Source organism: Solea senegalensis, linkage group LG2 (genome assembly GCF_019176455.1).
Source record: "Solea senegalensis isolate Sse05_10M linkage group LG2, IFAPA_SoseM_1, whole genome shotgun sequence".
Classification (NCBI taxonomy): Eukaryota; Metazoa; Chordata; class Actinopteri; order Pleuronectiformes; family Soleidae; genus Solea; species Solea senegalensis.
The window spans coordinates 17385178-17454720 of record NC_058022.1 but is presented as its reverse complement, the minus strand read 5'-3'; the positions used below and the strand labels follow the sequence as shown (position 1 = coordinate 17454720).

Genomic DNA, 69543 nt, shown 5'->3' with positions numbered 1-69543 from the left:
ATGTCATGTTTGGGCTGTTTATTTCTTCTTCTTGGGGAGAACAATATTTGTTACATAGTTGGAGAATTATGTCTTTTGTTCATAACTGGTCCAAAATTACTGTATTGGACTAATATCAAGGGGTTTTTTTTATATCGGTATCGGACACAAAAAAGTGGTGTCGTCCCATCCCTAGTTTGTTGATATTTCTTGACAAATAATAATATGCTTGATTTGCTCATAACAGCTCCCTTTCTATTATGTTGCTATTTTATTTTTCTATGTTTCTGGAGCAAATGGATTTATATGTGTCATATCAACATTTATAAAAGAGATATGGTTCTTAAGTATTTTTATCTTAATTCAATCGGGAGGTGGAGAGGTTGGTGAAGGTGCAACACCTGATACATCTGGACAACAGTTGGAGGTCGAGACCTAACATTGTTGTGTCATCCTGGAGTCTTTCAAAGCTGTGACACAGGTTTTCTTTTGTTTATTTGTTTTTTTATATATTTATTATGAGGACATCCCCATGTGTTTGATGTTTTTCCTATCTTTACCATTAAATGGTTATCATCAGCCTCATTCCAGCCAAAAACTATAGTGGGTAGAACTCTATCACATTGGTATGCTTGTCTTTAGAAATGTAAATAACTAGTGATATTTTTTCACAAAGCTCACAGTGGTTTGCAGAAACATAAGATTGAAAACATACTGTACGTTTCTTGCTTCTGGACAAATACGGAGGGAAACTTTAAAACTGGATTAGGATGTCACACAGAGATCAAATGTTGTGAATGACTCAAAACCTCACATCTTTCAGTCCATGACATCCCCTCATCTCTCCTGGGGATGTGTGCCTCACTGTTTGAAAATACTACACCGACTAAACTGTAAATTTAAAAATCATCAATTTAACAGTAAGTGGAATGAATGAGCTGAATATTCACTTAAGTAAAGACAAAAAAAAAACAAGACCATGTTTCTACAGTCAACTTTCAAGGGATTTCAAAAGGAGGGAGAGACGTCTGCAGAGGTCAGTGCTTCCCACTCACACAAAGACACTGAAAAGAGGGAACTCTGCCTGGTCCGGCTGCAGGAGGTCAACAAGGAAGCAAACCGTCCCAGATAAGCCTTCAAACAGACTGAAGACACTGCTCACTGAGTGGGAACCGGTCTTAAACTCTTCAGTGAAGAGGAACTCGGCAAACCTTTGGAGAGGAAAGAAAAGAGAGAAATAATGGTTTTAAGAATCCATAAAAAAAGATACATTCAACAAATGCACACATACCAGACATGAAGGTGTATTTAGGTCTGATTAATGTTCTTTTTGGCTCAATAATATCTCTGTTTGCCATGCTAACAGCCCTGTGTGGTCATTGTTTTACAGGTATTAGGTCATAAACCAAAGTTAATGAAATTTGAACTTTATCATGATCATGATCAGAGTAAAATACATTTTACTCTGAATAAAATTATTTTAATAATAAAGTTTATTTTGAAAGCTTCAGTAAGTAGATTAGCTTTTGAGAGAGTTTTTGTTTACTTAATATAAATAATGATTGTAGTAGTGTTTGGGCAAATAAATTAAAATTAATCTTTATTCACATTTCTTTTCTCCTGTTTTAAGTTAGGACCTTAGGTAAGTTTTTTGTCATTTATTTTATGTTTTCTTTTTGTCTGTAAGATTAGGTTTAAAAAGAAAAGTTTTGGTATTGTTATTTTGGCATTGTTCCTCTCCAAAATTAATACAATTGCTACACTTGGTTGAACAGACATTTGATTTATTTGGAAGGAGGAGCTCTGAGGTACGCTGCTGGTGTGAGTAAAATGTGATTTTATATTTGTAGTTTCAAATGAGGTTCAGTCCAAAACGTAGCTGTTGGAACTTGAACTCATGACTCAAAATATTTGAGACAAAGTGACTTTGTGGGAAGAACAGTGGGGGGGAAATTTCTTGCCTCTGAGCGCGGTAGATGTATTTTGAGTTTCCTGTGAGCCGATAGAGCAGGAGGAAAACGTAAGCACTGCCGGCAACTCCGTGACAAATCCCAGGCCCTTTCTTCAGCAAACCTTTCTGCCACACGAGCTCCCCACTGCGGATACACGTGTCCAGATACTGGGGCCTTTTATTGATCAGATAGGCCTTTGCAAACAGGTACGCCACCCCTGCACAGCAAGATGGAGATGTGAATTTAAGAGAGTCATGCACCAGGTAACGACTACTGGAAAGAATCTGTGACTGGAAAATGGAGACATGCATAAATACCAGGAGCTCCATGGCACCAGTGCACCAGTTCGTTCTCTCTCTCAATGATGGCGCCCAGCTCTGCAGGCCAATTACAGTTCTGCTCCTGGTTCATGAGAAAATCGATGCTTTGCCACACGAGGTCTTTCTCTGCACTACTGAGCATGTCCTGATAGCTCAGCAGCATCTGCAGCACTGACGAGAGGCCGTGGGCTGCACCTGACAGGAGGCGGGGGGGGGGGGGGATCACACATGGACACACCAAACCAGGCATGCAGTGACGCATCATGCCAGGCACACAAAGAGACACAACCCGATGCAAATAGGCACAAACATTTACAAAGGACTGCTGGAGGACCAGTCTCCATTAACTGTTTTAACTGAAGCTCACTATATATATTTGACAGGTTTATTTGGAATTTTGTGAGTTTTGTTTTTAAATCTAAATTATTTGGGGTGTTTTCAACCTAAACTTGATGAGTGTCTGATCAGCTGTGCTCCTGTCAAGTACATAAGCAGCTACACAACTACAATCCCACTAAAAACGCCCTGCAAGTCCAAAAACCTCCACTGGAAAACAACTATTACTATCAACTTCATAGGTGCTATAACTTACAGTTTTCTGTGTTTAGGCTTAGAGGTACTGATCAAAAGCCACACATATGTCCCAATCTCTTAATAAATGTTTTAGCCAGTTTAAAGTCTGAATGCTTTCTACAGTATACTTGCATGGGAACTATAGGTAAAACAATTTATACTTTATTTTGTATTTCTAGATCCCATTGAGAATTTAAAAAATCTCTTCTTCCAAAGAGTCCTAAAGATTACATAAAAAAAAAAAACCAGTATTTCTTGTCGCTAACTTGATGAGAAGATACTAAACTCCTGAGCTCAGTCAGCCCATCTTATGACCGCTTCGCTACTTAGCTTAACATTAACACTGGATAATATGGGAAACCAAATTTATATTTTATGAGAGAGTAAAAAAAAGTGAATGCGGTTTCATGGAAACTTGGAAAAAAAGGAAAAAAAAAAATTATATTTGTTTTTGTGACAGACAAGACACATAAGATCACGCAACTTATAAGGTGAACTTTGGAGGCTTGAGAGAGCAGCATCAGCCATCTAAAAGAAAAACAGTTCCAACTTCTTTAAGGCATAAGCAAGTAAAATGCTTAAGTAAAGTCAGTGAAGTGACAAATGTATTTCAAACCCATCCACCAGCTGGACCCTAACAATCCACCACACTACCTGAACTTTGACAATTGACGGAAATCTTGAGACACAGAATCATCAAATACAGACATAAATCTTAGGGACACTGGTGTTGCTACGTAAAGCTGAACACATGCAGGAAAAACACACTGAACACTGACTCTAGTGTCTGTGAACTGCCCTCAGATCTGAAGTTTGCTGATTTCATATCTAATAAGAAGCTCCTTGGTAGGAAAAGTCTTTCATGACAGACAAACCGTAACACATGCAGCAGATTTGACCACACATTTGTCAGTAAAGTGCCTCCGATTGGCACTTTGGTTCAGTTCCTCATCATCCTTGTGTCCATGCAGAAGTGACTGGTGAGGCTATGCTTACTATGAACTGTGTGTTGGTCTGAAAGTTACTGAGGATCTCCACACCTGATGGCTGTCTTCATCTGATGCAGTCAAGGAAAGGAAAGTAAGCTTTACACAGGTCAGCACACAAATCCTACATCAACCAACACTGTTTTCACTCTCCCTCTGTTTGCTCAACTCCACTGTACAATAAAAGAAGACACTCATACAGTATACTCTTAATATAATAGCACAAACGACTCCAAAAGTGAGATTTAGAATTAAAGGTGCAATATGCAACATTCTGCATTACATGATATCAGTAAATAAATCATACCTAATTAGCAGTAGCAGTAGTAGTAGAATACTGGTTGGTACCACAGGAGATGCCTGTATATAAATATGTTTTGTTCAAATTAGAGGTAGACTATTACTAATATCAGGTGATTATTATTTAAATAAATGATTTGTTTGTTCTCAAAAACTTTTAATACTGCAAAGACACGAAAAAAAATTCATGTTAAAGATAGGTTTTTACTGTATTGCTCTCTATTCCTCTTCACACACTGATTGTAACCATTACAAAAATGCATGGTCACAGAAATAAAAAAGAATTCAATCACCCGTGGGGCAGACAGGCCTGTAAAAACATCATCCAATCAAAATGATGTGATGCATCTATCGTCACTATCGTCACAGCCTCTTAACTCCTGTTAACCTGCTGCATTTCTGAAGCTCTGAGTTAAGGATGTCATTGTGCAGATGAGTTTTTATATGCAGCAAATGACACAGCAGAATGAGTCACTATGTTGTGGCAGAAAGTAGGTGAAGTTGTCCAACTTTGACTGACTCTATGACCTCTATGACCTCTGACCCACTCATCAGTAACTTCATGCATACGTTATGTTACGTGCCTGTTTCCATTGGTGTCCAGCATAGACTGTATATAAAAATGGACGTCATATTTAGGTTTGAAAAGTGAGGCAGAGGAAGTATGACATAAGTAGAAGTTAGCCACAAGGGGGCGACAAACAAACCTGTTATAAGGAAGTCTGTAGGAAAACGAGCTGAGGAGTTAATGGTCTCAGTTGTTAGTTTCACATCTTCTTCGACGGAACATGATGTGCATTTTATAAATTATGTTCCTATTTGGAAGAAAACACACACTAAAGCAAATGAATGACTACATTCATTTTTATATGCAGTCTGTAGTGACTAGTCTAGAATAAGCACAATAACTATGCTTGTTTTTGGTTTGGTCTAACATGTGGGCTCAACTAGTGGAGCTCAAGTTAGTATTGCATATTGGACCTTTAAATCTTATAGTAATTTATACACAAAATGTGTAAAAGTATATCAAGATAAAAGAACGAGAGAGAAGGTCTTAAAGAGTCATACAACAATTTGTCAGTGAATTAATCTGGTGTCCTTACCAAGATACTCGGTGCCATAGTATGAGTACATGAGAGGGAAAGGCTTTCTCTTCCTCCTGGAGTACTGTTTACCTGACTCGATGATGGCCTGGCAAATAGATTTGATTTGATCCTTGCTGAGAATCTATAGGATAAAGGACACATAATGCTGTAGTTAATTGAGAACCAATGGTAATGTAGCAAAAACAAATAAATTATATATCTTTATTTAAATGTTTATATAAAAGTTAGAGGTGAGTAGCTCTGCATGTCCACATAGATTTCACCACTTTAGGTTCCTTAGATTACTTCATACAGTATATGTTTGCTTGCAGTCATATTTTAACACATATCAGTAAAATTATCACATGTTATATATGATATATTTCCTCTGGTTTACCATGCTGTCAGACAGCCCTTGTACAATAATAATAACAAAAACAGCCAATCTTCTGTATCATAATATAACTTTTATGCTGATGTGATGTGTGTAGTCATTTTAGTGTGATAATCTTGTCTGTCGATATTCATTTGCATATTAAGATTTCCCTTCAAAATGCAAGATATTAAAGTAATATTTAATATAAAAGTAGTATTTATTAAAATAAATAATAAATAAATATACGTACATATGTTAATAAATAAATAAATAAATAAATAATAAATAAATAAACATACTTACTGTATGTTTACAGGCACCAACACATGACATTAAAATGGGATATTTTTTTACTTTGTTTGATCCGAAATAGCTATTTTGGGGCAGTGGGATGTTAGTCCATTGTAAGTTGTAAGTTGTCCCATTAATGGGGAATATTACTCTGGCAGCATGTTTTATAGTTGTTTCACTGCAACTGTAGCTACGTTCTGGGAACCTTTAGAGAATGTTCTCTAAATGTTGAATGAAGGTTGTGACAAAGTAAAGTTCTGGGAACTTTCTGGGAACCAAATGTGCCACCAAAAACTAACTTTAGGGGAACGTTAGGAAAACTTTCATATCAACCATGGGAGAACCAGGGGGGAACCTTCTGGGAACCAAAAATTGTTAGCTGGGTAGTTGCTTCTCTATCATTTTCCTGACTGATTGGAAAATGAACTCTATACTGCCCCCACAATTTCCAGGTTTGAGTATAAATGGGCCTCAAAGCTGTGAAAATGAAAGTGATTATAAAGTTAAAGTGATGAATACTGTACAAACATGGGTAGTATGTTCAATTTCTGCCATTAAACCCTCCAAAATGTTACACACTGGACCTTTAATTCAGTTCTAAACTGAAGGACCTCACCTCTATGCCCAGCTTCTGTCTGAGAACCAGGGCGGCGCACAGGTAACCAGCCCGGCCTACGAACAGCTCATCCGAACCGCATTCCAGAAAATTGATAGGCGCACAAACTTCCCACAGGTTGCGGAATTTCGTGAGCGGCTTAACGAAATCAGCCAAGCCCATGGACTTGTATATCATAGCGGCCACCGCGTAGATGCCCGCCCCGCCGAGCAGGAAGGCGGCGCGCATATTTATATCCGGCTCCGCGTCCACATATCTGACCGACAGGTCAATCATCTGCTTGGCCGTCTTCAAGTAGACCTCCCGGTGCTGAAAGAAGAGCGGACACTCGCTGACGTGGTACAGCATGTACGCCACCCCGGCTGGTCCATCGTACAGTCCTCCGTCACAGTCGCTGAAGTCGATGGGGACATTCTTCAGGATTTTGTCCACGGTGGCCACCACGGTGGGCGCGATGACCTTGACGCTCTGGCCCGGCAGCAGCGCACCTCTGTAGTCGGAGAAGCGGTTCGCAAAGCAGCGTGTGTTTTCCATCACCGATGGGAAGTAAACACAATCAGCTGGACGTGCAGACTCACACGCAGATGGCGCAGCTCTGTTTGACTGCTTAATGTGTCCAGGGGCGAGAGACTGAGGACAACACAGCCAATCATTTCAGCTCTCAGCTGATTGGATGTCAACAGTGATGATTGAGCGTCACGTTGGCTGCGGAGACTGTTACGAAGGCCACTTTGTTACTGGTGGTGATTTGTGCATTTTGCTTGATTTGGTTTGGGTTTTATTGCATTTCTTAAAGGAGCTGCATGTAAGAAATGTATTATATTAAAGCGAGAGTGTGTAAAAGTTATGTGTGTGTGTGAGTTATGTGTAAATTAATCAAAGATATATTGTGTAATGGATCTGTTATGATCTTGGTAAACTACGAAAAAAGTCACATACTTTTGATCTCCAGATTTCAGTTCTTCATCTTTACCAGCAGGTGGCTTAAGTGGCTGCTGTCCATGGTGCTGAAGAGCCACGAGGGACGGCCAGCTCTTTGAACAAAAGGAAAACATTTAGACACTTGACTCATAGATGTTTCTTGAGCAGCTGTGAGTTATTTAAATGTATAATCAAACTTATTTATTGGTTTATTTACACCAGTGGTAGATACAAGATGTAAACATAGTGCTAATGTATAGTCCCTGTAGCGACGAGACAAGACTAAAATGGCCACTAACTAATCTCACTACCCATTGTTATATCAGACATTATTTTGTTGTATTAGATAATGATGGATATTATTTTTTTTCAAGTGGAGTGACCACAGAGCCTGTGAGATTATTCTTCATTTCTGATTTTATGACAGGGTGACCTCATTCAGCATGTCTGCATTGTTGAACTGTCATCAGCCCGCTCAGTCCAAAAAGAAAAATGGAACCAGGCCATCACAGCTGCCACAGTTTGTCCTGCATGTGTTCTGTCTGTGTTATACTGTGTCTTATGCTGTGGCGCTACTGGCTGCTGATTGTTCGTGTCTTTATGTGCACTCAGGTATAAATCACAACCAGGTTCTTCCTTAGTGTCTGAAATGATATCAGCAATTTATTTTCTTCCAATGTCTGCTTATTTTCCATTTCCATTAAATGTGCATGTGAAAGAGTGTTTGCCTTTCAATCAGCAAAGACTGAGTAAAGTGACAGGTGACTCAAATAACCCAGTGTGACCTTAGGGCCAAATGCAACCCCTTAGTGGTTGGGGGGAAACTCACAAATAAACATGGCTCCTAGAATCCCTGTTGGGAAATAAATAAAGAAAATACTGTGCCAGTGTGCCATTTCCAAAATAATTTAAGTGGTTATCTAAGTCAATATTGTGTGTGAGCAGCTTAGGATCATATTTTAATTTTAAATGAGTTGAAATGAAAGCTGAGTGTGAGGACAAATATCATGTAGATATGAATCTGGGAACAAAGGTCATCTCATTAAAGTAGAAATGAAAGAAATGTAGAAATGGCAGCGTTTCCTCAGAGGAGCAGACATGTGTTGAGGTGAGGATAATGGATAGCAATAGATGGAGAGGAGGTCGACACTCACATCAAAGAAGAATATAGGGGGATGTAGTTGCACCCACACTGATGAAAAACACATTTTTAAATAGCAGGCGGTGGGATCACAATCTGCTTCTAAAGACTGTTTCTCTCTGCAGTTCAATTGTCAGTTTATTTTTGATGGTCATTTCCTCATCAAACAAATTACTGCACATGTGGTGGGGGAAAATATACTGGTGAGAATCATAAACTCTGCAGCCATTGTGTTTCTGTAAGTTTTTTTTTAAGTCAATCTTCAGTGAAGTTCTCAGACGTGGGGAAATTAGAATGGTTCCGAGAAGCTTATTTTCCGCTGTCTTATCTACAGCCTTGATACAAGAAAACTCAATTTGCATTTATATTAGAAAATGATTCGGGGCCCAGTTAGAGATGCACCAGAATATAACACGTCTTTGTTTGCAGTGTGCGATCCAGACCCTGTTAGATCAGTCACTATATGTGCATATATTGTGGCTGCATTTCGTTGCTCCTAGTTTTCCAGCTTGTTCACTTTCATGACCTCTGTTCATCCAGACCGTCCTTCAACCGAGGTCATTTCACATAAAGTTGGTGTCAGTTAAGACTCCTGTTCTGTGTTTACACCATGGCCCCTCTAGCAAACTGTTGTGTTGAAAGAACTACAAAGAACACATTTTGAAGATGAAACACTAAGCTTTGCCATTTAACTCCACACTGAACAAGAAGACTAATCACTCAAGTTAATCTCAATTTAATTAACCACTGAAGGTCAGTGGTGGCATCAGAGCCGGGCCAAGGCGTAAGCGAACGTGGCTGCACGGGGCCCCCAAATAGTGTGTGGAAACAAAAACATTTGAACATCTTAAAGAAATCTATATATATTTAGAAAGCAATATTGAGGTTACTTGTATCGCTAAAGCAAAAATGTCGCAGGGCCCCTGGGAAATTTCTTCCTCCAAAGGGGGACCCCAACAAATAAAGTTTGGGAACCACTGTGTTAATGTGTTAAAGCAGTCAAAATGTATATATACATACTATATGTATACATTTATATATGTATATGTATATATACAGTATATATACATATAGTATGTATATATACATATACATAATATATGTTTACATTCCTTACATGCATGTAGGAGTTCATAGGAGTTGGAATTATTCTTATTCTGTTATTCTGTAATAATCTTCTCTAAAACCACACTTTTTCAAAAAATAGAAAATAGGTTTTAAACTTAGAAGAAACCCACAAAGATTTCCTATGACAGGCATTTTTCTGAATGAAGAGCCTTTGGGTGCATGTATTACGCGCAATAAATGACGCAGACACCAAGACACCATGAGGGCATATAAAGCCAGTCGGAGCCATCAGTCTGTGCTGGAGCTGTTGCCATGTCTCTGGAGAATTAATCTGGCTCTAAACCCGGAGATGGACAGCAGCGGGGCGCTGGTGGTTCTGAACGGGTCCAGATCCTTTTGGGACTCCACAGCAGAGCACCAGCACCAGTACATCATCTGGCTCCCTGGCACGGGCATCGCTGCAGTCTATGGGACAATCATCATCATCGGTCTGGTCGGAAACGTCACTTTGATGAAGACGTGTTTGTTGGTGAAGTCTATGCGCACGGTGCCGAACTTGCTGCTGTCCAGTCTGGCTGTGGGTGACCTGCTGCTGCTGGTGACCTGCGCCCCGGTGGACGCCAGCCGCTACCTGGTGGACCAGTGGCTGTTTGGCCGCGTTGGATGCAAAATTATCCCGTTCATCCAGCTCACTTCAGTGGGAGTCTCCGTGTTCACACTCACTGTTCTCTCCGCTGACCGGTACTGACCACACAATGTATAGTATCGTATAGTATAGAGTCTGGGCATGTTTTAAAAACTTCTTTATTCTCTGTATTATTGCTACTGGGAGGAAATTAATTACTTGTTTTCAAGTAGGATGGAAATTATTCTTCAGAAGTATTTATATAATAAATAAAATATATATACATATAGTATTTATAATGCTATAATCCAGTTATATTTAATTACGTTAAACTTGACTGAATGTATATGCGTTTGATATGTTCCCTGTTTGTTTGTTTGTTATGTGTTATTTGGATTAAATATTGTAGAATACGGAATTATAGTATATCTTTGGAAGTGTGTAAATTGTGTTTAAATCAACAACGTTTATACACCCTTTTTTGTTGTAAAACAAATGATTACCAATAGTTATTATTTATGTGTAATTTATATTTCTTTAAAACCTTATTTTTCACTAATGTCCATTAACTACACTGCTATTATAATACAAGCACTATTATAAATTTCACATAATAAGAATATGTGAAATGGCACATAGATAAACTATTGGTGTTGTATTGGAAAATACAATACAGTATATATGTTTACCTTCAGATTGTCAAAGTTTGAACAACACATACACAGCGATTACAGAAATTAAAAGATGAAGAAGAAAAATCCATGTCACCGTAATAGAAATATCTCATCTTTGCTTTAGGTACAAAGCCATTGTCAACCCTCTGGACATCCGTAGGTCCAGTATCGGTTTACGAGTGGGGACAATCTGGCTGCTGTCTGTGTCTCTGGCCATTCCTGAAGCTGTCTTCTCTGACCTGCACACGTTCACCATCATCCACACCAATGAGACATTCGTGACCTGTGCCCCTTACCCCCACTCGGGAGACCTGCACCCGAAAATCCACTCCACAGCCTTCTTCCTCATCTTCTACATCATCCCGCTCTTCATCATATCCGTCTACTACTGCTTCATCGCTCGCAGTCTGATCAGGAGCTCAGTGGACCTCCCAGCTGAAGGACACGTGCACCTCCAGAAGCAGGTCTCTGTGATGCATCATCTGTTACCTTTTACAATGCTCCTGTCGTTATATAAAGTCATCCTTCTCCATCCATTCATTATCTATTCTCCACGGCCCCTTCCTCCCTCCATCCAAAGACATGAACACTTGGGTTAAGTTGATTGGAAATCCTGAGTTCTCTTTAGGTTTTTGGGAATAAGGGATGATGGATGATGGATGAACAGACACTTGGACTTGTTTATCTACAAAACCATTCTGGGCAAAAATGACCGATCTTCTCTTTTAAAATGGAAACATGAAAGTCATTATTGTTTTTTTGATTATCTGGTGAGATGACCAATGATGGAACCTCTGGAGTCAGTGATGAGTTAAATTGAAAGATTTTATTGAAGACAGGAGAACTGAGACAACTCTAGGTTGAGTTTTGGGTTTCAGAACAGATGATCAGCATTAGTTCAATCAACTTTCAGTATGTTCACTCTGAGTTAAGCGTGTGCGTTGGGAATGAAATCCATCATCAATGGAGCTCTGATACTACGTTTTGCCATGGCAACGGGTAAACAAAGAGCATAGCCTCCATTTTAATCCAGTTGAGCCGAAATATTAATACATGCCAGTGACCATGACATGTATTTTCAAAAACAGGATTGAAGAGAGGAGTCAATAAATGAACACTATTACATTGTATACAGTGTAATCCACTCATTCATCATTTAACAGACTTCATTAATGGATGATAAATGCTGCAGTTCTACCATATGTTACATTTGATTTGATATTTATTCAGCAGTACGCTGACGGGCACAAGTCTCATGTCTCATTAAGGGGGGGGGGATTATTGGAATAATTTAAAGTATGATCCTCAACTTTAAAACCCCGAATGGGTTTGAAGATCTGGTGAAGATTTTAGACTCCAGGTTGTCTGTGCAAGTGTTTTATATAAAATAGTTTCTCCCTGTTTTCTCTCATTCAAGTAAGTGAATATTTCAATGCATCCACATCAGGGGCAACTGTCCACAGAAATAACGGGATGTATCAGTGGAACCATTCACCCATTTTCTGCTGTATCATATACTTGTACATGAGTTCATTCACAGCTTTGTTTGTGATGATTTCTTTTGTCTGTTCTATCAGATCAAGTCCAGGAAGCGTTTGGCCAAAACCGTGCTGGTGTTTGTTGGCTTGTTTGCGGTCTGCTGGCTGCCCAGTCATATGATCTACCTGTACCGCTCCTACAACTACGACCAGGCGGACACGTCACTGGCCCATTTCGTCGCCAGCGTGTGCGCTCGCATCTTGGCCTTCACCAACTCATGCGTGAATCCGTTTGCTCTTTACCTGATGAGCAAAAGCTTCAGCAAACACTTTAACAAGCAGCTCTGCTGCACTTCTCCCAGACGGATGAACAGCCAGAATAGTGTGAACACAAACAACACAACCGTGTGAAAGCATAAGGCTCTGAATCACTCAAGTCACATTCATTTTCATCATGTTCAACTCTAAATCGACAATTATAAGAATGTTTCATTGTTGTGAAGTCATACCACGCACATGAATTGTGTCTATTTCTAACTTCAATGACAATTTCTCATTTACTTTCCCTCCACCAAATACCAATTATGAGAGGAAAATATAAAGGCTACATTTCCTGTCAGAAACATAGTGTTGAAAGAAATTATTTAGGTAATAGACAAATGCACTAATGGCAGAGGAAAGTTACTTTCTCTGGAAATCAGATTTGGTGAAGTTTAACCGAGTATAATCATAAAAAACATTTTTTTTAAGTTATTTGCAGTTGCAACTGTGAATGAAAAAGTTTCAGTCCAATTATGCAAATACTTTATCTGCAAAGTTAGTTTAATTAAAAAAGATCAGTGGGTATTTGAGGGTTTAATTTGTAAAATATTCAGAAGGAAAATAATCTGCTAATCAACGTATGGGAAATATTACTACAAACGTGACTGGTTATTTATTTGTCTAATGTTAAATTACATAATAGTGTACGTAGTGTTGTTGTTAAATATTACGAGTAATGCTCGTGTTCAGCGTCTGGCTGTTCTTCTGTGTATTATCTTTTCATCCTTTACACTGTGCTCCAGCAGCTTCATACAACGTCGGAGTGTAATCAAAGAGGGGGATTTCAGCCTGTAATGATGTGTATAATACTGACTAAGCTGTTGGTCATTTTCACACTTAATCGGTTACATGTGCCGTCTAGAAAAATACAGTTATTCAGTGTATTGCAGTAAATCTACCATTTTAAAGCAGTAAATATTTAGCATTACATTCTCCGATACACTTTACTCAATACTGGAAAAACATCTTTGTACAAATACTTGTTTATTGTATTTTCATGGTGTTTGTAGCAGATGCTTATTTGCAACACTTGTCCCTAGAAGGGCTTTTATGGCAGGAATTGACAGGTGGTGACTATGTGAACGTAAACTAGTACAAAACATGCGATAAAAGTATAAAACATACATAATAAAATTGTGAAGTTTGCATCCACTTTCAAAATGATCAGGTGGCAAGTTCCAAGATTTAGCTCCTTTTACAGAAAAAGAATGTCTGAGCAAAAGAGGTTTTACAGACGCGATGCTGCTCTGGTGGATCTGCTGCAGCTCTGTCGTGACTGGATATGTTTAATCGTGCAAATGTTAATGTGTCATTTTAGTATATATTTCATCACATTATAGTCTTATTATAATTTCCTTTGTGACTATTATGGCACCTGTTAAAACTCACTCAATAAAAATACAGGTTTTAGCTGAGAGGGGAGACATTTTTCTCTCATGCAAAACAAGTTATCATTCTTGGACTTAAACTATGCATTGAGACATTCACTTTCTTTCTGTCGCTGTATGTCCTGGACCCTCATTGTTAATCCGCTGTGAACTGTGGCTTCACAGAAAATGTCAAATGCTGTAATCTATGTACACCGCATGACTTTCAAAACTTCTTACAAGCGACCGCTTTTGTTGCTCATTAGATGAAGAAATGTCAAGGTAAATCAGCTCCAACTCATTTTTATAGGTCACTGCACATGGGCCTTTGATGATGGCATTTGAAATAGGAAACTATTTTCCCTCGACTAACACCAGTTACAAACTCATTACTAGTTTGCTCAGTGTAATAAAAAAAAGTTCCTGCAGTGTCTGGGTTCTGAAACAAAACACTATCATTATTATTATTATTAGTGGTGGTAGTGGTGGTTTTCACTAAATAGATTTTATTCAAAAAGTTAAAAAAAAACAACAACAATGCAACATGAGAAGGTTTTCATTTAGACAATAAGTCAAAGACAAAACCTAGTATCTCATCGCTGCATATATCTAAACAAATAATGAAAAATCTATCTGCAAATCAATCTCTGAAAACAATGCTTTGCTCAAGATTTGAAACATTTAACACACAATCTTTTTAGGGATAAAGTTAACAGTGTTAAGCTGTTTATTTTATTCTTTCAGATAAGCGTTGCCACTCACCCCTCTGTGTGTTTCGGTAACGGCAACAAGACTGTTTAGCTTAATTTGGGGGGGAAAACACAACGTTTAATATCTGTTAGATGAGCTAAATCATGTCACAGCACGTCTACAGAGGAAACTATAAGCAAATATATGTATGTATATATATATATATATATATATATATATATATATATATATATATATATATATATATATATATATATATAAATATACATATATATGTATATGTACACAGTGATTAACACATTTAGTAGACCACCTCATAACATAGTCATAGTCATAACATAGTCATAACATAGTCCTCATAGTCATAACATAAATATTTTAGAAATCTTAAAGAAAAAAAGAAAAAAAACTTGTTTAAAGCTAAAAATGTTATTGTTATTTATCTGGCCAATAAAAAAAAACTGAATTCACCTTTTTATATATATATGTATATGTATGTATATATATATATATATATATATACATATGTAATGTAGAGCAGGTTGAAAAAATAAAAGCAGAAGCAGGTTGTCTCATTGGTAGAGGAGGAAATTTTGGATTCTGTGAGGAAGGAAAAGGCTGGACACTCTGTGAAGACGAGTTCTTCCCAGACTTCTCCGAATACAGAAACGACTCAGCTGGGACAGAGAGCAGGGACCTGTGAAGGGGGCGACGGGTCACGCAAGAGTAAATCAGTGTTACCTTTATTTGTATGACATGGATTTGAGAGTCACAGTGACAACGCACCTCTTTTCAGCAGTGCCGCTCTTACTGCAGTGTTTGGCATCGACAGATCCAGAGGAGTTTTTCCATCTGCGTTCCTACAACACCTGTCGGCCCCAAATTCCAGCAGAATGTCCACAATGTTCGCCCCCCCACCTTGAACCGCAGCATGTAAGGGACTGTCCTGACCACAGCCGACCTCAACGTCTGCTCCTACACGTGCATACACACACACACACAGAAATGGTTAATTACCTGACTAACTATAGCACAATAGAGCAAAAGACTGTGATTAAGTCTCTTGCGTCCTCCCCCGCTTCACCACCACTCTCTATAATATAAGAAATGAAAAACAAAACATTGTTAATTAAGGAAATATTAAAAGGTGTGATTTGCAGCCCCACCTGGCAGCATTTCAAGTCCACAAGAGTCAGAACAAAAAGGTATTTGAAAGTGGGGAGTTGCCATAGAAACTGAGGTTGTAATGATATCGTAAAATTGAGCCTCTGATTGGAGGAGTCATTTATAAAACAATTGTCCTTGAAGGACGAGAGATACATAGGTTCTCTTTTGAAAACACGAAGGTATTACAAGAAATACATGAGACTGAACATGACTTTATCTTTAGCTCCCAATACAATGTTCACAAATGCAAGGATGGGTGTTGTGGTACATGGATGACATCATCATTTGGACATGAAGTCATATTACTATGGTTTTTTTTTAGAGAGGATGTTACGTAAGCTGTGAAAGAAGGGAAAACAACCTTCGGTATCACACAGTGTTAACTTGGACTACTACTTGATCAATCTTCGATAAAGGCTGCTGCTGAAGACATCGCAGTTTCCCGATACTTCTTCCATCACACAACATTTGTCTGACCAACAATATAAAACAACCCACAGCCATTTCATTTAAAATCAATAGAGCATAGAGTAGAGCTAGGTGATGGAAGGTTGTGGGTGTGATTCCCAGCTCTGCTAGTCTACATGTTGTTGTGTCCTTGGACAAGACACAAGACAATCCCAGCATTGCTCCTGTACAGGCAGCACACAGAAAATGTGGTGCACATAGGTGCACTATATGATTGCACTATATAAATACAAACCATTTAATGATCCAATTTATTTTACTACCCAGGTTAATTAAGTTACAGGCTATAAACCTAATAAAAGCAATACGCTATATACTGTAACGTATTATATATATTATAGATGATGGTACTTGTACACTATTTAACACATGAGGAATGTTTGCCAGGGGCAAAATATTATTGTCACTGGTTTCAATCAGTGGTGTCGCATGGTGGAGAGATTTCAACGCTATAATAGCACTATAGTTTTCTGATTTTAATTTTAATTTCTGAACTCACTATGACACGCAATTGTGACTTGGGGTATCAAAACATGAAACAGCAAGAGGCAGCAAAGAATCAATGCCGTGTACAGTAGGGGAATGTGTCAAAAGAAACAGTCAAACTGCCCCCAATATCCAACATAAACTCACCAGGTTCTCTCCAGTATTATCTGTTGTTTCTTTCCTGTATTATGACTTGTTCTTATGTGTACTGTATCATAACGGCATCATGTGTTTATCCATTTGGTGAAAAGGACTCATGACCTCATGTGAACTGTCCGTGTGCATATACAGTATATATATATATATATATATATATGTATATACACACGTATACTATATATATATATATTATGTATGCTAATTTGCACAAATTATCATTAATGCACTTGAGACAACATTGTTTCGTATTATTCTGCACTTTAATCTTACTGCTATTCTTGTAATGTGTTGTGTTATGTTCTGTGAGATAGATACTGAGAACAGATGATTGTTGCTTTTTGACCTGGAATTAATTAAACACTTTTACACCCTGTAGCATTTCATATTTTTTAAAGAACGTTTAGTTTAGAAAGATATTTCAGTTTTGAAAAGTAGCATGTATATATTTTACAATATTATATATTCAAAATCAATTAAATGTATTAACATCCATTCATTTTCTACTGCTTTATCCTCAATGAGGGTCACCCACGGTCAATTTAGAGTGTCCCCATATTTCATGTTTTTTGGACTATGAGAGGAAACCCGGAGAAAACCCATGCACACAGGGTGAGAACATGCAAACTCATGTATGAACATATCGACATGATTTAAATAGAACACTGAAAAAACATCAAATGACTTGTTTCCACACTGCAGAGATAAGGGAGGGCATTACCTGCGCGCAGCAGGACGTCTACACAGGCTGCAGCCCGGGCCATGCAGGCAGAATACAGCGGTGTCCCCACCACTGGCAGCTCTATGTCAATATGAGCTCCGTAGGTCAGCAGCAGCTCCAGACACTCTCTGTGATCTGACAAAGAAACAACACCACGTCAGCAAATCTGCCACACACAGGACACGTCTTTGCAGTCGCACGTACACACACCTTTACGCGCGGCCTCGTGAATGGGTGATGCCAGCTGGTAGGCGGTGCCAATGAAGGTGCTGTGCTTCAAGATGAGCCTGACACAAGCAGCACTTCCACTCCGGCAAGAGTTGTAGAGAGGTGTGGCACCATCTGTTGATACTGTCTCCACCTGTGGAGGGAAACCAGAAGAAACTTGATACCACAGCTTAAAGAGCTGCACTGTATAGTCATTGATTTAATAAAAACACTCACTGGCCACTTTATTAGGTATACCTGTTCAAATATATATTCGGCCAATCATAAAGCAGCAACTCAATGCATTTATGCATATAGATGAGACGTTCAAACTGAGCATCAGAATGACTAAGTTGACTTAACATCATTTAACATTACACTAAAATATTACTGTTCACACGATGAGCGATTTTAAGCACGGATCTGAACTTGTGCAGATGTATCATGTATCATTTTCCTTTCCATCCATTTTTCCCCCCCCAAGTTAAAATTACACACAATGTAATAACAGTCAAGCTCTGTTCAGTTATTTGGATGTTTCCTGTTCCAGGGGAACAGAGGTGTGGTCCACTACAGTGTGCTCCCACTTCTCTGATGCCACACCCAGAGAGTTGTGCCGTTTCAAACTTGTAGCCTTCAGCTCTTGTTTTTCAGGATTCTCAGAGCTTTAGCATATAGCATGTAAACAAATAAACAGACTGACGGTAAATGAACTTAAGATGCAGTTAGACTCAAGACCATTGACTCTAAGTCTCGAGCAAAACCTGCTTGAGTGTTAAGTATGTAGAGTGTTCTCACATTTGCCCCATTGTCCAGCAGGACCTTGGCACAAGCGTAATGACCACCGAGACAAGCCTCATGCAGGGGGGAGACCATGTCCATGGTGAGTGTGTCCACATAGAAGCCCTGTAAGGAAGACGGGAGGGTGATCAGGTTTTCATTACGTCATATGACGATGACTGTAATGATAGAGAAAGACCCGTGTTGGGCTGACCTGAGCGATGAGGTTTCTGAGCTGGAGCAGTCTTCCCTGGTAGGCAGCTTCGTGGAGAGGAGTTCTGTCCGAGCTGGTGTCTGGAGACACACAAACAACAAAATCAGCAAAGTCCATGTTTACAGGTGGGCCCAACTGATCATGCTCTTTTTTTTAATGTTGAGGTGACTCCGTCTGTAAACATGTTTACCTTGTTTTTCAGAGTTGTCCCAACTTTACTTTGCAGTAGCCAACAAAACACTGAACAATACCTGCTCAGTTTTGTTGACCACTGCAAAGAAAGATTTCAGGATTTCAGCTTTATAAATGTAATTGTCAAAACCCACAGAAAAAAATTACAAAGACTTTATTACTTAAGCCACATCACAACATGATTCAGTTTTGTGACAAGTTCCATCAAAACACAAAAGAACTGAAAGACTAAGAAAAAAACTTACCAGCCATCAGTGAGTTGCACGCCAGACCCCCATATATGTGGAAGGGCCTTTGCCAAGTTCTTGAGCACAGTGAGACCTCAGTTTGAACAGTAGCCATGATCAAAATGAAACAACAACAGACTTCCCAGTGACTGACCAGCTCACCAAGTCGGATACACAACCCTGTATTCGGACTACCTCCCCCCTCTTATCTGCGTCCTTGGTCACCTCCCCCACATTACCACCTCCTGCCCACCTTCATCCCAGCCCATGGACAGTCCACACTACATGTGTAACAATGGCAGTGGGAATGGGCCTGTACTTGAAAAGCTTGAATTCAGCACTTACAGACTTGCATAGAGCCACAAGCAGAGGGACAAACAAAGGATTTTTCAAGTTTCACACTCTTAACACTTAGATACGAGATACAAGTGCTGTGTACAGTGTTTCATCTCACAAAGTCTGTGATGTGTAGTTTCGCACAAATTGTTCTGTTTTGACAGTATATTTTCAGCCGGAGGCACAAACAAACACATTTTCACACAAGGAACTTCTCAATGTATTGTGATGAGACACAAAACACTGCCATTTACATCTCTCTATGTTTGCTCTACATTCAACACTCATCTGCTGATCTTGTTGAATTTAATTGCACATTAAGTATACAACAGAGTTTAGTTTTTTTGCAGGCATGATATTAATGTTCAATCTGCAATCACAATACTATGCAAATCCCCATTGTTGGCCTTGAATAGCAGTGCTGACCCACCTTCACCCCCTCCCATTTCTCAGCTTCTCTGAGTTGTGTCTGGCACCTCCTTCCCAAGAGCCATGACTTTAGTGAAACTAGTTCTAAGAAAGTGGTTGTGTTTCTGGTCAAGCTGTTTCATTCAAATGTCTCCACCACACAGATGAAGACGATCTAAATACAAACACACTGGGACGAAAGATAAAGCATTTGAAAATACAATTTATTTCCTGGCCTGGACAGTCTTGGAGGTTACACAATCATCTTAATAAAAAATGTTTTTTTGTGCAATGTAACAATAAGTATATAGTTATTAAGCCCTTTTACTCCCTCTGGTCAGTGCTATTAATAATTAGAGCTGCACAATATGGTAAAAAAAAATAATCATAAGGGGATTTTGACAGATAACCTAACCCTAACCCTCATAATTGGTACGTATAATTTATTGCGTCATACTTGTCATTTTCATTGAAGAATACACAAAAATCTGATTTTTTTTGAGTCTATCAATAAATCAAAGACATTTTCTCATCTGTCAGACAAGATTTTTGCTCCTAAATTCCTACAACACTGCAGAATTTCATTATAATGCAGATTTGACACACATTTTATCTTCATCAAATAATTACAGTGTCTTTCGATTTGGATGTTAGACTTTGTGTTAATGCGTTTTGATTATTTTACGGTTAATTGTGCAGCCCTATCTATTAAATGTCTCAATGAAAAAAAAGGTGCTCATTAAAAACGACACAGCTTTCAAATATGAAAATATCTCCAGGCCCCTTTGATGAGCAAAATGTAAACAAGGTTTGGGATTACCATGAGTGCATTTATCATGTAGTGGCAATGTTTAGAGGTTTACCCTCATGTGTGCAGTTAGAGGTCAGACTTAGGTAAGGAGTGATCACTGTGGTGAAGTTCCGCTGCTCGCTTTATGTGCTTCTTAGAATGAGTTTTGTTTTTACTGCTCGGTTTCTGCCCCCACAGTCCAAGAGGGCCGGTGGCGTCCACGGCGACATCAATTATTCGATCTGGCACAAACCACTGCAGGAGCAGCAGGAAGAGGAAGTCCAAAACTGCAACGAATGCAAAGATGGGGCCGGCGACAGGGCCACAGTGAGCCCTCAGCCTCCGTAACCGCCTGTCCAGAGGAAGCACCTCCTCTCCAGCCACTCTGTCGTACACCTGAGAGCGCAAACACAGCGATGAAACACACTTGATGAAAGTCAACAAACGACTCCCCAACTACCATCACTACACTACATTCACACATGAAAAAAAAAAGGTTAATCAGGACAAAAATTAAGCATTCTTCCATAAATTATGTCAGTGTATACATTCATATAATCAGTAATCAGATGTCTACCCTACCACTCTTTTGTTATTTGCTATTCAAAGAGTATGTGTGCGTGTCTGCATGTGTCTGTGTATTCTGTGGTAAGGGACTTGATTAAACTTGTAGACGCAACTCAGTCAGAGAGTAAGAAAGTGTTGACACCATATGAGCCAGCTCGCAGCCTTTACTGTAGATCTGGGTTCTCAAACTCAAATGACCTTGGAGCCACCAAGAGGGTCAGAAGGGGCCAGTCAAGTGGAAAAAAAGAGACAAACATTTCTGGAGAAAAGCAATTATTCAGTCAGGATGGGCAAGATATTTGTGAAAATTTCAAAATATGTGTCTGTGATGATATGGAATGATATAGTTATCAATAAAAAGGTAATACAATAAAAGGTATTTAAAATGTCAAATTAATCTATTACTTAGAAAACATACAGTGTCTCTGATTATCCTGTTTTTGCTTTGTCAATTAAAAAAAAAATGCAATAGTGTCATTAATATTGTTAATGTTGCAGCCAGAGACAACTAATGCTAATGGTGGTCCATAACTGCTGTGAAAATAAGTGTTTGTAAGTTTGGAAAATCAGTGTAAAGAGAGGGCATTGTTGTGTCTACACTGCCCCCAAGTGGCCCAAAAAATATTGGTTTGTTTAAGAGGAACAAACTTGTTTCACATTAATCCTGTTTACCAAATAATCTCAGTGCCCATTTAACCCTAACCCCTCAGAAACAACACATTTAGGTTAATAAAAAGACAACATAATTATTACTTTTTTATACTACATTATTATAGCTACTGTGTTTTTCACCAATTATATTATTTATAAGCAAACAATCACCTAATTGTACGAATGGTTACTTTTCATTAACCCAGAGTGAGCCTTTTATATTTATATCAGGAGCCAGGTCAGCTCTATGGAGACCATGTCTTTACAACAGCCCACAATGGACAAACTTTGGAATTTTGATGCTGACTGGAGGCTACATAGGTTCTCCAAAACACTTAGAAGGGAAGAGTGAGGTGAGGGATATTCAGGTGCCACATACAACTTCCCCAATAAATGCTACAAAATGTTACACACAAAAATTAAACAACAAGCTCACAACTAAATGCGCACATATGTGTTAGTACACATACTGTTACTGAAAAAGTGAACCTACTTTTTCTGTCCTCTCTGCAACGTTTTTCCAAGTGTAGAGGTTTTTCACACAAGCGTGGATGGAGGCAGGGGAGCGGACTGAGCCTGACCGCTGCCGGGCGATGACTGTTTCTAGACCAATGCACAAGGACCGTATATTTGGCTCACACAAGGTAATCAGATCCTCGGGTAACACCTCAGGAATGCCCCCGACACGCGTGCTAACCACCTTAGAAATGAAACAAAAACATACACACACATATATATACACAAGTATGAAGGACTTGGTGTAAGAATAAAAAAGCATCATAACTATCAAGATTGAAAGATATTAAAATGAATTATCAGGTTGTGTAGATTCAGGTTGTTAAGACACACTCCAAATATACAACCACATCTGACTCTCATAACTGTGTTTGTTCTGAACATGTGGGTCAAGATACGCTTGTATCCAGTCCACTATTTCAGATCTGGGAAGAGCAGAATCTGGCAAAACTCCCTGACTTTGTAACAAACTTCCAGATGGAAATGAGCTTATCATTTCTTCCAACTGTGTCATATAAACAGATATTACTTTTGAATTTAAAGGAAAATGACCACATTTACGACTAAAGGCCCTGCTTATGTTACATCATCTTGTAATTAACATATTTCACATAAATAAGCCATGTTATCACATGTGACTGGCTCCTATTCGGTCAATTATCTTCCCTATTCCATTTCTAGCTGCTATTATGAACATATATGTGCTCATTTTTATAATTCTCGACAAATTAAGTCGAGCCCTTTTTCCTTTTGTGCAGAACACATTTTCTCCACAAGTAACAGGATTGACATTTTTCTTGATTTTAAACAGTGCACATAAACAAATAATGGTCAACCCCCCCACTCGAATCCCTTTGTTTAACCACAACAGAAGACACACCAAAAATGGCAAATCAAGGGGCAAGGGGAAATGGACAGAGTGATATACTACCATGTGGCCCTACTTAAAACCATTGTGGGATAAATGAAAGGGCAGAGCTCCTGGAGGGACTGATATAGCTGACTGACTAACAGGAAAACAAAGACCACACAAGAAATCTGAGACAAATACATTTCAACATCTTTAAGTCATCTGGATTGTATTATGTGAAATGGAGCCCAGAGCCAGATTTCAGCTTTATTTGGAAGGGAATGAAAACCTTTGATTTTATCAATGGAATTTGGTGCAGGAGACAGAAAACTCATTCGAACAAAGTCACATAAATTTTCACAAAGAGCAAGCATCTCTGCCTTATGCTAGTGCTCAGTGTAAGGAAATAGCTCAGGCATTGCTAAATGTGTGTCAAGACCATATACAACCACACTTTAAAACCCCAGAACTATCAATTTAAGCTAGTAAGAATAGCACCAGACCTGAAGTCCACAGCTGGCTCCTTCTACGATGGCCATGCAGAAGGCCTCAGTCAGAGACGTGTTGAGGAAGATGTGACCCTGAACCAAAACACTGCGGACATCTTTATGCTCTAAAGCACCCAGCAGACGCACCCTGCAAAGTTACAAATGAAAGAAGTTGGGCACATCATCATTTTCACACACAACCTGATGTGTGTAATTATGCCAGACTGCTGTCATGAGTTGATTTCTGGGCACTGGGCCCCGGCAGCAGCTCCAAGGCTGTGGAAGGCCCTGCTTGAACACCTAAGGGCACCACAGACATTGGAGTCCTTTAAAGAAAATGTATTCTCAAAACCATAGCTTTGACCATTGACTTTTATGTGCTTCTATAGCTCTAACTATGTACTACAACCCCTGGCAAAAATTATGGAATCACCAGTCTTGGAGGATGTTCATTCAGTTGTTTCATTTTGTAGAAAAAAGCAGATGACAGACACGACACAAAACTAAAGTAATTTCAAATGGCAACTTTCTGGCTTTAAGAAACACTAAAAGAAATCAAGAAAAAAAATTGTGGTAGTCAGTAACAGTTACTTTTTTAGACCAAGTAGAGGGAAAAAAATATGGAATCATTCAATTCTGAGGAAAGAATTATGGAATCATGAAAAACAAACAAACAAACAAAAGAACACTTCAACACACCACTAGTACTTTGTTGCACCACCTGTGGCTTTCATAACAGCTTGCAGTCTCTGAGGCATTGACTTAATGAGTGACAAACAATACTTTTCATTAATCTGGCTCCAACTTTCTCTGATTGCTGTTGCCAGATCAGCTTTGCAGATTGGAGCCTTGTCATGGACCATTTTCTTCAAATTCTACCACAGATTTTCAATTGGATTGAGATCCAGACTATTTGCAGGCCATGACATTGACCTTACGTGTCTTTCTTCAAGGAATGTTTTCACAGTTTTTGCTCTATGGCAAGATGCATTGTCATCTTGAAAAATGATTTCATCATCCCCAAACATCCTTTCAATTGATGGGATAAGAAAAGTGTCCAAAATGTCAACGTAAACTTGTGCATTTATTGAAGATGTAATGACAGCCATCTCCCCAGTGCCTTTACCTGACATGCAGCCCCATATCCTCAATGACTGTGGAAATGTGAATGTTTTCTTCAGGCAGTCGTCTTCATAAATCTCATTGGAACGGCACCAAACAAAAGTTCCAGCATCATCACCTTGCCCAATGCAGATTTGCGATTCATCACTGAATATGACTTTCATCCAGTCATCCACAGTCCACGATTGGTTTTCTTTAGCCCATTGTAACCTTGTTTTTTTCTGTTAAGGTGTTAATGACAGCTTTCGTTTAGCTTTTTAGATTTCTTACAGTTCGGTCACTGAAGTTGACTCCAGCGTCCTCCCATTTGTTCCTCATTTGTTTTGCTGTGCATTTTCTGTTTTCATTTTGCATGTTGACATATTGCCTTAAGTTTTCTGTCTTGACGCTTTGGTGTCTTCCTTGGTCTCCCAGTATGCTTGCCTTTAACAACCTTCCCATGTTGTTTGTACTTGGTCCAGATTTTAGACACAGCTGACCGTGAACAACCAACATCTTTTGCAACATTGCGTGATGATTTACCCTCTTTTTGGGTTTGATAATCCTCTCCTTAACGAGCAGATCTAATATGATGCAAGTGTTAGTTTTGGGAAAGAAACTTTACAGGGTGATTCTATAATTTTTTCCCTCTGCTTGGTCTAAAAAAGTAACTGACTACCACAATTTTTTTTAGTGTTTATTAAAGCCAGAAAGTTGCAATTTGAAATTACTTTAGTTTGTCTCATGTCATGTGATCTGCTTTTTTTATACAAAATTAAACAACTGAATGAACATCCTCCAAGACTGGTGATTACATAATTTTTGCCAGGGGTTGTATATGTTACATGTTTTATTTGTGTTTTAGTGTTCCTAACATGTAGCACTTTGTGATTTTTTTTCTTTTCCAAATGTAAAGTGCAATATAAATAACATGTATTATCATTATTTTTATTATTATTATTACAATTATTACTGGGCAGTCAGGACACATAATGCAACTTGATGCATTTTCATTCAAAGCAAGGCTTAATGAAAATTATAGAATAGATACTAAGTAAATGGTGCTGGTAGAGTGGTCTTAAAGAAAGTCTGTTTATCACTTTGGTCATTATGAAATGTTTCTTCCAGAGATCACACCTTGAAAGACGTAACATGTGTATGAGCATCACCTGTCATGGAGTTGGTATTTCTCTCTGACCTCCTCCAATACAATTCTCTTTGGTCCTTCTCCACCAATTATGAAGTGCAGGTCAGGATGCTTGAGGCAGAGCTCTGGAATTATCCCACCAAGAAGATCAATTCCTGACAAGGAGAGAAAGTGAAATGTTGCTTTCTTAGAGAATATGTGAACAATGAAAATGCAACACACACAACTTTATACAAGCACACTTGATTTAAGAGGCTGATCTGAACATGGACAGTTATAAGAAAAAATTGACCACTTGTCAAAACATAGCTTACATAAAATGTCTACAGTATATCTAAGTACCTTTGCGGTAGACGAGACGACTGATGACCACAATAGTGATCTTGTCATCTTGGCGCTGGGAAGGGTCAGGAGTGAAATCGGTAGATTCAACAGCATTGGGAATAACAGACACGATCTCTGGATTGAGTGCTGCTCGGAGCACGGTGTTCTCCTTACTGGTGTATGACACACACACAGTGTGGTTGGTATCACACAGCGACACAGTCAGAAGCTTGTTGGTCAGCACAGAGCTGACGTCAGCAAAGCCAAAGAGTGAGTGGTCAGTGAACACCTGTGGATGATGAAACTCCTTTTATCATGTGTAGCACAAAAATGGGAATACACGCCAAGATCTGGATCACAATTAGTCACATACCGTGTTAAGGCCCATGGTCTTCGCGTGGAACAGTGCATCATGGGCCAGTGCGGAAAATGAACTGTGTGCATGTACCACAGTGATACGCTCTCTGACAAACACACAGCGCAGCAGTGGTAGACTGTGGAAACAGGTGGTGGCTGTAGACTGGTTGTACATCACCTGCAGAGGGAGGTAGTAGACCTTGAGTCCATTTGTCAGGTACCTGATACCATTCCTCTTGCCATAGGAATGGGTTACAATCACCACTTTGTGTCCCTTTTCAATCAAACACTGGGAGAGCTGGTAAATGTGACTCTCTACTCCTCCCATATTTGGATAGAAGAAGTCAGACACCATGCAGATGCTGTGCATCCCGCTGGAGACCCTGCCAGACTCTGCAGGAACTCCGGACACTCCCTGAGACGAAGGAGTATTCATAGCTTCCCCTCCCCTTCTTTGGCCCATTGCAGACTCCCTGTGTGCCTGTGCACGGCACCTGTGCAGAAATAGGTTAATTTATCACTTAATGTGCCAACATAAATAACAACAGTATTCTGATAATCAGGTATACCCATGTTTTTTTTTACATTATGTACTGTGCAAAAGTCTTAGGGCACCACAAGTTTTGTAGTTTCTTTGTCTGTCATCTGTGTTGTCTGTGGTCTTTGGCATTTGGATTGAAAAGATGCCACTGAAACGGTGTTATATATTAGCAAGTTGTCAATGAGTTTAATCCCTACAGCATGTGTATGCAAAGCTCAAGCATGTCTTGAATAAAACTGGTGTAAAAGAACTTTTCACAGCAGATCTTGCTTGACAAGTTGTTTTAAACTGCAAACATGTTATTTCCCTTGATGTGTTCCAATAATATAAGAAATAATTGTATGTAACTGTATGTTCACTATAGCATTGCTATAATTAACACGATTGCACAATGCTGTATATATAAAACATCCTCCACCACTAACTACCCAGTTGTCAATAAATGTCAAAATCCGAAAATATTACGTTTACAGTAATGTGCAAGCGTGTATGATAACATACACTCCATGAACCCTCACTATTTCACAGCACCGACAGCCATTTCAAACCAACCGACATATTACTTACTTACTAAAAACCTTTAAATGTGACAATGAATTTAACAGATTCCTTTACAATGAATATTTACTTTTTACGTAGCTCACTGACACCTGTCATGTCATGTACGACAAACAAGTAGTAGAGTTGTATTTATCTACACATTTTCCGGTAACGGTCGCTTGTATGTAATACATTTTGTTCAACACATTTGTGAATTGTTCCATTTGTGAACTAGGATTAATTATCCGTCTACCAGATTCAATGTAATGTGATACATTTACACATTTTCTACGTTAGCTTCCTACATAAACGTTTACTATCAAGCTAACCCACTTCGTTCAGATTTAACTACTTTAATGACATTTGAAGAACGTGGTTTTAGTTGTCCAGGACTGTCTTACCGTGGGCAGAATGTCAATCTTGTTCTGAACTATGGAAATGCACGGCAGTATTTTTAATAAGCAGATTCATTTCTGCTCACTAGCCTCTATATAGCCAGTTAGCCACTCTAACTCTAGCCACTCTATGACTTCCTGGTAGTGACGTGACGTTCCGTGTCAAGGCTTCGAAGCGTGTGCAGAGTAGGGGAGGGGGCGTTTCCGCGATGCGCGTACCGAGGCTTGCTTAATTTAGGGGAGGAGCCAAAAATGATGACGTCCGAAGCCTCGCTGCCCGGCTGTACCACGTGATTGCTGCGGGAAGTGGTTCAGATTTTGCCGCGAGGTTTTACAGCTATATAGACCCCTCAGGCTCCATTCAAAATGTGGGTTTTTGAAGGAGAGTTGCGGTCAGTTGAGAGTTTGGATAGAGTTTGGATAGTTTAGAGAGTTTGGATACTAGAGTTTGGATAGCGTTTATATAGTTTGGAGAGTTTAGGGAGAGAGAGAGATTTAGGAGAGTGAGGAGAGTAGGATAGGTGATATAGGATGGAGCCAGCCAGGCTCATCATTGTCCAAGTTACACAAGCATAATCTGTGCCTTTTTCCTAGTTCCACAAGCACTTTCACTGTCCTCTGCCTGATTACGCCCATGCCATTTTCAGAAAAATATTGCACAACCTGCCATATTATGATATTACCATTTTGGGAAGATTTACACACACAGAATACATTCAAAAATGTACAGAAATTATTTGGTCATACATTTTTTGTAATTCATAGTCATTTCTAACAGACATAACAGACACAAAAATTCAATGCATCACATATTATGTGGTTCAGATACAGCTGCCTGTGAATATACATTTGGCCAGTAGGTGGTTTCGTGTGCACATGAAGCTTCGAGAAATGAACCCTTTCTCGAACCAATTGGCTCAAGTGGTTCAATGCCTCATGAGGCTTCATCTCACCATCACTACTTCCTGGTACTTCCTCTTCTTCTTCTTTTTGTTACCGCCCCCTTCTGCTCTGGAGTGTGAAACAGAAAAAAGGCCACCCTCACAATATACACTCACACACTATATATTTTCCCCATTTCTATTCTAATTTATGTCCTATAAAAAAGCCCTGTATCCCTTAAGAACTTCACTACTATCCTAACTCATGTTTTCTCACTCATTTCCATTATTCCCTTAAATTAAATTCTTGATCCCCGAATTTTTTTCATCACCTCTCTCTATATGCCTTACACCTCAAAGGTATGTGTTCCACAGACGCCTCCTCTTCCTGTCACCTCTCACACTGTCCTGTCTGATACTTCCCTACCAATACTTATTCAGTGCAGTGCCCAAGCCTTAACCTCATTATCACAACCTCCTCTCTCCTGTGTCCCATACCTGCCCTATTGACCCTAATGCTGTTTTGTATTTGATATAAATGCCTCCCTCTACCCCCACCTATCTTGCCATATTTGATTGATTTCCCCCCAGATGACACTCTTAACCTCAGCCTTACTGACACTCACTTCCATTTCTACTCTTCCTTTCTTTAATGCTCTCTTTGCTAATTCATCTGCCCTCTCATTCCCCCTCATCCCTACATATGCTGGTACCCACATAAATCTAACCTGACCTCCTCTTTTCATTATTCATTTAACTGACAGAAGAATTTCATTTGACATGTCCTGACAGCTATTAGAATGAAATGCTTTCACGCTCGACAGAACTGATGAAGAATCTGAGCAGATCAGTTCCTTGTTTTGTCTGGCCTCTTCCACCCATCTTAATGCTACCAACACTGCCAGCATCTCCACCGTGTAGACCCTTAACACATTTGACGTTCTCCTAATTAAACCAATAATCTTCTCTGGCACAGCCACCCCAAATCCTGTCACTTCTGTTTCAGGTTCCTTAGCTCCATCTGTATATACCAGTATAAAATCATTATACTCTCCCATTATGTTATACTTAAATGCACTTACCAAATCTATTTGACCTTTTCCTTTTCTTTTAAGCTCTAACAAATGCCAGTCTATTTCTGGACCCTCAAGCAACCATATTGGTGTCGCTGGATACACTATTGTAGGGCTTATTCTCAATGTTAAGACTCCCAGTTCATTTGCTAAGTCATTCCCTACTCTCCCAAAATTTTCACTCTGACTCTTCCCGTTCTCCCAGCTTTCCTGTGGTACCTTTTTTGTCGGGTGAAAATCCCTGTGTCCCTTCAAATTCGCCCAGTAGTTAACCATCAGCTGCTTCCTTCTCAACCCCAGAGGCATCTCTCCCATCTCTATCTATCTTTTGTCTGTCTTGCCCTGATATTGTCAGTAATTGCTCCAACTCCAGCCTTTTACATGGATAATATAATAATTAATTATAACCATCTTCTCCCCTCTCTCCCACTCAGCAGCTACAACGAGAGTAGTTCTTCTACGGTTGAAAGTACGTCACCGGATGTGCCCGGACTCTAGTGCCCGGACTAGGAGGCACTGTTGATTACAGGAGTGGTGAGATGCCAGTGACGTAATTAGTCAACAGAGGTGCCTCGTCGCTTTGTAGAGCTCAAGAAAACAATAAAAACCCTGTGCTCTCAGCAGTGGCTGAACTGATTGTTAAGGACTTTTAGGGCTTCATAGACAAGGTAATGAAGCAGATACACACCCAAACCCATTTGGTGTGTATCCCATTTCCTTTATTTCTTTGCTCTGGATAACAAAGAAATCATTAAAACTTAATCATTTTGGTTTGTGCACAAACCATTTGAGAACATCATCATTTCCAGGTTTGACAAACATCTATCAACATTTTTTAAGGTTTTCTGATATGTTATGGACCAAACGATTAATCGAGAAAATAATCAACAGATTAATCTATTATGAAAATAATCAATAGTTGCAGCTCTAGTTGTTGCCTATTCCACGTGTTACATCATATTGGAATAATGTTGTTAACGTAAATAACGAGAATCTGGATGATCCCTCACAAATACTTCATTGTCATTGTCAACAAGGTGAAGAAATTGTTGTTTAAAATCATTCACAAATATTATCCTGCCAATTCATACAGTATATGATCAAATTTAAAAGAGCCATTAACGTAAACTGTTCATTTTGTGACACCCATCTCGAAACTACTTCATCGTTTCTGGCATTGTTTGCACACCAAAAAATAAAATGCATTCATTCCTCATTGTTCACGTATCAAAAGACTTTGCAATGATGCGGGAAAAGATCTTTCTTTAGAAATCAAAGAGAGAAAATTTAAGAGATTTTAAGATTTTATTGACAAAATATTTTACACAAAAGTCCAAAATTGGCAATAGAAAATACGTATAAAATACACTACATATAGTCATTCCCAAATCTAACAATCAAAAGGCTTTAAAGACAGTTGATATTGCATTTCCCTGCATTTCTTTTCTTTTTAAAAATAACAGTTATATTTTTGTATATTCTATATATTCTATGCTACATCTGGCACCTCTGAGTTGTACATGACAACTTTTTCAACAAATGAAAACAAAAACAAGCTGGTGCTTTGGATTTCACACACAAATCACTTTTCCTCTGATATAAATGGCTTTTGACAATACTTAAACATTATTGCCCACTCATACAACTCCTGCAAGATTACAGCTCTACTGCAACAACAAAATACACGATATAAAAAAAAAAACATGTATGAAAATAAAAATGTATGAATAGTGGCATGACATGTAAAGCTTAGCCACTGTCACTCTTCGTGTGACTGGCTGACATAATCAAATATGTTTCTTGAAGAACCACCTGAGAATAATGTGTTTGCAAACTTAGAAAATGATTATATTCTTAATTGTTAAAACAAACCTTTACATGATATTTATTCACAGTTATTCACCATTAATCTGACAGCAGGAAATAGGAGAAACCAAATTCGTTTGACACATACTTTAAAAGGTGTATTATTATGGCTCATGACAAATACAGTATAAAAATGTTCAGTGAAATGCCGGAGCTGATTACTGCCCCACCGTGAGTAAGACATGAACATTTTCTTGAATGCAGAATCATGACTTGTGACTCATATTTCTTTTTCCAGCCAAAAAAAAAAAATTCAAAAATGTTCCCTGTGTACGTTCCTTTACCAGTCTAAACATGTTGGGGAAAAGGAGGTTATGAAAGGACCGATATTATTATTTTAAGCTAGTATTCTGTCAATCTCCACATTCACATAGTCACATGTTATTGCACAGCAGCCATTTTGACTGTGACTTGTCAAAATGTGCTTCCCCTTTGAACAGCTTGCTTCACTTTAAGCGGGTTTTTCGTGTTTTTGTTTTTGTCATACTGGTGTATGAGCAAAGAGGCCTGTCAGTGATCCTCTACAAAAAATAAACAGTAGAGAGTATCATTCTCATTTCTTAACACTTGCAATCTACATATATATCGCAATTATGTAAGTGGGAATAGGCAAGGGATATAACATACATTTGTATGATTTAAAAACACCTGATGTGCAGATGTGTTCAATAATCATATTGAATGGCTCAGTTTTATGATATAGCTCAGTCATAATAAAAGACATATGGAAGTTACGGAGTAAAAAATGGATCTTACAGATGGTGGTTTTGTTCAGGGTGGCCATGTCTCACATTAAGTACATAATAACTGTTGCTGTATATCTGAAACTCTTGTTATATATTATATTAATCAGAAAACATCTTGTTGACTGTATAATGACTTAACCCTGTACTTAATAACTGCTGCTGTCTGACACACTTTTTTACATATTATAACAAAGTGCAAAAAATGTGGTGAGATATTTTTTGTATATCATTTGATACGTTGGGCATTTTTGGCAATGTTTTGCTGACAACAATGTTCATTTTAGAAATCAAAACAAATTTTGGCATGAAGGCATGATGCAAATTACGTTACGGAAATGTGACATGAATGTTCAGAGAAGAGAAAATCTAAATCAGAGAAATCAAATATACAGTTGTGATACATACATTTTTAACACGCTTTACTGTTATATAATTAATATTTTTTGTGATTATGCATTGTTTGAACAAAATTTTCATTTATTTTGAAAATGTTTCAAAGGAAATACCTGATCTTGTTGATAAGATAAAGGTCTCATAAACTTGTGTAGTTAATATGATACAAATGGTCTAGTAGTGTTATTTGATGATTCATCTGCAAATCTTCACAGTTTGGTGCGGTGAAGTTATACATGTTGTGACAAAAATCAGCATATCTTCTGCCTCTTTGGTCGAACACCAGCTACTGCATTAAAATGTTGCCACTTGCTTTCTCAGCCCATGCTTGCTTCACTGGTACAAGCTTTAGTCACTCTGTTGTAAACACCGGAGCCTTTCTCTCACCACTGCTTGAAGCATGGTGTGAGTGATCAAGTGACTTGTCTCATGGAGCTCCTTGTTAGTGGTGGGGATGTTAAACATTGACACCTCTCTGTGTAAGATTTCACTATCAGACCAAACCTCTTGCACAGGTTCCCACTCTTCCTCCCTCCCTCCTCCTCTCAGCCAATTTCTTGGCATTTTTCAAAATCAAGCATTAGGTGGAGTTAGCCTCAAAAGAGGGAGGAGGGTTTAGTTTAGAAAACACCATAACTGGCAAGTGCCACACAGCGTGTAAAGTATCTGTACAGGTTTGATACCACATTTATGTATATAGTGTTTTTACAATTTTTAAAATGGAATTCACCTTGTTTGTCTAGCAGTTGTCAGTCTCCCCTCCTTGAAGATTTACTGACTGTAAATCAAGACGAGCAAAACTGGCAATACGTGTTATTTCCTGCTGATTGTGAGGACGGCGGCACCAGAAGACCAGGATGAATAGTACCAATACGACGGGGATGATTGTAAACCACAACATGGAGTATTGTGGTGGGTGTTTTTTCAAGTGATCTGGAAAAGTTCATTTGCAAAGAAAAACATACAACAAATCAATCATACTTTCATCTTATTTCCGAGACACAAAACATTTTTAAAAGTCGCCAGTTGCTTGCTGCTATTGCAAATAACATTCTAAAATAAACTGAAGTGTCTCCAAATTAAACAAATACAAATATTTACCAGATGTGTCTTTGCAGAACTCGATAACATCAGGAGATATGCCTTCGGTCTTCACGTCACATTTAGGCTCCGAAGTCAAACTGAAGGGAGTGATGAGTTTGCTCGTGAAACGGTAGCTGCCATTGGCATAAGGGACTACGGGGTATATGTGGATTATAGCTGTGGAGGAATTTGTAAGAAGCTTTCCCTCCAAAAACCACTGAATCTTAGCTTCTCTGTAGCGTCCTTCTACTTCACACTGGAAAACCCCCTCACTTGCATCACCATTCAGCTTTTTTTGACAAATGTGGTAGTTTGCTGGTGAGAGAAGACTTCAGTTAAAAAAATTACATTCTTGGCGGAACTGATGAGTGATCACAATACAGTATGAATCATGAATAAATCATATACTTACCAGAAATGTTTAGCTCAATGAACTGACGGTCATATATCTCCTGAATATGAAATACACATCTATATTTTCCCTGGTCATCAGCTGTGATGTTGGTCAGTTGAAGAGAGCAGTCACTACTGTCCTTATCCACAAAGATTTTGGCTCTGTCCTTAAAGTTGGGTTTGAACCCCTCATGGTATATCAGTTTGCCAGGGTCTTCCTTTTGCCACTTAAACTCTTTCAGACGTCCACCTGAGCAGTTGCATGGCAGAAGGACCGTGTCCCCTAAGGTGGCTGAGACAGTCACGTCAGTATCACCTGCAAAAGAAAAGTCAACATTGGGTTAAATCAATTCTCAGACCCGACATGGAGTTGATACAAGCTTTTGGCATTGGGTGTGGTTAGGTGGTTTCCAACTATGACGTCTAAGTGCAGGCTACTGTACATAGCTGATATGATTTACAAGGATTCTTTTTAGGAATCTCCTAAAAGTAATAAATGCTTATAATCTTTCTTTTGCACCTTGCATTGTCTGAAAAGTACTGTCTTGTTTGTAGACATTTAAATAATATACAACACACTGCGGGCCACACGGTGGTTTAGTGGTTAGCACTCTCGCCTTGCAGCGAGAAGACCCGGGTTCGAGCTCCGGTTGGAACAAGGGCCTTTCTGCATGGAGTTTGCATGTTCTCCCCGTGTGTGCGTGGGTTCTCTCCGGGTTCTCCGGCTTCCTCCCACAGTCCAAAAACATGCAATGTGGGGAATAGGTATATTGGACACTCTAAATTGACCATAGGAGTGAGTGTGAGAGTGAATGGTTGTTTTTGTCTCTATCTGTGTGTGGCCCTGCGATGGACTGGCGAACTGTCCAGGGTGTACCCCGCCTATCGCCCGATGTAGCTGAGATTGGCACAGCACCCCCCGCGACCCTCTGGTGGAGGATAAAGCGGTTAGATGATGACTGACTGACTGACAACACACTGCAGCATATCATAATAAATAATCCCCTTGAGCCACACTGACATAAACTATCTTCTTTAGCAGTGACCCTTCGCCCTGCTGTTGAAACACAAAGCCACTCCTTTATGGACATCTTGCATTATTACATAAAACAAATGAATACTGAAAACTTGAGAGCAGTAAGAAAGTGACCTAAATACAACATCATCAGTTAACAAATTGAAATTTCCAATTCAAGTCTTTTAAAGCAAAATATCATCAACGCTCCCACAATTTGCAGATAGGTTTGCTTTCACCTTTCCATTACATTTTTCATTAAGGTTTCCCACAGTACTTGAAGTAATCAAAGTTGAATTAAAAAAAAGGGTGTGATCTTTGAAAACGATCATTAGATCATTAGTGTAAAGTGAATATAATGGACAGGTGTGACAGATTCTTATTTTATTCACACACTTCCCTGCCATGAGCTTTTATTTTACCTAAATAAAGCTCTATGACGTCAAAACTTTTTAATACAAAGACATTTACACTAGTTCAAACTAAACCAGAAATAAATATTCACAAACTCACTTAAAACTGAAAACTCACTTAAACTTAATAAAGGACCAGTCACCTCATCTAACCAAATTCCTCTCATAAATATAGCTTGTTTGTTGCAATGTGAAAGTGTGCATTGATATTTCATGTAGGACTGCGACTAAAGATTATTTTCATAATCTGTCGATCAATTTCTCCATTGTTTGGTTCATACAATGTCAAAAAATGTTGAAAAATGCTGCTCAGTGTTTTTCAAACCTGCAAATGATGATGCTGTCCAACCAAAATGATTAACCAAAATGATTCCGTTGTAATGATTTCTTTGTTACAGAGAGCGAAGAAAACAGAAAATAAAAAATGTAATTTCAGAATGAATTGTTTCAGTGGTTTTCATTGTTGGGAGGAACTGAAAACAATGTCCTTGGTGTTGAGAATTGTCAGAGTTGACAAACCTCATATGAACTCTTCTTGAAATCCTTGTTATTATCACTTTATCACCTTATTATTACCTTTGATGAGAACGGGCACAATACATTTTATGTGTAATGTGTTTTATCTTATACATACATACATACTGAATATAACGAATTGATAGCGAGACAGGAATGCTATCAGCATAGACACAACAGCATAGAGACAAAGTCCGACATTTCTCATCTGTGGTGTATTTCTTTGATTACAGACTTTTACCAAGCAATTGTTCGTGGTTATAGCATTAACAACAGATGCCTTCGACAATCACAACGCGGTGAATTGAATCGTGAAAACGTACCTGAGACCATTAAAACCATCATTGATCCCAGAAGAAGTGCCCACATGTTGAACGCCACTTACTCCTAAAGTTGTGGCAATAACCCTTAAATGAGTCTAACTGTCCCGTCTATTTGTTCTTTATGCCGCGCTCAGACAATGCTGTGGTAAAAGTAGTAAAAAAAATAAAAAAAATAAAAAAAAAAAAACAGCCAACAATAAGGAAGAGCAGCCCTTTCGCAATCAGCAAGCTACGAGCGTCATTTGAAAAGTGAAACTATAGCCCCGAGAGTCTTTTCCGGTGGGAATACTGGGAATGTCCATCTACCGCTTTACCCTCATCCGGAAGGTCTGGACACTTACTGGGAAAGTCCATATAGGAAATAGAATTCCACTCAGGACACTCATTTTGGGGGGCAGGTTCTCAGTGAAAAATAAGGGCACTTTGGCATGTATAACTAAAAAATGGCATATTAATTGTCCAGCATTTATAGATGATCATGTCAGCATGGGCCACATATACTGTCAGTTAAACTATTAAAGACTCAACCTACAATGTAAAGATTTGATGCAGTACATTTACAGTCACAACGTGGACCAGCTGGACATGACAGACTGCACACACACACACAACACACACACGCACACACACAGTGGTGGTTCTCGTTTGTCTCACCCTATAGCACCTTCTACTGGCCATAAACTGCTATAGAACACACATGTCACAAATCCCATTTCCTTACAGTCGCAGTAGGAAAACTCATGTTGTGTTACAGTTTTCTCTTGTGTAATTGGTCACTGGACTGAACAGAGATCTACATCAAATGCCCTCCATACACGAAATTACATAAATTGTGTTTTTTCCTTTTTTAAGTTTTATTAGGATACCGCTGCTTTTTTTTTTTTACATGAAATCCCGATGAAGTCAAAGAAAGCAACCTTAGTTTACAGCGTAGAACAGCATAAAACAGTACAGAACAGTATAAAAACTGTTATTTTGCTCAAATAAGCTATGTAAGTATTTATATTGGGGCTGCGTATGCATTCAGTCAGTTCAGCCAGCTCATGTTCTCTGATCATATTATAAATGACTGCATTGCTGTTGAATGAATTGTTTAATCTTTAACTTCACTTGGTGACACACATCTTTTATTTCTATCTATATTTTTTATTTCTAGCTAGTCAACTTTAAAGAGCTGTGAATGCGCACTTATACCAGGATAAGTTACACCTGGCTTGACCAAGTTCTCATCTTGGTTTGACCTTTGTGCAACGGACTAAGCCAGGATGAATCCAGTGGCATAGGTTAAGGCCTGTTTTCTCACATATCTTTCATTCTACTTTCGTGCAACAGGCCCCCAAGAAATGCTATAATAGCGTTTTTATTTACAGTGTATAATGTCTACAAACAGAAATGGGCTATATTTCCCACTGCCCTATTGACTCTCAGAGACTGAGCTTCCCTGGAAGTGAAAATGTTGCCACATTTATTCAAGCACCATCTCGCTCACAGCAGTAAAAAAGAAAGCTCATAGACTCATAGAGATCAATTGAAGCTGAGCCTTTTAATGCACAGTGCTGCCACGCGAATGCATGAGAATAAAATCATGTCCAACGATTTATGATAAACAGTTGATTCTCAATGAACTAGTCATATCGTTGATCGCATTCTAGCACACCTTCAGTGATGAAATGTAAATACTGCCTAAGAGCAATCACCTCTGATATACAGTATTACAACATTGTTTTTCAAGCAATAAACACAATTGCACAACTGCCATACATAAAAATGTATCAGCCTGAATTCTGTACCATTATTCGCAGAGGCACCGAGTGCTGCCCAGTGCTCTTGTGCTCCTGTTCACTGTTGAGTCAAAAGGACGAGGTCAAATTCACTATCAATGTACTGTAGGTGCAAATCAAACTAATTCATTTAAACTATTTAGTTGAATTCTAATTTAAAAAGTCCAGTTTTATTAGTACTTACAGACAGAATAATTAGTTTTTATCTAATGTCATGTTAACATACTGAGTGTTAAGATCACAACCATAGCAAGAAATTGCATTTGCATAGTGCCCCAACCAGGGGGACCCAAAGCAGCATGTTCAGCCTATTCTGAGGAGAATTAAAATGACCTGTCTTTATCGGTAGTTGTCTCATGTGTTTATTAAATTCCTTAAATGCTTATAAAAAAATAAATGGATCTAAGATGTAAATATTACGACAATAAACTGTAACTGGTGTTTTTGTGGCATAATTAGGTCAAAATCATTGGACTGGACTGTCACAGTGAGTGACCTCTGCTGTGTCTGACAGGTATGATGGGAATGATTGACAGCAACCCATCATTCCCATTAGTGAGGATATTATTGGCATCAAAAAGAATTTATTCTAGTGGGGCAGAAAAATGAAAGAAGAAGAAAACGGAGAAAGGTCAAAGGATAAAGGTAAGGCATTTGTTTGTGATGTGGCGTGGATGGTTAATACACAGCTGATGAAGTAGTTTGATTAGGTTATATACAGTAGTTTTATGTTTCCTTTAAAAATACAATGCTGGTTTATTATATTTTTTAATTCAGGCAACAGTCATGTTGATTTCTGTTTATCATGTGCAGTGGCCAAACAAACAATAACAGATCCAAAATGATCCAAAACACTAACAGATCCAAAAAGGGGTTTGAGTGTTCTTGCACATTTATTTATTGACATATTGAGGATTGTTGTTTTCCTTGTATTATCAGTGGCTCAATTTAAGATGTTTAATTTTAATATGAGGCTACATGACGAGAGAGTCGAGAGAGAGCGCAGGTGATGTGTTGTTCTGACAAGCAGAGGTGACTTTTTAGAGCTGTCAGTCCTGACCTTGAGATTCTAAACTCTACCTGACAGCCACAATGGAGAGGGGGGCGTGACGTTGGTGCAGCACAGCCAAGAGAAAAATATGACCAAAGAGATGATTAAGTATTAAAGAGTTTTATTTCCCTTGTTTGGCTACATCTCACGATCAACTGATAATTAGTCTGTGATCGACCACTGGTTGGGCACCCAGGATCTAAAGCAGGGGTGTCAAACTCAAATGACCTGGGGGCCAATGAGCATCTAGTCTGGTCAAGCGGGGCCAACATAGAGGAAAAAAAGTGGAAAAAAACAACTGGGCAATATAAGATATTCATTATGATATTAGACAGAATTGCAAAGTACAAGTGCTTGTATTGATATAAAATGATTCACAATAAAAACATATTTATGATGCACAAAAACGGAGGATAATTGTGATTAAAACAGCTTAAATATATGTCATTTCATGTTGAGTGTAATACATTAAATAAAGCAATGATTACAACCGAATGTCTTATTACTATTATAAAAATATTGCCGGCAAATACATTTAGTCTTATGTTCTGTCTCTATTCCATCACCTTGCACAGTGGAGGGCCACCAGTTTGACACATGTGATCTAAAGGGTTAGGAATCTCTTCGTTGTAGCAAACTAGGGCCCCCTACAACATCTTGCATAGGGCTTTCACAAAGCTAGAAACAGCCCTGGTTAATGTGGCGTTTATGCTCGAAATCTTATTATGAGTAAAGCAGGTTTATTGCTTCTTCCTATGTTGCTTCTTGCTTAGGTACATGTGCTGTGCCAAAACCCCCAATGACAAATTTAGTTCTTCATACTTTATACATACAGTATACCTCATAAGGCCCCAGCTTACAAAACAGCACTTACATACACACGCACGCACGGACGCGTGCACGCGCACTTCCTCACCCCGCCCCAATACAATCCCTCAACTATGATGTCACGTCATCACCATGTTGGGAGGAGGGAGCAACGGGATCGGTACTGGGTTCAGAACACATTAGCTTTCGCAGTTTCGACACACGTAACCATCTGCCCAGACATTTATCATTAACTGGAAAATAGTGAACACAACGGGAGAGCTGGACAGCAGGAGGACGGCATGGGAGAGCACACGGCGTTATTGCTGTTACTGGTGGCGACCTTGACGCTTTCATCCGAGGTGAGTGAACACCGGAGAAATCTGCGGGGGGATCCGTTCACTGCTGGCTCCGCTCAACTGCGGCGGGCGGGCGTGCTGGCGGGCCTGTAGCGGTACCAGGCACCTGGCACCGGTCTCCATCCACCGTGTCATACACAGACAAACAGACAGGCAGACAGACGGTGAGAGGTGTGCTAAAGTAACGGTTTTAAATTAACACGAAACCGATGTTAGTGCGTGAATTATAACATATCGTCAGTTATTTGCATCTGTGTTACAACCGTGCTATTGCCATAGATAACACTAGCACCGAACATATTACTCATCCATTGTAGCTAAGTGTGCCTCACATTTATTTTTAAGACTTCACTGACACGTTGTGTTTTTACAGTAGATACATATTTACTGCGCAGATTTAGCAAACCCGAAGCGACTCGGGCCTGCTGTCAGATGTCAGTGATTGACAGCTCGGACCTGACATGTTTTTGTTTGTCTATATTAGATTATTTTTAAAACTCGGTTGAGTTACAACGTTCTTTTTCATAATAGCTATTGTTATAATTAGTTGTATGGCTAGTATACAGCTAAGTTAAATGGCCTAGCTAATGCAGTAAATAGAGCTTAGCGATCTACGCATTCGCTATTTTTTTTACTCTAGAAAATCACACGGATTAAAATAATTTCCTGCTCACATAAATCAGTCAGTCATAGTTGATACATGTTGGCGGGTTCAAACAAACCCGATAATTGACCCGTTTACGAGTATGTCTAATAGAACACAAGCTCCTGAGCTGAAAAGAATAATCTATGTCCTTTGATGCCGACATTAGTTTTTAGCTCTGCTAATAAGGAGACCTTAATCCAGCTGCGGTGGAGCTGAAGGTTGGTGAGATTGCTGAGGGAAATTGTGGGGGAAAGGATGCAGACGTTCTAGTTTGACATAGGCAAGATGGCGCCTGGAGCTTACTGGTGCTGCTGCTGGACCACAGACAAATGCTCAGCTAAGGATCAACTGGAAACAGGATCAGCAAGGACCAAAGTGCAGTTGATTTTACATAGAGAGCACTCATGGTTATGCATATTTTTGTGGCTGTTATGAAAAAAGACAAAAAAAAAAAAACTTTACCAGCTGTAGTTTTCCCAGCCAAAACCTCTGTGGGCTGCAGTGAAAATTGTTAAAGGGTTGGTACAGGCTTTTTGAAGTGGGGGTGTATGAGGTAGTAGAGTTGATAGTATAATGTTTTGCTGTGACCAGAGAGAAATGTATTTGCCCTACAGAAGAAGATCTAGAACGTTCTATCTTTACACTATATTTTCAGTGGTTTCTCTCTCAGACTTTTTTACCCCAACAGCTGTAGTGTACTGCCATGAGAACACTCAGCACTCCCACTGTTGTGTTTTGAATGTAAGAATCCATCCATCCATCCATCCATCTTCTACCACTCTATCCCCACATGAGGGTTGCGGCAGGCACTGGTGCCAATCCCAGCTGGCATAGGGCGACAGGCGGGGTACACCTGGACAGGTCACCAGTCCATAACAGAGACAAACAGCCACCCACTCTCACACTTAAACCTACGGTTAATTTAGAGTGTCCAATTTGCATGTAAAAATATGTTGAGAAAATATAGTGCCATAGGAAAAGGCTGTATGATATCATGGTAAACTGCTGAAACGATTCAAAATATAGTATGTTGTTTGACTGTTTTCACAGGGCTACAACACCGCTGTTTTCTCTGCTGTCCTATTCACATCAAAAAAATAGACAAATCATGTTCTGGTTCTCTTGTGTGCCCCTCCAAACGGGCAGTGGGATGAATGCTGCCTAACGCATCAGCACCTCATACAACCCTCATTAAAAAAAAAAAACTCAACCATCTCTTTAAATTGACAAATTGCAGGACACATGAAGAAGCATTCAAGGACAAGTGTTAATAATGGTTATGTCAATATAGGCCAAGTTCTCTAGTATTTATAATATCAAGTCCTGGACTGTATATTGTAGCTTGAAATTGCTTGTCCTTACAGGTACACTACATAAAGTGCGTTGGTGCTTTGATTTTGTGTAACTTATAATATACATTTGCATAGCACTGCCTGCGTAACCAAGCCTCAATTTCATTTCACATAAAAAATAACCATGCATTGTAATATATGAGGGATATCATGATGCAATAACATCACAAGTTGCTTGAGCAGAGAGGAACAATTGGCTATTCGACCCTGACTCACAGGTACATATTCTGCAACACCACAATCACTAAAAGCTGCATTCAGTAGTTTTGCTATTTCTTCTTATTGTAATAGTAGGCTATATTGTCTTTCCTACACGTAATTTGTACTTTCATATAGGGATTAAACAAAGCCTTTGTTAAGCAAACTTAACAAAGAGCACATGTGCTTCCCTGTAGCTGTAATGCGTAGCTCTCTGGCTTATGGGCTCAAGGGAATGATATTGACATATACTCTTGCCAAGGCAGTAGTTATTTCAGCATTTATTTTATATAATAACCTAAATGCACAGTAATATTGTGGAGTTATTTAAAAGGGTCTTGATCCTTATGATTCACTAATACTAGCACCACATAAAAAACGATGTATGTCCAGGATTATGAAAGGGCATACAATGAATAGAAAGGATCTATAGATACATAAGCTAGGGGTTTAATTATGATTAGCCATCTATGTACAAATAAGTATTCTCCTCTTTTGTCACTTTGTCCAGGTGCCAGGAGATGACTCTGTGGGTTTGCTAACTGAGCCCCAGGTGGCCATGTTCTGTGGAAAGCTCAACATGCACATCAATGTGCAGAGTGGCAAATGGGAGCCTGACCCTTCGGGCACCAAGAGCTGCATTGGCACCAAGGAGGGCATCCTGCAGTACTGCCAAGAGGTATTTAAGCAGAGTGAGACAGCAGTGCAGAGAAAAGGAGAGGGAGGTGGGTGGTGGCAGAACAGCATAGAATAGACAAACAGAACCATCTCTCACTGTGCTCCAGGTGTATCCAGACTTGCAGATCACAAATGTTGTGGAAGCCAACCAGCCTGTGAGCATCCAGAACTGGAGCAAGAAAGGTCGCAAGCAAAACCGCAGTCATACGCACATTGTGGTGCCGTATCGCTGCCTGGGTAAGCAGTTTTACTGATTTGAGTGTATTTTTACTAGATGTGTGTGTGTGTGTGTGTGTGTGTATGATTGCACATGTGTGAATAAGTTTACAAAATTACTCCAATTGAAGAACAAGACCGTATTCATTTTTGCAGTCGGGGAGTTTGTGAGCGATGCCCTTCTCGTTCCCGACAAGTGTAAGTTCCTGCACCAGGAGCGTATGGACCAGTGTGAGAGCCACCTGCACTGGCACACTGTAGCCAAAGAGGTGAGAAGAAACAACAAGATCATCTTTTATCTCACTATATAAACTTCATATTGTATGTGGTGGTGATCCTATTATCCTCAACTGTTGTCACTACCTTTCCTATTTTTCTTTTTTTTTTGTTATTGTTTATTTAATGATTCATTAACGTACATGAGAGTCCTGAGGTTTCATGTCGTTCAGATATGAGAAGCAATGTTGGAAAGTATGATTTGTGTCTGTTATTGAAATTAGTCCTGTGGAGACCGCACTATGAATCTCCATGACTACGGAATGCTGTTGCCATGTGGCATCGACCGTTTCCGAGGAGTAGAGTTTGTCTGCTGTCCATCTGAGGCGGAACGGGAGTCTGACAGCACAGAGGTAGAGGGACAGGAGTCGGATGTGTGGTGGGGGGGAGCTGAGACTGAATACACCGATAACAGGTGAGGGCATTCAGCACCACACACATTCACACAGACACTAGTGAACTCAAATATTTAACGAGATGTTGTCTTTGCAGCATGTCACGTCCGGCAGACACTGAGCCTGCCACCACAGAGGATGATGAAGACGAGGATGAACAGATGGAAACATTTGAAGGGGATGAAAATGGAGATGGCGATGAAGATGAAGAGGATATCGAGGAAGACGGCGTGACAGATGAGCGGGATAGCGATGAGCGGAATGCTAACATTGCCATGACAACCACTACCACCACTACCACTGAATCAGTTGAAGAAGTTGTCCGAGGTAAGAAAGCTATCAAGGACAGACTCGTTGTTTATTTGAGTACAGCCCACGGTTATTTGTTGTTATGTCTTGTTTTCTAGTTAGATAACATGGCATTTGTATGTTTTCCTTTGACTTCAGAAGCTCACAGTTTTTCATTAATGTTTTATTTTGCGTTTGCCTGTGTGCACATATCTCAGCTGTGTGTTGGGCTCGTGCTGAGTCAGGCCCTTGTCATGCCATGCTGGAGCGATGGTACTTCGTGCCTAAGAAGGGCCGCTGTGCTCCCTTCTTGTTTGGGGGCTGTGGGGGCAACAGGAATAACTTTGAATCGGAGGAGTACTGCCTAGCTGTCTGCAGCAGCTCGTGTAAGTCCCGGGACCAGAGCCGTCTTAACCCCGGTCCACAACACAAGCCTGATTCCTGTCCTCAGGCTGCCGTTGATCGTCTCTATGTCTCATTCACTTTCTCTGTCTCGCTCTATCTTGAGTGTCGGATGGCTTTTAACCACTTTGGTTGCTCATTATCTCGCCTTGTGTTGAGCATTGCAGGATCATGTCCTGTTGTGGTTAGCAAATGTCATGCGGTTTGTAGTTTTTTTTTGGCTAAGGGTTTGTAAAGAAGCTTTATACCACTTTTGTGTTTTTATGAATATGAAGCTGCACCCGCCGCTAGTTCAGCATAATAACTGAAGTCTGACTATTTTTTGTTGCTAAACTAAGCTAACTGGCTTATGGTACCAGATCAGTCTTCTCTTCCAACTCAAGACAGATTCCCAACTATTTAAATTGAAAACAATGAGTTAATATTTACTAAAACTGCAGTCGTTTGCAGGTTTAGCAAGTATTACTTAAAGAGAAGTCAGTAGAGAATCTGATGAAGACTATTTTAAGTCATGGATTAATATACAGAGTACTCCTTTTCAAAAAGATCTGCCATTTTAAATAACTAGGGCTGTTAGTGTTTTGATGTTTGAACACTGCTGCGAAAGGAAAATAAAATGGAAAACATTGGCGAGCGGTTTAATGAGTGTTGTTGTTGGAAAGCAGCCATGATGCACTCCCTGTCACGCTCACATGAAGCAATCATCCTCCTCCATATAATTTAACTTTTTTCATCATTTTCTAACCAGTAGTACTATGGGATACATCTTTCAGCATGTGGATGAGTAAATACTGAACCATAAATGTGTATGTGCATGTATTTATAACACATGTGCTTGCATACCTACAGTGCACTACGCAGTTACGAGGTCTTGTGTCTGTCTAGTAGTCTGACCTGGGATTTGTGGGTTTGTAACAGTGTTACCAATCTGTCTTTTTTTGTGTGTGTGTGTGTGTCTGTGTGTGTGTGAGAGAGAGAACAGGGAGTGTTGTTAAAGCTTAATGGGTTGATTCGCTGTTTCCACCCAGAGAAGCTTCGCACCACTGAGAGGTGCAGCAACTACCCTGATCCTGACTCAACAGTTTTCATCTAATCTCCAGACTCCCACATTAAACAACAACACATAAACACGCTTACACTGGGAAACCCTTTCACCCTTTCTCCCCTCTAATCGCCTGTCTTTGTTAAACCGCCTGTCTTTCATTACAGCAGTTTGCTGTGTGTGCCTAACCTATGATATTTGAATTAATATGTGGTTCAATTTATTGCAGGTCTTACTCTCTTTTCAGTGTATGCGTTGTGTGTCTGTCTTTCTTGAATTGAAACTCCAATGTTGCCTCTACAGTTTGCTCTTTGTGTTTTAACTGCATCTAGATTTTCTTGCATCCCTTTTACTTGTACTTTTATTATGTGACTTGTTCAACTCACATTTTACAGTTTTTTACCTTTTGACACCTCTCTCATTGTTCTCCCTCAGTGCCCACTATGGCCCCCAGTTCTGCAGACGCAGTGGATAAGTATCTTGAATCTCCTGGTGACGACAGTGAACACACGGACTTCCAGAAAGCCAAGGAAAGCCTGGAGGCCAAACATCGTGAAAAGATGTCCCAGGTTTGTGTGTGTTTGTGCACGTTTGGCCTCCACATTTCTCCTTGTCCAGAAGTCCAGACATGTGGTCTGATGTTACAAAGAAATGAAATGGTTGCTTCTCTCTCTGACATGACACACTTTTGTGGCTAGGTGATGAGGGAGTGGGAGGAGGCAGAGAGACAAGCCAAGAACCTTCCTCGTGCTGATAAGAAAGCTGTCATCCAGGTAGACCATGCACCACACATTAATCACACAGTGAACCATGAATCAATGATCATTATTGGCAAGAGTATTTATAAATATTTCCATATTAATATAGTACTTCAAACAGTTTATACAGTATCATGCATTTCAATATTTTCTTACACCCCTTGATAACCATGGTTACTGTCTGTGTCGTGCCATCTTTGCTCTGCAGCACTTCCAGCAGAAGGTGGAGGCTCTGGAGCAGGAGGCAGCAGGAGAGAGACAGCAGCTGGTAGAAACCCACATGGCGCGGGTGGAAGCTCTGCTCAACAGCCGCAGACGCCAGGCTCTGGAAAATTACCTGAGTGCCCTACAGGCCAGCCCTCCATGGGTACTTCATATTTACAAATATCCACAAATACACCTTTGCACTTTTCAATGGAGACATTATAGACCTGTCGCATCATGGGTGTGTGCACATGCAATCATTTAATGGTTGAGTTCAAACACAGCTCACAAAAGCTTTCTTTGTAATTTTTCACACTACTCTGCTGTCGCAACTGGCAAGCAACATGCTGATGTTTTATGTATAACGCTTGTTTTTAAAAGGGATTTGTAAGAGTAATAACCTCACTAATGCCACAAACTCCTCCAGCCCCGTCAGGTATTGAGTCTGCTGAAGAAATATGTCCGTGCAGAACAGAAGGACAGGCAGCACACGCTTAAACATTACGAGCATGTCCGCTCAGTCGACCCCAAGAAGGCTGCACAGATTCGACCTCAGGTACTTTACCTTACACACACAAGTCAAAACATGATTTTCATTTAAATTATGTATTCTAGTAGATTATCACACATAGAATTGTGATTTATTAATGAGAACAGCTACATTTTTTGACCCTTATTGTTTACTATTTTACTTTCTTGTGACCTCTAGGTTTTGACCCATTTACGTGTGATAGATGAGAGGATGAATCAGTCATTGGGTCTGCTCTACAAAGTGCCCGCTGTGGCTAATGAGATCCAGAACCAAGTTGGTAAGTGCTGGCTCTGAACTTCATTCTTTCTGGGCGTTTGACTGCTGCTTTTTAAATATCTGCTTAGGATTTGCTTCTTTGTATCGAGATGTTGTGAAAAGCAGTGATTCTAAATACATACAAACCGTTTATTGTAAAAAACACACACACACAAACTTGGTCTCATTGACTGATATATGGGATATTATATTTTTATACACAATGGCATGACAGACAGATTTTTTGGGACAAGGCAAACATACTGTTTGTTTAATCTATAGAGAAATCAACGTCTAAAAATCACAAGTTTTATTCATGTACTGTACTGGATATACCATGTAAATGAACATAGTCTTTCAATTGCAAAACAAAATGCTGAGTTGAAACCTAGAGATTTTTACATTACATTACATGTAATTTAGCAGACGCTTTTATCCAAAGCGACTTACAATGGAATTGAGTACAATCAGCCAGGGGTGGGCTCAAACTTGCGACCATGATGTCTTTCGCACACAGGGTAGGGTCTTAACCACTGAGCCACTCCATCCCAGATTTGTGTTTTCCCTGGCAGCATGATAGGTTTAGCAACCTACAGCGAGGTATCTACTGGACCATACTCGTGTCCACTCATATGTGCTGTGTTTTATCATCTATATTCCTCTGTAAGGGAACATGTTCTGTTGAAGCAGACCTGAAAGTAGTGATTGAGAACATTAACTCCACAGGAAAATGTTTCATGATGTTTTAAATCAAGTGAGAAGTAGTTTCATTTCCCCGTAGACTCTATTTCAACTGAGTTTTCTTTTCTTTTTTGGAAACCAGCAAAGTCGTCTCCTGGTGGTTAACTGTTATTCCCATCATAATAATTATTGGGCTTCACTTCACCTCATCTATCAAAAGAAGGCATCGGACAAAATAGTATGAACTTAAAGAGCTTATCAAACAAAGCAAAACAAAGCTACTCCACTTCCTGTCGACAGTGCTTGGAAGGGCATCTCCCTTATTTAAAGTAAATGTAAAAGTGAACAAAAGAAAAACTACCACTGATGGGCAGCAGCTGATGCGGCCTGTCAGTTTCCTGGTACATTACTGTGCTCCACTCATGACTGTAACTTCATATTTAATGGATTGGTTGGAAACTTATCTGAACTTCCATCAAGAGAGGGATCACCATATTTTCCAAAAATGCATCAATTAATTTAAGTTTTCATCAGCATGCTGTGAAAATCTGCTTTAGGAGACCATAAACCTGTTGTAATTTAGCACAGATGTCTCAGATGTATCTCAATCTGCTTATTACTGAGAAAGAGGTTCTAATTAAACCACCATCAATGTGCTTTGGGGTACACAGAGTGCACAAATTAAGTTACCCTGCAACCTCCTGTAGTGCTGAGGGCGGACGGAAATGTGTTTAACTCTGAGCCTTGGGTCCAGTGATGAATGGCATGCTGATATCGCAACATCTTTGCAGGTTGTCTGCAGTAATCAGGGCACTCTATGGACTAAACTCAGCATGCATTTTTAACCGTCTTCCTTTCCCTCATTTATCATGACACTGTTTCTCTCCCTCACTAACTTTCTTCTTTCCCACCGTAGCGGTTATAATGCAGAGAGTCCAGACAGATCTGTCTCAGCAAGTCTCATCTCTGCAGAGCGACGGGCGGGTGAGTGGAGCTGCACCCACTCACATATGCACAGAGTCTGTCCTGTATCTCTCTCTCTCTCTCTCTCTCTCTCTCTCTCTCTCTCCTTCTCTCTCTGTCTCTCTTTCTCTTTCTCCCTCTCTCTCACACACACAAACACACACACACACAAATATAAATAGAATCACCTTTAGCCCTCAGAATGATAAAAGACAAAGTCAACACGGTCATGATCAGAGACGCTTCGGTGCGGGAGTTTGTATTTCAGAGGGTCAGCTGATCACAAGCAGTGGTGACTGTAATCAGATAATGGCAAATAAACCGAAAAATCAAACAGATTCCTCTGAAAGACAGTGATCTCCCTGGAGGGCACTGCCTCTGAAAAGTAAATAAAAAAAGATCAAACTGCTGAGTGTTTAAACCTTTGGGGATATTTGTCGTTGATTCTGCTTCTGTTTAGCTTTTGTGAACAGAAACGATGTTACATTATTTGTTTTGCTGCATCCTTCATCTGGAAAGCTCTGTCAAGCAATACTATCAGACCTGACTGAGGAGTGTTTGTGCCTCGGCAGCAGCAGTGCAGGAGGTGGGCGGGTACAAAAAGCATTTCTCATCAAACTGCTGAATAACAGGTTTTTTCTGCAGTAGATTTAACTTTCTTTGTTTTCAGTCATGATCCAACCTGTTTGCAGCAGTCTCGCGTTACTATCACAACCTTTCTGCTGCCTCTGTCTGTCTTGACAGAACAAAAAAAACACTTCCTGAAATACAGAGAGTTGTATGGAGCTGATGGGCTTAATCAACATTGTGTGAGCTCATTTGACAGTGGTTTTGATTTTGATTTGGTTTGAATGTAACTGACAATTGGTGATATTTAAAAGTTACGCGCCACAGTTTTAAGCCACAATACACAAGCCAGCATTAGTACATCACTAATACTGGCTTGTGTATTGTGGCTTAAAACTGTGGAAATTGAGTCCTAATTTCAAGCAGATAGTCTTTTTTTTTTTTTTTTAAATCCTCCCCAAAAACCAGATTAATGCTCTTCTGTGTTTGCAGATGGATGGTAGGGTGAGTTACGGTAATGACGCTCTGATGCCAGATCAGGCCTACAGCTCTGCTCCGATGGACCCTGGCCTGGATGGATTCGGCTTCATTCATCCTGAGAGCTTCAACCAGCCCAACACGGAGAACCACGGTAACACACGCACACACACCAAAATACCATTGTTGATAGTGAGATAATCACCAATTTCTTCACCCAGTAGAAACAACTTTATTTGTTGTTAATTAGACAAATTCATTTATAATATAGAATTGAACATTTCATCTTATTTCCTCTAAATTGTATTTAAATTTCTGTTTCAGTTGAGCCTGTTGATGCTCGTCCAATTCCAGACAGAGGGCTGCCCACACGACCTGGTGAGTGAGTGTGTGTGGATTTCTGGGTCAAGTCAACAATGGAGTCACGTATTTGCTGATGAGCTAATGAATGCTACCAGTTTCGGGGATTCACTGGGCAAAACACTTAGTCCCAAATTGTTCCTGACAGCTGTGCTGTAAAGAGCTTTGTTTTTTCATCACTGTGTTAATTTTGTGCATATTACTCTCTCTTATTTACTTACTTATATTATGTGTAATGTCAACTTAAATTGCAAATACCTCCAATACAAATACAGTCTTGTTCATATGAAAGGATAATCTTACTGCACCTCTTTATGCATGTTTTATGTTTACATTGTCTGTCCCCCTGTCCTCTCAGTCTCTGCCCTGAAGCCAGAGGAGATGCCAGAAGTACGGATGGAGACGGAAGAAAGGCAAAATGCTGGTTATGAAGTCTACCATCAAAAACTGGTATGAAACCCAACAGCGCTTTGTCATTTTGCTCCGCGTTGTGCTTTGTGCACATCAATAATTTTTCTTTTCATTAACAACAGGTGTTTTTCGCTGACGATGTGGGGTCTAACAAAGGTGCCATTATCGGACTTATGGTTGGAGGGGTTGTCATAGCAACTGTCATTGTCATTACCTTGGTGATGCTGAGGAAGAAACAGTATACCTCTATTCATCACGGCGTAGTTGAGGTAAAAGGGCTGAATGGATGTGTGCTTTTGCTCATCCGTTGGACATTTTGTTGCACTGACATTTGTATTTTATCTGTGTTTTGTTAGGTGGACGCAGCAGTGACACCAGAGGAGCGTCATCTGACCAGGATGCAGCAGAACGGCTATGAGAACCCCACCTACAAATTCTTTGAGCAGATGCAGAATTGAAGAACTCATCATCAACATTTCCTTCTGGCGTGTCCCCAAATCACACACTCTCACCACTCGCAAGGTCTGTTCCACTCGAGTCCTTTGCCCTAAGCCTCCACAGCTTCAGTCTCTCTCTCTCTCTCACTCTGTTGAGCCGTGAAACCATGTTTCAGTCTGTATGTTTACATGATATGTATGAAAAAATGTATGATTGTGTTAGTCCATCTGAAATATATATACAAACATGTTAGTCTGACTGAAATTGTGATGAATCGAATTTCTCACCCAGATTACGTGATTGGGATTTGAGCTACGACAGCATGTGTACATATATAGTCAGACCAGATTAAAGCCTGGTTTGGACTCTCTGATCATGTGCCACTGTTTCAGCCCCCAGCCTTTACCCAAAACTAAAAGAAGCAACCAAATTCAGGCTGATACATGGCAAGGAGACAGATTGTATGCTCTGTTAGCCTTAAGAATTTAATATTTTCAAGTTTATTGAGCGACATACTTCATTCAGACAACTGATTCCTTGCTATTGCCTGTATACTACGACAAGTACAGTAGTCGAGTTACAACTTAATTGTGCATGGAAATGAGTGTGAGGTTTGAGTCAAAGGAACCTGACATGGAACAAAGCCTTCTTATACCCTGATCCCTTGATTGTACAGAGCTTACATTCACCTGCATTTGGTCAGACAAGGGTTATCCTGTTTTAACGACCCAACCCAGCCACCGAGAACAAAACCTCATAGTGTTTGTACTGAACCACCGCCACCCTGTTGAATATTTATTTTAAGTCACGACAGTCCCGCTCTCGCAGCTGAAACCAGAAATGTGTGAACCTGATTAGTTAGCAGATTAATTCCAAGTCGCTCCGTCATCACTCCAGCTGTTTTCTCCCTTTACCTCCAACCACGTTCCTGTTCCCCTGCTCTCAGATGACAGCTGTGCTGTTTGATGACATAACAGCTTTTAGAGCTGGCAAACGAGAGGAGGGGCTCTCAGAGCTGCACAGTTACAGCCCAAGTGTTTCAGGTTTGTTTTTCAGAAAAGGATCGAGAAAAAATATCAGAAAAAGAAACATAATCAAAATATGTAAAAGTTAATTAAAAAAAAACATTGAATGTTTGGGTTTTTTTTAATGTGTAATATATTAAGACAAAGAATAGCTGTAAGTATATGTAGTGCATGGCAATATTGATGACAGATACAGTTAACTGTATGTCGAGGTCCTCAGGTGCGGTCCTCTTACTAGATATTTTAGCAGGATTGTACATTTGTAGTGTCTTCTTTGTGATCTTGTGATATGAAGAAGAAAGAGTATTCAGAATCTGGTCTGCTTTGTGGTCACACAGACTTGCTTTAACTGAATCTTGGCTCTTAAAGCTCATCTCCATGCTTCACTGTTGTGTTAGCTGCATGGGCAAAATGCTCTTACTGTATGTAATATATGAAGTGTAATAGTATCCGAAAGGAAGACGATCGTGTTACTGTTTGCGTTCTATGCACTCTGTCATTTTGGAAGTCTGATTATTATTACCAAATATTATTGCTGTTAAGTCCCTGATAGCAATTCACTCTGTCACTGCTGCGCAATGTTTCTTTCTTTTTAGAAGGAAAACCAGGGAAGGTTTTCTGAAATTATCATTCCAGATTTGTTTCATTCCACCATCTCTCCTGATTGTACATATTTGGAAGATGGACATCCAGCTCTCAATGTTAAATTTTCCCTTGTCTTTTTTCCACGCAATCCCCATATTTATCCCATCTTTCTTTCTGTCTGTGTCAGCAATATTGTACAGTGCAGCATTTTGGGGTCTGCATGCGAGTATTTGATAAACAGACGGGACTCTCGGTCAGCTCTGCAAACATTAGAGCAGTTTTGTAGATGGTCCAATTTCCTCTGGATTTGTTCACATTCACACATTATATTTTTGTACATTTCCTGTGTATATGTGTACAGTCAGTGCATACGTTTGTCCTGTGGTGGATATTTCTTAATCTTCACATCTATAGTAAAGTAACAGTCCTCACAAAGAGGTGAAGAGAAATTGGAGAAAAACCACATCTTACATCAGCACTTCCCTCTCGCCCCTCATTTAAATTATTTAGGCCACCTTCAGTTAACACGAATGTGACTTGCATATCATGCATTTATACCACAGATATATAACACATATCACATCTACACTGGGTGTCTTTGAAGGCTAGTGACAAATAAGTCTGTTTGTTTTCTCATTGATTCAGTGACCTTCCTCTGTGTGTAGTTAAATGAAACGTTTGCTTAGAGTAAGAAAATTCTTTCTACACTCATTATACCATAAATAAAATTTTGAATGTACATAAAACGTTTTGGTTGGCTGTCTTGAATCTTATTCAGACTTGATCATATTCAAAGCTTAAAGGTGAAATGAGTGAATCCCAGACATAATGAAAAATGCTTGCCGCTTTATTCCCCCTAGTGGACGAAAAGGGTCCAACAGCAAAAGGGAACAACCACAAAATAAAATACAAAACAGATCCTCTATAAATGGAAAGTATGAAAATACACTTGCCCTTGTGGCTATCAAAAACATGAAGTACCAGTATATACAGTGGAAGGGATTTTACACTACGGACGAGGAACTCATTACACAAAGCTGGGCTTTCAGTCACACATTCAAAGCATTCAGTCACATGCACAACAGTAATATTCAATAATTTCCCAAACATTCATCATCTCATCCTGCACACGCTTCTCTTGTTTAGAGTTAAAACAAAAGGAAAACCTTTACATGCCTCAGTCTAACTGGACAAAAACGGTAAAGACGCTTAAGTTGTTAATCAGCACTGATCGGCGATCAGCTTTGCATTTCTGTGCTCAATGAGCACAGCCGTTTCAAAGAAGAAGAAAAAGGTGATCTGAGTTCCAGTCAGTGTGAAGCTGGAGAGCACTTTAGCATGGCCTCCTTCAACTGTCCTTGTCTAGTGTGGTTGCCAAGGTCACTGTAGTGATGGGCTGACCGATGCCATGTATCTGCATTCGAGCAAGTTTCTTCTGCTCACACTCGGTCACCAGGCTGTTGAGCTCAGCTGCGCTGTAGCCAATCAGAGTCCTCAGGTCGCACACAAACTTGTAGACAAAGCGCTTGCCTTGCACTTTGCTGATCATGTCCCCATCATAATAATACCTAAATGAGGATATGAAAGAGAGAAGCTCTCAATACAAAGCTGAAATTAAACCATCTGTACATTTTAACACACTGGAGGTGTTGAAAGAGTACCATGGAAAATGGAGGATTTGTTGTTTTTGGCTCTTGGAATGTATTAAATCAAGATCACAAAGGTCAAGATATTTCTGCATGATGCTTTAATTTTGTCACTTTTTTACTTTGTCACATGAAGAGAGAGAAGATGGAAGGGAAGGAAAAGAGGATAAAAAAGGGAAGAAGAAGAGACCAAGAGTAGAAATAAGAAGTTATTGGTGATCAAATCCAAAATAAGGCAGTGCTACAACATTATAGATGCCAATTGTCATTTAACACCACCACTAACAAACTCCACCACCATGTTTTATGACCATGCAATTCAAAGCTACAGATGCCGTTTAAAAACAGAAAGAGACTAACCTGAGGGCTCTGCTGAGTTTCTCGTAGTTCATAGTAGGCTTGTTCTTGCGCTGGCCCCATTTTTGAGCCACAAGCTCGGGCTGGTTAAGTTTGAACTCTCCCTCCTCCCCCACCCAGGAAATGCAGTCTCTCGCATCCTTATCCGTCAGCAACTCCAGCAAAAACTGCCACAGCTGGATCTGACCGTTGTTACCTGGCCCGAGAAAAACAACATGAAATAAAACATTTGCATTCAATAAATACTGCACCACCACAGCACCATCATTATGTTTTAATGATTTAATAATCAAGTATTATCTAAATATCAAAAGGTTGCAGTGTTTATTCCTGATGTGTAGAGGGATTTTTAAAAGGGAGAGTTCAGCTCAGGTCGCAGTGTGGTTGTCTGAGGTACGGACACAAACAGTCAAGGCGGGTTTAGCAGTGCCTGCTCCACCATGCCAATCACTTTACATTTTTACATATTAGCCATTTGACTAAAGGCTCACCAAATAAAACCCAAGCCTGCTTAAGTCTATGACACCGTAAAAACATGTTTACTGATTTTTCTGACCATTGAACAACCTTTTCTACCTGAAAATAAATAAAGGTGTGTGCCCTTTTATAAACCACTGATTCCCCCACACCGAGGTGCATAAAGAAAATCTGCAAATTTTAGCTCACAGCACACATAAGTTGTGGATCCACTGCTGCCATTAACAGCAAGTTCAAATTTGTTTTGTGACTCTGGTGTTCAAAATCAACTTTTTACCTCAATGGATTTTGGTGTATGAGAGAGAATAGTTTATACACCACATTATTGCGAGATAAAGAGGTGAAAATATGATCACCTTGAGCAGGCTTAGAACTTATTAGTATTTTTGAGTGGCTAAAATCAGTTTTTCCATGTGGCGCTCATGTTTTCAGCGAGGCTAAGCTTCCATGTCTCAGGCTAGTTCCCAGTGATGGTGGCGCACACAGTGAAGTTAGCTTTAACTGTATGTGACTGCCTCATTCAAGCACACCTCAGATAACCCAAACTAACTTTTTCTGAGTAGAACAGTAGAAAATGTAAAAATAATTTATCTTCGATTACCATTTTTCTGCCATTTCCACACCCGGCCAATCACTCCGCAAAGCAACAATTTGGCAAACACTTTCAGGCCGTTGAAGCGACATTTAAGATGCTTATAGACTGTGCAAACAACGTACAATGTTCTTATGACTAGTGTGTTTACCTGTGCGGTTGCCTGGTGAACTGCGCTCTTCTCCTCCTGAGATACGTGGGGCTCTGGGGCCTCGGTTCTGCTTCATAGCCTTTATGGCGGTGGGTGTGCTCACCTGAGTCGGGATTATCTGCACAGCTGGAACAAGGCAAAAGTTCAAATGACTGTTGATGTTCTAAGAAGAGCTGCAGCGGACTGTGTTTTTATTAGGCAGCCAATTGTTTTCATAATTAATCAATATTTCACATAATATTTCATGGTTACGTATTAAATATTAAGGAAGATTTGTTTTCAACGAAAACTGATATCTTTTACTTCCACTTGGGTTCCCGTAGTACATAGTGTTGCAGCACTGCAGCCCATTTCCCCCAGCCTTTCCTCAGTGAGGAAGCGAGACTAATAACAGTCAAATATAACATTACTCAAGAGCCAGAGAAGCTCAACAAACCAAAAAACAATATTTAATTATTTATCATATTCATAACAATAAAGCCAGAAATAGAGGATTTTCACATATCTCGTTAAGAAATAATTGATTGTCAAAACAGTTGCCAATTAAATTTAAAGTTAGACAACTAATCAGTTAGTTTGGAAACAAACCCTTTGAAATAAATAGGATTGTATCTTCCTCAAATAGTTTTTTATGCATCCATAGAACACTTACGCTGATCAATTGTGACTGTGGCGTCTCCTCCTGACTGGTCCTGACTGGCCAGTACATCTGAAATATATACAGGTGATAGATTTAATGAAGCACTTGTGTTTGCCCTCTGTTTTAAATCCAAACTCACTCTGTCAACCATCAGGATTATTTGTACTTGACGGACACACACAGTGACTTACATTTGCGCAGGAGTTCCAGGTGACTCCAGAGTATCTCTCCATTTGGCACTTTCTGAAGGAACTCCTCTTGGTTAAAAGAGCAGAGGTCTCGACCTGGGATGTGAATGCTGCCTATTTCCATCTCATCAATGTTGAATTCCTTCATTACCCAAACAGCCCAGTGGATCACCTGATCAGCTGTCCAGAGCAAGGGGTCTGGGGGAAGGAGAAGAAACCATACATACTTAGGTTTGGATTGATTTGATTTTCTGCATAGTAAAGTATTTTGCTCAAGCTCTCCTCACCATATGGTATTCCCAGGCGGACCTGCTCTTTGCGGTAGCCTTCCAGTGCTGCGGCCCAGCGTGTCACCTGTTCAGAAGTCTCATCAGAGAGACCGGACCTCTCCACAGCGATCAGCTGACCCTCCTCCACCAGTGTACCCTCCTCTCCTGCCGCATCTGGATCAATCACCACTTCAACCGTTTCCACTGGCTTCACTATTTCCAAAATGTTCAGCTTCTCCTCACCTGAGCAAAGCAAAACAAAGCAAATTAAGATTTACAGCAATAGATTTTTTTTTCTGATCTCTGAAACATTCCATCTGTGTCATTTTTTACCTGGTTTGGTTATAATCTGCAAGCTGAGCTGCACTGTGCCATCTGTCTTTACGCCCTGATCAAAGAGGCTGTGGTCAGGGTGAAGCTAGAAGGAAGAATACAACAGGTATCAGAACAAGCAAGATCTCAACATACTTTGCGGTGACAAAGACCTGCATTAGACACCATGTGTTACCTGAATATCCTGCAAGCAAATCTCATATGCATCCAGTGATATTTGGATACGGGGCTCCAAAAGCTTTTTCAAATTTCCAATAGGCTCATTAATGTCAATGTCTTGCTGAACCAAATCGGATGCAGTGATTGTTTGCTCCTCAACACTGTTGAGGGGGGGAAAACAAAAAGAACTTTAGATCTGCAGTTACTGTATGTGCAAGAAAATAAATCAACTCAGTGGTGAGTTATCAACTCACCCTTCCTCCAGGCATGCTTGTTTCTCCTGTCCATCGATCTCAATCTCTATCATCTCTTCTCCTTCACTTTTAGACATTCTGTTTTTTACGCAGAGAGACAAACTGTAGGAAAGTAATAGAAGAAATGTCACCAATCCAGTGGAGATTATACTTACTACAACCATACTTTTATGTCTGGATATTTAGGTTAAACACCATGAACGTGAAAAAAAGGAAAGCAAATCTTGTGCACATAAGATTCAGATGTTGTTTTATGACAAGTGATTCATACGATTAATGAACCATAAGTACTAAGCATGGGATGCTATTCCAAGGTCTCAAGATTATCGTTTTCTTTTCAGCACATTATTAGGGTAATAACACCTGTTTACTTAACAACATTGAACAGTCACCTTCTCTGTTACCCAACTTTTACAGTAAATTTAATTGATCAATTTTCCTGCATTATGATAGCTTGTGATGATTTCTCTGCAACCACTAGTAAATGAATTGGTCAACATCAATTTAATCAGCCACTGATGACAAAATGTAAGCTGATGATGAAATATTTTTTACAAATCAGAAATAAGTAAACAAAAATTGTGGGTATTATAAAGCAGAGTCAAGGTGCCACATCATATTCCAAAGTGTTAATGAGAAGGTAGGGGAGAAGCTCGACATTGTAAAATAATCAATTAAATTAATAGAGTTTATGATTTAATATATAATATATATATTATAATGTATATTGGGGTCACTGTAGCCACACATGAAAAACACAGCCAAAAATAAAAATAATGCAATAAGGCGAAATATTTGACACTCAACACACAGGTGAGTCATCAGTGAAACCAATAGAACCACACACACACAAAAATAATGTGTTAGACAAACTTAGGGGGGAACAAAGGAATGGTAAAATATCCTTAAATATCATTTATCATTTCATTTATCTTGATCATGTCAATCTATATGGGCTAACCCTGCCACAGTGTAAACAAGTTCTAAAATATTTAATTCAACATAAGGTTGGTATTAGCATCACAGCCCCCATGAAAGGAGATTGTGTGGTGCACCACATTTCAAGAAACAAAGGGGTGTGAATACTGGAATAATCTACTTCTTGCATTAAGGGAGTACCATACATCTGACACTTATCTGACATATCTTAAACCATGCCTTAAGGCAAATCAGGGGTTAGATAACTTTAAACTGTTTTATCTGTATTTTAATGTTCTTGAACTGTCGGTTTATGTTGTCTGCCTTGGGACTATGGATGTAAATTAGGTTTAAATTTTGTATTTACTAGTGATATTAATTAACATGTGCTGCACCTGTCAATTAAACCAACAACTCAGTAAATTAATAAATGCACTGTTAACATGCCCAGCATTATATTTTTCATCACCCAGTACTTGCGATCACAGTACAGGACAGGGCATTTTCATGCGGAAGTCAATACAGAAAAGCAAAACATCTCAGTGATTTATTTTAGAGAGTTTAGGCTATGAAGAACAAAAACTTTCAAAGGCTTTACATTTAGGTGCTACTGGTATTACTGGTTATAACAGTACAGTTAAATATTAACAGTAGTACAGTACTAGTTAAACTGTGGACTACTAAGATATAACAACAGTTTTATGTTAGTAATATTAATAATACTACTTATAACAATATTGAGCCGCAGTTTATTCTAAGTGACGTTAACAGAACTCTCAATTTACAGAAGACACCAGTTTATATCGTATCAAGAGTACTAATTAGGATATTTATTATATTACTAGTTAGAGTGTACTAATATGGAGGCCTCTCAGCCTCGACTCCTCATTGGTCGGCTGGGACAGTTCACTATCTGCTCAGACTGCTAACGTTAGCCAACTCGAGGGCGAGGCTTTGCCGTCTAAAGGCCAAATGGTAGGCCATTAGTACGCACAAATTACCAAACATATATACACATCATAAACATATGCTGAAAAAAATATCCAAAACAGCACCAATGCGCCAGGCTACACGTGTTGCTGTAATGTTGCTACTCCACTGTAGACCAAGTTAGCTAGCGATTTAGCGAGCAAAAGCACCACAGGGGCGAGGCAGCTCGTTACACAACCGCCAGTCCCAGTATGCTTAAGAGCTTTTAAAATATCCCAATCACAGCGCAGCGTCATATCGCACACGCAGATCTTTTATTAAAGCATATTTTAACTCTGTGCGTTGAAAACTTTTAAAACGGAAATAGAATAAACGGAAACAAAACAGCATAGGGCAAATGGAAAGGAGCCGGAAATCCTGGCTAAAGGTTTACAGCGCCGCAAGACTTCCGAGAGCAGCTGCGACAGACACAAAGAGCGAACTTTGAGAGGGAAACTAATACCGCAGAACCACAGCGATGTTGATAATACAACGAAACAACGCTTGGATATAAATAAAGTGGGACACAAACAGAAGTATGTACTCAATTAGAGTTTATCGTGTTTGGATGTGTACGCACTACTAGAGGCTGGAGCGCCGCAGGAGCTCTGCTGTTAGCGTTGGCTAGCGGTGAAGTGGTGCAACTGAGTTTGCGGCGTTATTTCTCCACATCTAATAGCATGTGACAATTAAAACGGATCATGTATAATAGTTGCGGTAGCTTAGCATTGTTTCTATCTAAAAACATAGACGGCCACTTCCCATGGGGCTAACTAGCAACCCACAACAGCAGCGGCTAGTTGGTTAGCTACAAAACAGCGGGAAGAGTCCGAGCACGATGAGCACGAGTCCTTCCGTTGTGACGACGATTAAGTCAGTTTCTTCAAAACAGACGAGTCAATCTCTCAAAAGCATCCATACCTCGTTTAAACCCAGGCCTTCAAATTCGTTGGGATGTGTTCAAATGTGGTGAATAAGCAGCCAAAAATCTCACACAGACGACTCGTAACATTCAAGTTATTTGGCGAAGTACACACACACTGAGTGAGGAGGGCGGAGACTAACTGGCAACACTGAAGTTAAAACTAAAACAAAACCCTGGCTGATGAACACTGTGGGTGGAATTGGTCGTTATTTTGGCGTGCACTTTATTTAGTTGTATTGTGTTTTATGTTGGAATGATTGCAGCTGCACAATATAATGGACATCACCATTACTCGTGTTATTTTTACATTTTGCTAGCACTGTAGGCATATACCCACCCGTCCACTCCTCCCTCCCAGGTGTAGAATAAATTCGCCTCAGTAAAGAGGATACAAACAGCAGCAGCTACAAGGCATTTGAAGAGGTCACGTTGGACTATGTGTAGAACACAGTCACTTTGGTTATATGACCTCAGATGTGTGTAATGTGTAAAAAGGAGGATGAGCCCATACACTTACTCCCTTGTAGGAGAAAAAAACTTTATTCAAGGATGTAACGTTTCAATCCACTGTGGATCTTTCTCAGATGACATTGATTTTTACTGATTTGCAAGTGTCAGGTCACCACCAGCTTTGTTGTTTTTATGTCTGTCAAATTCTGTGGTCAGTGGCATTTTGGATTGGACTGATATGACTGAAACTTGGGTCTTATATATTAGCATGTTGTCAATGAGTTTAACTCATGCAGCATATGTATGTAACACTCAAGCATGTCATGAATAGATCTGATGTGATAGACCTTATTCACAGCAGATATTTCCCGACCTACCCATACACTTGTTTTTTTTTTCATAAATATATATGTAAATATAAAAGTTCAGCAAATATATGAAACAGTAGTGGGCAAACATTACATGCTACATCAGTCAGTATTATATCAAAATGTATTAAAAAAAAACTAGACAATAAATCTACACAATCATAAATATGTTTAAATCCATAATTTACTGGGTACCAGAATTGCTTCAAGAGTGAAAATCTTTTGTGTTTAATCATTTGACATTAGTCATGATAATAGTTATTAACTGAATCAAACATTTTGATAATGATGACCTTTTTGGTCACATTGTCCTACCTTAAATGCATACACAAGCAAAGGCTGGTCATCTTCAATACCACAGCTAATCTATCCATGTTCGATCTATTCAAGCCCTTTGAGTATAAAGAACAACTGGACCCACAGTGCTAGTGTCGCATCACATGAATGGATCAGTAAAAAAAAGGTGTACTTGATGTTTAACTATCTCAATATTAAGTTTATGTTTATATTATTATAAACATAATAGTCACCCTATTAAACTGTTTACCCACATATACAGACTTCAATCAAAATCCCATTAATTGTTCTAAGTAACTAGCATGCTGATACAGTGCAATAAATTAATTTGAGATTTCATCTTTCAAGCTGTAAGTCTGTATAACCCAAGCATTACTTTTATAAATACTTTATTTTTAATATCTAAAATAGGACATGATTTCCCCAAGCAATGGAGCAAAATACAAGTTGAGACTTCCCCCTACACATGTGATCCATTGCAGGAACCAGGCCTCTGTAAAACCTTAAAATACATGTGAAATAATCACTTAAGGGTCCCCATGTAACAACACAAGTACATGTTCCTCTGGGCTCTTGGCGTGACTGTCGTCTGATATCTGGTTTGTTTAAAAGCAACACTTATTATGAAAGTCACTAAAGACGGAAGTGACCTGTTAAATATATCATTTCCGGGTTGCATTCAAAATAAACTTAATAATTTAAATGGCGCGTGAGTGAAGATCGTACAGTTTATGGTATGTAGAATGTGTTTTAACTTTAATTCATAAAGAAAAACACAGTCCATTAGTTCAACTTATTTACTTTTCTCATTATTGTCCAACTTACTTAGATAATGCCTCCTTACAGTCATTTGAATTGTATTACGCTATTGTGCTATCAGTACAATGCAAGTTTTTTTTTAGTTTTTTTTTTTTTTTTAAATAAACTGCACAGGAAGAATAAACTGTTAACTCAAACCCATCCGAGATTTCTAAAAGAAGGTCACTTGTACAACTATAATGCGAGTTTTACTCTAACATTAACTTCATATATCAATGTGTAACACAAACCCAAATTGTAATACACTGAAGTATTGATATATATAAGTATCAAGACTTTTATTGGTACATTTGTAACAATATTGCTTTTATTGTGAAGGAAACAAGCCGGACGTCTGGTCGTTGCTGCCGCTGCATGAACACAGGCCGGCCAAGATGGCGGAGTACCTTGCTTCCATTTTTGGGACAGAGAAAGATAAGTAAGTCAACGCTTGTATTTGTGAATGGGACGCATATATGTATCTATTTTATCTCCACCTCCAATGTGCCACTGTGGTATGTGTAATTGTATATGTGATGTTTACGTCAGATCATAGGAAAAGATAAAAAACCGCTTTTAGCTAACACCGCTAGCATGCTTACTAGCTAGCAAATTACCGCGCCGCCACTGTTGGCTCTTGCCACATCTGGGTGCTGGAGCTGTGTTGACTTGACTTATTTTCCCCTGAATTAAAAAGCAAATACCAAATAAACTTGAAATGGTTTTGCATGAACAGTATATTTCTGTTAAGTAAGGCTCAACTAAGGTTTGAAACCAACTCCGGTCTTTGTTCCAGTATTCAACACACGGCCAGGCACCAGTCGACCTGCATCGCGGCTGCGTTATTAAGAACATAAACCACTCATACACCATTATAGTAACTTTAATAGAAAAGTTTTAGAAATTAACCATCAACTAAACATTCTGACTAAGTTTTTAACATTCCTCAACGTCGTATTCTTCGTAACCCATTCATTCCACTGAGTCAAATATGTATTCCTCCTTATATTCGTGCTCTGTCTCTTATCACAATGCTCATAACTACACGAATAGTTTTCTGTTTGTGTAAATGGCAAATAAGACTACACCAATGAAAAGACGTCTGGTGTTTGTGTTATTGTTAAAAAATAAAATATTAACTGATACTAACAAGTTTGCTCTATTTTCTGAGAGTGGCATATACACTATATTGTTTAATAATTAAAACCATTAAAAATAGAGATAATATTGCAATTAGTAAGGTCACAGTAGAGTGTGTTTGAGTGTAAATATCTATGGTTAAGCTACCTTTTTATTTATTAACGTTGCCAGTGTTGATCTGAAATGATTATTACCCAAACTAGAATATGTGGATTTGATTCTCTAAGATAATGGCAATTTAATTTTAACTTGCTAATTTACCTCAATGTTGAGTAGTCAACATGGGAGTTTGACTCCTCAGGGGAAAATGTAATCTGCAGTTTACATCTGTAACTTTTGTTGATGAAAGGTGTGTTCAAAAATTCATGGGTTTGACTACCCTGGACAAAAAGCTGGTATAAGATGGATGTTATCTAGTCTAATAATAAAATTTTCTAATCTTCATCATTTTATCCCTTTCCCCAGAGTCAACTGCTCTTTCTATTTTAAAATTGGTGCCTGTCGACATGGAGACCGCTGCTCCAGATTGCACAACAAGCCAACTTTCAGCCAGGTAAAATCATACTTCGTTGATTTCTAAATGTCTACTAAACAATGCACACTTGTGGTACTTTTTTCTGGACTGAACTTACATTTGGTAATTAGGGTTCGAGCAACAAGGTTGCAAGAACCCTCTTGAAACTGGAAGGATTATTATTAAAGAATTGTTACAGAAAGACTACAGATAATATTTTGTTTTGTGCCAGATTGTCTTAATAATTATTTCAGTAGTATTAAAATAGTACTAAAAAGAATGATATTTGATGACCAGCCATAATCAAAACCAATCATGTAAAATGTACTTTTTTATTTTTCAGACAATTGCCCTCCTCAATATTTACCGGAACCCCCAAAACAGTGCCCAGTCTGCTGATGGCCTGACCTGTAAGTGTTTCAATTCATGACGGACTCTTGTGACTTTCAGAAATATAATTTCCTGTAATAATAAAAGCCATGTTGTTTTCCTGTCTGACAGGACAGCCAAGCTGTGATTGGACAGCACAACTGCGAAGGCAATTTATTTGTTTCTTATTCTGTCTTATAACAACTAGGTGCCATCAGTGACATGGAGATGCAGGAGCACTATGATGAGTTTTTTGAGGTAACTCATTCTGAAAATTGTCTCATGTAATTCCTCAAATTATGACTCCTTTAAGCTCAGATGAGAAATAATTAAGAAATTAAAGAACTATTCAGCTAAAACTATATACAGTACAGCATGTAGCTGTTCAGACATATTTTAATCAGGAAATCATTGGAGCTGTGGTGAAAATTTGCAGATGTGATGACATCAAGTTTTGTTGTATTCAAACAAGTTTTATTTAGAAACAATAAGGATTTTTACACAATCAGAAACTAGGCCTCCAACAATGAATCTATTGATTGATTACTAAATCAGTTGTCAACTATTTTGAAATGAAACAATCAAAGCTGAATCGTCAGCCATACTTTTGATATTTTCAGGGCAGTGGGACTGAGTGTATACTTACGATTCATTTTTCCTCCACCTTTATTTTAGGAGGTCTTTACAGAGATGGAAGAAAAATATGGAGAAGTGGAGGAAATGAATGTGTGTGACAACCTCGGAGATCACCTAGTGGGAAATGTGTATGTGAAGGTGAGTGTCGGGCTTAAAACCCACATGAATTACAATTACTGTAACACCATGTTGTTTAACTTGTATTCAGATTCAGTGGGACGTCTCTTCAGCTGCATTCTCTTGGTCTTTTTATAGTTCCGTTATGAAGAGGACGCCGAGAAGGCAGTGATAGACCTGAATAATCGATGGTTTAACGGACAACCCATCCACGCCGAGCTCTCTCCTGTCACAGATTTCAGAGAAGCTTGCTGTCGTCAGTATGAGATGGGGTGAGTAAGACAAGTCCTTTCATATACTGTATATGTTTATTTAAGCAGGAAAAGGGTATCACTGAGAATAAAATAGTCTTTCAGAAGTGTCCTGTCCACTAATGTTGTCTGTAGGACACCTGAGGTTTTAAGTCAAAAACCTCACTGTGTCAGTGACCCCTTATAAATTTAAAAATGTCTCTGGACTGCAGCCTCCTTGTTCCCAAATGTTCATGACAAAATTTGAACATCCTTACATTATTGCCAAATGGGCTGCCATGAATAATAACTTATTAATCGGTCACTTAATTAATTGGTTTGAGTGTGTGTTTTTTTAATCACTAAAACATTCTCTGATTTTTCAGCTTCAAAAGTTTTGTTGCTCCATATAACAAAGAAATCATTAAAACAGAAAAAACAATACTGTTTCACTCGGTCTGGAAAAGCTCCAGAAAATGTCTGGAGCTACAGTTGTGTTCTCACATACAGCTCATGATCAGGGAAATAACTGAAATGTATGTTATTAGAATACATAAACTCATTTTTATTCAGTTGTGTATAACTTAGTTTTGCATTTTAAATTATTCCACCTCAGATGTTAAATTTGTTTTTGTGTTCTCTGCACAGGGAATGCACTCGGGGCGGCTTCTGTAATTTCATGCACCTGAAGCCCATCTCACGTGAACTGAGGAGAGAGCTCTATGGACGCCGGAGAAAGGGGTACAGACCTTTTCATTAACTTCAAATCTGCGTTTTTATGTTGTTTTATTGCATCCACACTTACTATTTCTGCATCTCCACAGCCGCCATAGGTCTCGATCTCGATCAAGAGAGAGACGATCTCGCTCAAGAGACAGAGGGCGAGGAGGAGGAGGAGGAGGAGGAGGTGGTGGTGGCCGTGACGGAGGTGGCCGTGACCACGAGAGACGTCGTTCCAGAGACAGAGAGCGCTCAGGGCGATTCTGAACCACAAGCCATGACTACTCGTCCCTCCCTCCCTCCCTCCCTGCATCCATCCCCAGTCTTTTTTTTAAGTTTGTACCCTCCAGATATATTCTAGGATTAACAGAAATGTTCCTGAGTATAAAGCTGTGACAGCATTGATGCCCTTGTTTTGTCCTTGATTTCTGAAAATGACTTTCACCTCATTAAATTGAACATTTTTACTTAATACGGCTTATATGAGTATTGCTTGTTAAATGGTAAACAGTCTTGTTTATATTGTGCTTTTCTAGTCTTGATCCTTCTCAATCCTTCTGGTTAAAGATGACTAACTCTACCACTGATCCACCATTGACCCATGTTAATGGAGAGCATGAATTTCAGAAAAAAGATTGTTTTTCAAGTCCTTTCAAACAAGATGTGTAACTAATAATGTGTTAACTAACAACAGTGTCCATGTTATTTCATTACTCGGAGGTCACTTTTTAAAATGAACACTCATCTCTTGCTACTTTTAAAAAGCCCTGTCACATTTGACTGTAACTTAGTTCAGTCCTTGAATCAAATGAAGCAAAACAGTGATACACACAAGCCACTTTATTAGGCACACTGATGCCTTTCTATCATCTCAAACAAGTCATGATTTGTACAGGATGATTTTATTTATTTATTTATTCCTCAATTGACAACACTATACTCGGAATACCCAAGCTTGGGTCATAGTGTAATATAAATCATCTGATCTATGACGTGTCGTAACGCAAACATACAGAGACCTCTGGTTTTGCAACACGGTAGTCAAAACAGTCGGTTGCCTGGAGCCTGAAGCTGAGAGGCACCCCAGAGAAAGCATTTCACATTAGTTCATATGAAAAACATTTTAGTTAGAAACCCATCAAATTTTATGACCGGCTATGGACAGCAGACAACGTTTATTGCCTAGCAAGGCCTCATGCTCTTAGCTTGCTGCCAACAGCTTACTGATTCCAGAAAGAGAGGTACAGAAAAAAAAGAAAGGACATGAAGATAAACACCAGAAGCAGCTGTACTACAGTTGTTTAGTTCTGTCAGAGTAATTGATGTAAAGACAGTCATAATGTTTTGTAATTTAATAGTGTTTATACTAGCAGTAGCACATATTGTGATTAAAAAAAAAAAAAGACTGGTGATAACTAATAATGATAATAATAGCCTCACAATTGGATCTGGATTATGTGGCTTTTTAATCACAGTTAACCACAGAGTGAGGACCGCAGTTATTGTTATTATTATTGTTATTACTACTAATAATAATGATAATAATAATAATTATATCATCAGGTCTGGAACTGGATCCTGCAGCTGTGGGGCAATTGGTACCTGCAGAATGAGGACAGAGACAGAGAGAGGACAAGGTTAATGTCATATGATAATGATATGGCACGATGTAATGCATCCAATTACCCGGCCCTGGGAGTTCTTCTAAAAGTAATCTCAAAACATATTTATTTTGAGTGGCTTTTAATATTTTCCCTCTGTTCCTATTGTACATTTTATAATTTTACTGATTCTTATTTGATTCTTTTATTGTATTTTTAATGTGAGGCCCTTTGATCACCTTGCAGGTATTGTTAAGTTCTATGTATAAATGCTATAATAAACATTGATTAATGCTTATTATGCTTTGATATGCATACAGAGAGAAAGAGAGAGCTCAGTGCACCACTGGAGTTTCTTCCACACTTGAGGCGTGTAGCAGCTGAGAAGGAAAATAGATTCTTCACACTTGACTTTTGTCCTCATTTCGCCTGTTCTTAACATGTGTAATGTGTCAGTTGACCAGAAGGTGGCAGACGTGACACACTGCTGTGCCAGTACTCAGTGTGACACTGTTTGTGCGTCAGTGATGGGAACTGTCACTGTGGCTCCAAAACACAGCACC

General features: G+C 39.2%; 8 protein-coding genes across 11 annotated transcripts; 3 read left to right on the top strand and 5 right to left on the bottom strand.

Annotated features, from left to right (window-relative positions):
* Nucleotides 1-263: 263 nt before the first annotated feature.
* Nucleotides 264-7117, bottom strand: LOC122765582 (lanC-like protein 3). Its single transcript, XM_044019929.1, has 5 exons — nucleotides 6479-7117; nucleotides 5214-5337; nucleotides 2249-2446; nucleotides 1941-2148; nucleotides 264-1190 (listed from the first exon to the last, which is right to left on the bottom strand). Exons 1-5 carry the CDS (start codon nucleotides 7010-7012, stop codon nucleotides 1031-1033), a joined length of 1224 nt encoding a protein of 407 aa, XP_043875864.1. The 5' UTR covers nucleotides 7013-7117; the 3' UTR covers nucleotides 264-1030.
* Nucleotides 7118-9957: 2840 nt separating this feature from the next.
* Nucleotides 9958-12796, top strand: LOC122765583 (gastrin-releasing peptide receptor-like). Its single transcript, XM_044019930.1, has 3 exons — nucleotides 9958-10349; nucleotides 11032-11371; nucleotides 12485-12796. The coding sequence occupies exons 1-3, from the start codon at nucleotides 9958-9960 to the stop codon at nucleotides 12794-12796; spliced, it is 1044 nt and encodes a 347-aa protein (XP_043875865.1).
* Nucleotides 12797-15317: 2521 nt separating this feature from the next.
* asb11 (ankyrin repeat and SOCS box containing 11) lies at nucleotides 15318-20278 on the bottom strand. Its single transcript, XM_044019615.1, has 6 exons — nucleotides 18984-20278; nucleotides 18788-18895; nucleotides 17993-18143; nucleotides 17783-17917; nucleotides 15571-15759; nucleotides 15318-15481 (listed from the first exon to the last, which is right to left on the bottom strand). Exons 1-6 carry the CDS (start codon nucleotides 19098-19100, stop codon nucleotides 15357-15359), a joined length of 825 nt encoding a protein of 274 aa, XP_043875550.1. The 5' UTR covers nucleotides 19101-20278; the 3' UTR covers nucleotides 15318-15356.
* A 71-nt stretch (nucleotides 20279-20349) lies between these two features.
* piga (phosphatidylinositol glycan anchor biosynthesis, class A) lies at nucleotides 20350-28580 on the bottom strand. Of its 2 annotated transcripts, XM_044019614.1 has the most exons (8): nucleotides 28420-28580; nucleotides 27290-27431; nucleotides 26954-27115; nucleotides 26599-26869; nucleotides 26279-26411; nucleotides 24024-24156; nucleotides 22648-22854; nucleotides 20350-21332 (listed from the first exon to the last, which is right to left on the bottom strand). In XM_044019614.1, exons 2-8 carry the CDS (start codon nucleotides 27398-27400, stop codon nucleotides 21024-21026), a joined length of 1326 nt encoding a protein of 441 aa, XP_043875549.1. In that variant the 5' UTR covers nucleotides 27401-27431; nucleotides 28420-28580; the 3' UTR covers nucleotides 20350-21023. The 2 variants fall into 2 exon arrangements, with proteins under 2 accessions (XP_043875549.1, XP_043875548.1); XM_044019613.1 differs by having other exon boundaries at nucleotides 26954-27431.
* A 3073-nt stretch (nucleotides 28581-31653) lies between these two features.
* On the bottom strand, nucleotides 31654-37366 carry LOC122784656. Its single transcript, XM_044049953.1, has 4 exons — nucleotides 37116-37366; nucleotides 34868-35164; nucleotides 34474-34770; nucleotides 31654-34305 (listed from the first exon to the last, which is right to left on the bottom strand). The coding sequence occupies exons 1-4, from the start codon at nucleotides 37159-37161 to the stop codon at nucleotides 34112-34114; spliced, it is 834 nt and encodes a 277-aa protein (XP_043905888.1). The 5' UTR covers nucleotides 37162-37366; the 3' UTR covers nucleotides 31654-34111.
* A 3547-nt stretch (nucleotides 37367-40913) lies between these two features.
* Nucleotides 40914-54612, top strand: LOC122765448 (amyloid-beta A4 protein-like). Of its 2 annotated transcripts, XM_044019697.1 has the most exons (18): nucleotides 40914-41116; nucleotides 43821-43988; nucleotides 44095-44224; nucleotides 44360-44472; nucleotides 44704-44894; nucleotides 44972-45201; nucleotides 45381-45548; nucleotides 47042-47175; nucleotides 47305-47379; nucleotides 47573-47731; nucleotides 47996-48124; nucleotides 48278-48377; nucleotides 49953-50020; nucleotides 51059-51197; nucleotides 51368-51421; nucleotides 51762-51853; nucleotides 51937-52083; nucleotides 52171-54612. In XM_044019697.1, exons 1-18 carry the CDS (start codon nucleotides 41057-41059, stop codon nucleotides 52270-52272), a joined length of 2259 nt encoding a protein of 752 aa, XP_043875632.1. In that variant the 5' UTR covers nucleotides 40914-41056; the 3' UTR covers nucleotides 52273-54612. The 2 variants fall into 2 exon arrangements, with proteins under 2 accessions (XP_043875632.1, XP_043875633.1); XM_044019698.1 differs by lacking the exon at nucleotides 45381-45548 and having other exon boundaries at nucleotides 40915-41116.
* A 76-nt stretch (nucleotides 54613-54688) lies between these two features.
* On the bottom strand, nucleotides 54689-61875 carry gabpa (GA binding protein transcription factor subunit alpha). 2 transcript variants are annotated; one of them, XM_044019699.1, is made up of 10 exons: nucleotides 61737-61875; nucleotides 58929-59030; nucleotides 58691-58835; nucleotides 58516-58600; nucleotides 58201-58425; nucleotides 57917-58111; nucleotides 57738-57794; nucleotides 57086-57211; nucleotides 55869-56061; nucleotides 54689-55430 (listed from the first exon to the last, which is right to left on the bottom strand). In XM_044019699.1, exons 2-10 carry the CDS (start codon nucleotides 59003-59005, stop codon nucleotides 55211-55213), a joined length of 1323 nt encoding a protein of 440 aa, XP_043875634.1. In that variant the 5' UTR covers nucleotides 59006-59030; nucleotides 61737-61875; the 3' UTR covers nucleotides 54689-55210. The 2 variants fall into 2 exon arrangements, with proteins under 2 accessions (XP_043875634.1, XP_043875635.1); XM_044019700.1 differs by having other exon boundaries at nucleotides 58929-59006.
* On the top strand, nucleotides 61184-67851 carry u2af1 (U2 small nuclear RNA auxiliary factor 1). Its single transcript, XM_044019701.1, has 9 exons — nucleotides 61184-61351; nucleotides 63993-64092; nucleotides 65259-65346; nucleotides 65651-65717; nucleotides 65885-65934; nucleotides 66352-66450; nucleotides 66568-66701; nucleotides 67308-67400; nucleotides 67484-67851. Exons 2-9 carry the CDS (start codon nucleotides 64049-64051, stop codon nucleotides 67644-67646), a joined length of 738 nt encoding a protein of 245 aa, XP_043875636.1. The 5' UTR covers nucleotides 61184-61351; nucleotides 63993-64048; the 3' UTR covers nucleotides 67647-67851.
* The last annotated feature ends 1692 nt before the right edge of the window (nucleotides 67852-69543 follow it).

Excerpts from the sequence above, each read along its gene's own strand:
- piga (XM_044019613.1), bottom strand. The coding sequence starts at position 27,400 with ATGGGCCAAAGAAGGGGAGGGGAAGCTATGAATACTCCTTCGTCTCAG. Across the intron at positions 26,412-26,598 it reads TCGTCTCGTCTACCGCAAAG|GAATTGATCTTCTTGGTGGG; the intron begins GTACTTAGATAT and ends TCTCCTTGTCAG. Across the intron at positions 24,157-26,278 it reads AAATACCAACTCCATGACAG|GGTGCGTCTGCTGGGTGCTT; the intron begins GTGATGCTCATA and ends GTAACTTTGCAG.
- LOC122765582 (XM_044019929.1), bottom strand. The coding sequence starts at position 7,012 with ATGGAAAACACACGCTGCTTTGCGAACCGCTTCTCCGACTACAGAGGT. Across the intron at positions 2,149-2,248 it reads CTGGTGCCATGGAGCTCCTG|GGGTGGCGTACCTGTTTGCA; the intron begins GTATTTATGCAT and ends CTTGCTGTGCAG. Across the intron at positions 1,191-1,940 it reads TACATCTACCGCGCTCAGAG|GTTTGCCGAGTTCCTCTTCA; the intron begins GCAAGAAATTTC and ends TCCTCTCCAAAG.
- LOC122765583 (XM_044019930.1), top strand. The coding sequence starts at position 9,958 with ATGGACAGCAGCGGGGCGCTGGTGGTTCTGAACGGGTCCAGATCCTTT. Across the intron at positions 10,350-11,031 it reads ACTGTTCTCTCCGCTGACCG|GTACAAAGCCATTGTCAACC; the intron begins GTACTGACCACA and ends TCTTTGCTTTAG. Across the intron at positions 11,372-12,484 it reads ACGTGCACCTCCAGAAGCAG|ATCAAGTCCAGGAAGCGTTT; the intron begins GTCTCTGTGATG and ends CTGTTCTATCAG.
- gabpa (XM_044019699.1), bottom strand. The coding sequence starts at position 59,005 with ATGTCTAAAAGTGAAGGAGAAGAGATGATAGAGATTGAGATCGATGGA. Across the intron at positions 58,601-58,690 it reads TTTGCTTGCAGGATATTCAG|CTTCACCCTGACCACAGCCT; the intron begins GTAACACATGGT and ends TCTTCCTTCTAG. Across the intron at positions 56,062-57,085 it reads TTCACCAGGCAACCGCACAG|GTAACAACGGTCAGATCCAG; the intron begins GTAAACACACTA and ends TTCTCGGGCCAG.
- LOC122765448 (XM_044019697.1), top strand. The coding sequence starts at position 41,057 with ATGGGAGAGCACACGGCGTTATTGCTGTTACTGGTGGCGACCTTGACG. Across the intron at positions 41,117-43,820 it reads CCTTGACGCTTTCATCCGAG|GTGCCAGGAGATGACTCTGT; the intron begins GTGAGTGAACAC and ends CACTTTGTCCAG. Across the intron at positions 45,549-47,041 it reads AGCTGTCTGCAGCAGCTCGT|TGCCCACTATGGCCCCCAGT; the intron begins GTAAGTCCCGGG and ends GTTCTCCCTCAG.
- asb11 (XM_044019615.1), bottom strand. The coding sequence starts at position 19,100 with ATGGACTTTGCTGATTTTGTTGTTTGTGTGTCTCCAGACACCAGCTCG. Across the intron at positions 18,144-18,787 it reads TGCTGGACAATGGGGCAAAT|GTGGAGACAGTATCAACAGA; the intron begins GTGAGAACACTC and ends TTCCCTCCACAG. Across the intron at positions 15,760-17,782 it reads AGACGTCCTGCTGCGCGCAG|GAGCAGACGTTGAGGTCGGC; the intron begins GTAATGCCCTCC and ends ATGCACGTGTAG.
- LOC122784656 (XM_044049953.1), bottom strand. The coding sequence starts at position 37,161 with ATGTGGGCACTTCTTCTGGGATCAATGATGGTTTTAATGGTCTCAG. Across the intron at positions 34,771-34,867 it reads CATTGAGCTAAACATTTCTG|CAAACTACCACATTTGTCAA; the intron begins GTAAGTATATGA and ends TTCTCTCACCAG. Across the intron at positions 34,306-34,473 it reads GTTCTGCAAAGACACATCTG|ATCACTTGAAAAAACACCCA; the intron begins GTAAATATTTGT and ends GAACTTTTCCAG.
- u2af1 (XM_044019701.1), top strand. The coding sequence starts at position 64,049 with ATGGCGGAGTACCTTGCTTCCATTTTTGGGACAGAGAAAGATAA. Across the intron at positions 64,093-65,258 it reads TTTGGGACAGAGAAAGATAA|AGTCAACTGCTCTTTCTATT; the intron begins GTAAGTCAACGC and ends CCCTTTCCCCAG. Across the intron at positions 65,935-66,351 it reads ACTATGATGAGTTTTTTGAG|GAGGTCTTTACAGAGATGGA; the intron begins GTAACTCATTCT and ends CCTTTATTTTAG.